The following is a 72,089-nucleotide window of genomic DNA, read 5'->3' on the forward strand; positions in this document are numbered from 1 at the left end:
CACGGTCAGTTTTGCTCCCTGCATCGCATGTGGGAGCTCTCCCTGAGGCAAGTTGTCCTTTTACCTTGCAGCATTGTTGGCCGTAGCATGCGGCCACCCCGCCATGCCAGCTGGGTTCAACGGCGCCGCGGCACGAGTGGAAGAAAGAAGTGAGATCCTAGATGCCCTCAAGAAGCTGGCCAGTAGGGTCCAGAATTCTGCGCCTCCCTTTTTTGGCTATGCACGGTAGGCCCATGCTAATTCACCGCAGGATCACTTCATCCTGCCATGCGTCTGATGAAGATGCCTTCTTAGAACCCCTACGGCTAAATATACGCCAACATATGCACATACTTTCAAATGTATTAAGCAGCACCTGTGCACCACACGCAACCGCACATGCAGCAGCATAGAGCACTCTGGATGACCGAACTGTTGACGGCCGCTCTGAGCCCGTGCACGAAATCACTTGGAGGAAGAAGATTATCGGCGAAAATGTACTTGTCACGGCAGTGGTATTTCTGTGCGTAAAGCTGTGCTGGAATGGGAAATAAACGGCATTTACGACGGGGATATAAATAGAGTCATTAATCTGGTTGTTTCCATAAGTCTGCACAAAGCAGTGAACGACTTCCTGTGTCCCTTCGCGCAATAATGCGGGAAAACCTTAACAGAAGCTGATCAGATATGGTTTTTTCAAGCCAATACCTGAAAACTCTCACAGGCTGGCACTTGCAGCGATCCTCGAATTACGAACGTTTGTAGCCACGATGTTACGAAATCCGGGGTATACGATAATTTACGGAATACTGACGAAGCTTTACCCACTTGAACACTCAAGCTGCAAATGCAAGGGAGGTGGTTCCCAAAATGGGCTCTTGGCGGGTTGCCTCACTCGACCAAATTCACTTGCTTCTATCGGTCGTACTGCTAGCCACAGCGCTGTTTCAGCGCGACAACTTAGATGTATGCCGCCAGCATGTAAACGCAGAGAACCAATGTTGTAATTGCGGTCTGCACTTATTCTTGTGTCGCCGATCAACAGCATTAACACAGAGTTTCACACAGTCGGTGTAGTGGTTACTGCGGTTGGTACAGACCTTCATCCACCGTGGGTTCTAACCTAGCGCAGACCTAGGGCCCCGACCAATGCGCCCACACCTACAGCGGGGAACCGCGGCGCGCACGCAGCTCATGCGGGGAGGAGAGCGGCATAGCGGCTGGAACCAAGCAAACAGGCTTACTAGTCTATAAAGGAGACATTTATTCACGCCATGGCCCAGCGACAAACACCCTCAGTTACCACGTCCGGAGCGTTCCGAGCATGCCTGCATAATTCCTTAACACGGCCACTGAATGCTCAACGCATTGCGATAGCTACGCATTTAGGTCGACCATTTCAAACGCAGTATTAACTCGTGCTTTTGTACCTGGCTGGTATTTCGTTCTATGCATTGTAGCATTTCCTTATTTGACTCAAGTCGGCGTTTTTAACGCTTGACGGGAAATGATGCCGGCTGAACACTTCGCAGTGGCGGAGCTCTCGACACACGTCGTGCACATCACACACAGCGCTCCACCGCCAAGCTTTTTGTTTTACCCCGCAGGGGGGCGTCTGCAGCATGCAGACGTTGGTGAGTGGCGACACCACGGGGTTAACCCCAGCATCCGCAGGGACATCACCGCAGGGGGATGATGGTGAGCAATGCGTCACCACGGACCCGAGCACCCGCGCTTAGCCGTGCGTGGCATCGCCGTGTCCGGGGAAAAGGGGATCCTGGTGGTTGAGCCGATGTCGAGCGCTTGGACCCTCAAGCCCCCTCGGCGGAGGCAACACACCACTTTGGCCCCAGCTTCCTGTAGACGGCACCCCCGGCCTGACACGACCGGGGGAAATCGGCAGTCGCCTTTTCCTGCCCTCCCCTTTATCTTTCACTTTCCTATCCTCTTTCTCACTACATTCCTGTATCCTCCTCCCTTCTTCGTTTTTTCTCTTTTTCCTGGCGGCGAGGGTTAACCTTGTGTGACCAGCTATCCTGAGTTGAGTGAGGTTTGGTTATAGTTAAGGTGTACAGCTGGCGTGGGTAGGACTTGCTTTCAAGGTCCTGTCGCGTCCCCTTGTTGGACTCTATGGTGGGTGGCTGCCACCATGACCGAAAAACTAAATTTTTTATGGCTCCCCCCCTTTCAAAACCAGATCGCTCTCTCAAAAGAGGGCGGAACGAGGCAGCAGACGTTTTTGCGAAAAAGAAGCGAACTTTCACAAAATTTCATGTAATACACAGCAACTGTGACGAAAAGCAAGCACGAATGATATCACCATTCCTTGTTACCAAATGCTTAACAGATGCCTTGGGGCCTGGCTACAAGGTATCAAATATGGCCAGTGGCGACCTACTCCTTAACTGCGTGAGAGCATCCAATGCTCGAAACTCTGAAACATTGCTTCCATAGGGGACATCTCTGTCTCCGTGACTCCCCACCGACCTCTTAACACAGTTAAAGGCGTTATCTCAGAGGCTGACTTCATCCATCTAACAGAAACCGAAATGCTTCAAGGACTCTCTGATCAAAATGTAATTGACGAGCACAGGATCAAAATCCGTAAGGACAACAAAGAAATAGACACCAAACACATGGTCCTCACATTTAACACCAGCAGTTTGCCTGACACGATCGATGTTGGATACCTCAAAATCACCGTCAGACACTACATACCGAATCCCCGCCGCTGTTTCAACTGTCAGAAGTTTGGCCACGGCTCACAGAGTTGCCGCGGCCGCAAAACCCGCGCGAAATGCGCTTCGAAGGACCACCCTTCTGAGGAATGCGACGCGGCCCTACGCTGCGCGAGTTGTGGAGTCACGCTGCATACTCTGGGGCTTGTCCGTCCTGGAAAAAGGAGGAAGAAATCAACAGCATTAAGACCAAAGAAAACATCTCATTCAAAGAAGCCAGAAGGCGTTTTGCACTTACCAGCACATTCTCCTTCACAGGGAAACCAAACTTCGCTGATGTGGTGCGCAGGGGCGTATCACCACACAGCACTCCTGCCCCTGCCGCGGCCACTTCCACCGCGCCTGTGGCAGGGCCATCCACGCCCCAGGCAGAGACAGCGAAGGCTGCTCTGCCAACTCCAAGCCAGAGAGTGCCGGCCCACGGATCAACATCCCGCAGGACTTCCCCCCGTCGGGGGAGGCCTGACACCCACACACCCGCGGCATCTCCGCGGTCGTCCAGCACCTCCTGCGAGGTGATGGACCAAACTCCCAGCCCGCCTGCTTTACAGCGGCGGAACAGCTCTCTCGAGCGGAAAAAAGGCAGGGCCACCATAACGGCCCCAGAAAATAAGTAAACTATAAATCGTTCCTATCCCAAACATAATTATGGCTTTTCTAGATCAGTGGAACTGTAGAGGAATGTTGAATAACTACAATGATATAAAAGATATTCTAGGGTGAATCTCGCCCGAAGCTTTATGTCTTCAGGAGACCAATCTTGGTCCTCAACATGGAATTATCCTGAAACATCATAAAACTTTTAGAGCGATCGTGAGCAGGCAAATAGACTCTCTGGACGCGTCGCGATTATCGCACAAAGCGGCGGTCCTGCTCGAGAAATCAAACTAAAAACAAAACTTGAAGCCTTTGCGGTCAGTGTCGTCAGCCATAAAACAATTTCTATCCGTTCTGTATATATTCCTACACATTTTACATTAACAGTCCACGATTTACAAGAACTTATCAATGAACTTCCAGAATCGTATCTAGTAGTTGGGGACTTCAACGCTCACTCCCCTTTTTGGGGAAGCGAGCGCGGTGACTCTAGGGGTCAAATAATCGAAAATTTTAGCCTCACAAACAATGTATGTCATTTAAATACAGGAAAAGCCACCTACTGATCCCCTGCTTCAGGGAAAATGACCTTTTTAGAATTGTCATTTAGCTCACCTTCTGTTTTTAATGATTTTAAATGGGATGTCATCGACAACCCATATGGCAGTGACCACCTCCCTATACTAATCAATTTAACTTCCTCACCAGAAATAATCCCAACAAAGCCGCGACGCTGGAAGCTGCATTTAGTAGACTGGGAACTTTTCAGAGCAAGAGCCACCTTAGAAAATATAGTTTTAGAAGATTTAAGCATAGCCCACATAAACGAATTGTTCACAAATTGTATCGTAACTGCCGCACAGTTAGCTTTTCCGCAGTCTTCAGGAGTGGTGTCACAAAATCGCAAAGTGTGGTGGACAAAAGACTGCAAGGAAGCAAAAAAAGACAACAAAATAGAGCTTGGGATAAGTTTCGAAGGTATCCGACTCATTAGAACCTCTTAAATTTTAAAAAGGCGAGAGCCAAAGTTCGGTGCGTTCTTCGCAGTGCTGAGAAATCCTCATGGCAGAGATATGTTTCATCCATCAATAGTTCGATTACATCAAAAAAGATGTGGGAACAGGTGCGTAGATGAGACGGCAAATTCTCTCCCTTTACAGTACCATTTCTAACAGCCCCTGGAACACAAACAAGTATAGATGAACAGGCTGACATACTAGGACAACATTTCTCTGACGTTTCAAGCTCTTCACACTACACACAGTCACTCTTAAAACACAAAAAACAACTGAAAAGTAGAAACTTCCAACAACTGGCAGTACAAACGAAACATACAATACATTATTTACAATTCAGGAGATCCTAAACGTACTTTCTTCCGGTAAACAGACAGCACCTGGCCCGGATGGTGTACATTATAAAATGCTTGCCCACCTCTCCGAAGCTGCTGTAGGGGCACTTTGGCAATTATTCAACAAAATATGGATGTCCGGAAAGATTGGTTTATTGGTTTATTAGCGTTTAACGTCCCGAAGCAACTCAGGCTATGAGGGATGCCGTAGTGAAGGGCTCCGGAAATTTTGACGCCGGAGGCTTGGAAAAAAGCTGTTATCGTACCGTTCTTAAAATCCGGAAAGCCGCCCACCTCCCCTAATAGTTATAGGTCCATAGCTCTTACAAGTTGTATAGCACAATCATTTGAAAGTGTGCTCAACGTTAGGCTCATGCTCATTCTTGAATCACGCGAACTCCTTGACATCCACCAGTGCGGATTTAAGAAAGGATGTTCGACAACTGACCATCTCGTCCGCTTAGAAAACACAGTTCGAGAGGCGTTCAGACATCAACAACACTGTCTGGCAGTCTTCTTTGACATGGAGAAGGCATACGATACCACATGGAGATATGGTAGAGAGAGGGTGTGGTTGATGGTCCTTTGCGATCACAAAAATGAACAAGGGAGGGGAAAACCTCAGGTTGCTTGAGCCAACGTTTCGACAAGGGGACTTGTCTTCGTCTGGGCAAAGCGTTCATCAATGGCAGGGATTAAATAGGGCCATTGCTCCGAGGAGGGGGTGGGGAAGGAAAGTGGTGTGAGAGGGGATATGTGTCAGGAAGGGGAGGGAGGTGAATCTTGATTCTTTAAGCTGCAATAGTGGAAAAACTTATATCCAGGGGGTGTGTAATGAACAAAGGCTTTGAAGGGGCTGCGACAGGGGGTTGGCTCTGGATGGACCTTAAAAACTCAGATAAGAGGATTAGTCAGCGTGGTACAGGGAAATGTGAACAAGGCAAACAAAATAGGCTGACCATGGAAGGAGAAAGAAAAAGGGGGGGGGGGCATTCCAAGGAAGGAAAAGGCAGGGGGGGGGGCCCTGCCTTTTCCTTCCTTGGAAATAATAAAGAATAGTGCAATACCTGTTTCTGGGATCTTGGGTTTTTGCACTATTCTTCCGGACATTCAAAAAATGTAAAAAATGGAATAGCTGTGTCTGCCCTCCGCTCGAGCTTACAGAATTCTTGTTTTCACCGGATCGAAGAGAGTGTATTGTTACAGGTCAGCAGGCTGAAAACCGCAGGGTACCCTGAATCGGTTATTTCGGCAACGTGCGAAAAGTTGGTGCGGCTGGTGAGGACGGATTTCGTCAAGTCAAAGAGGGACAATGCATGTATGAAAAGGGCAGTCATCCCCTACATTCACAAAGTAGCCCATAATCTAAAAAATGTAGCTGGTAGGTTTGAAGTCGAAGTTGTTTTTTCGGCACCTTGTAAGTTGAGCGGGCTTTGCCGGGCCATCAGAAACCGTAGTGAAAGTGTATTAGGAGTAAGTCCATTTAAATGCCGTGTTACTCACAGGTCACCGTTAGTGGAATGCGCATGCTCTGTAGTCTACGAGCTTCCACTCTCGTGCAAAACGGTATATATTGGTCAGACAGGCCGATGTATTAATGTTCGCCTGAGGGAACATCTTAATTCACTATCAGACACCAGATACTCTCATCTGAAAGATCATTGCCGCGAGTGTGGGAAGGAAAATGATAAAAAACAGAAAAAGTGCCGCCCTTTGGTCACAAAAACTAAAATTTTGTTCAGACACCGGGATAAATTGACAAGAGAGATTATGGAAGCTTATTTCATACGAAAGAAGGAATCACAGTGTATCAGCCAGCCTTCTTTGGCATTAGTTAACAAAGAAGTATCGTTTTTAGATAATTCATGACTTGCTTCACTTCGGTTTTCAGGGGTGCGTTTGTTCGGAATTCACCACGTGGCATTTTGTACGTTTGATGGTCTTGATTTCGCTAGACCAATGCTCGTTGATCTGTTTGTTCACGTGATTGTGATGTGTATATGTTTTCGTTTTTCAATAAAAAATTCAGTTTCGAGTCAGCGCTCGTCTTTGTGTCCTCATACTTTGTCCGTCGTTTTGTTTCGCGCTGTTCCCTCCCACGATGTATCAGTACAAACTCGCCCAGTTATCCATCCTTCTTCTTTGTCTCGTGTTATAACCCGAGGAGTAAGAAAAATAATTAGAAGTATCAACTTTATAATGTCCTTTTATAAGCTGGAAGAAAAACTTTAATCGACAAACACGATTGCGCTCTGCGACGGGGGGTAGCCCACTTCGCCTCACGAGCTCACTTACAGATGCACGGCCATATGAGTTAAAAACAAATCTGGCTTCTTTATGCTGTATTCGCTGTAATTTCTGAATGTGTGTTAACGTGAAAGGGACCCAAATGATCACGGCATATTCTAGTAACGGACGGATGAGGGGATTGTACGCCTGGAGACGAACACTAGGTCGGGATCACTTTAGTGAGCGCCACAAGAAAAAGTTTCCGCATTGAATTTGCTACTACAGCGTCTGTGTGTTTTGACCACAAAAGGTTGTTAGTAATCCATAGGCCCAAATATTTATACTATTTCACCTCTAATAATGATATGCTGTTAGTACCGTGCACAAAATGAAGATGCATTTTCTTGTGTGTAATTTTCATGACGGTTTTTTCAAGATTAATGCATATCTGCCATTTGTTGCACCAGGCAAACACCTTCGCTAAGTCATTATTTAGACGCACCTGGTCGTCAACTGAAGACACCACTTGATACAGAATACAGCCATCCGCGTACAGCTTCACGCGTATGGAGAGATCTGCCACAATGTCATTAATAAAGAAAAGAAATAAGAGTGGTCCCAAAACAGACCCCTGGGGGACGCCAGACATAACCCGGACACTGCTAGGAGAAATAATGTTTAGAGTGACAAACTGACACCTGTTCGAGAGGTAAGCTGTAATCCATGTAAGTATCCAGTCGTTTTTAATGTAATAACTTAATTTATGAATTAGTTTGTTATGTGACACCTTATCAAATGCTTTGCGGAAATCCATGAATATTGCGTCTGTTTGCTTTCCCTGGTTAATCGACTGAGCACAGTTATGCACAGTTTCAACTAACTGTGTACTTGTAGAAAACCCACGCCTGAAACCATGTTGATAAACGCTTAGTAGTTTGTGCTCTTCCAAGAACCCTAATATAAGTTTATGAATTATATGTTCTAAAATTTTACATGATGTCGACATTAGGTGTATGGGTCAGTAATTCTCGATGTGTGCTTTTTTCCGGTTTTGTGCAAAGGTTTAATCGCGGCTGTCCTCCAGTCATCTGGTAAAGAACCGTCATGTAAAGATGTGTTGAATATTACTGTGAAGTAGTTTGCGTACCACTTTGGACAGCGCTTCAAAAAGTATTTGGTATGTTATCGGGACCTGGTGATTTTTTGACATCAAGGTTGAAAAGGAAGTTACAAACACCAGTCTCTGAAATTACAAATTTGAGATATGGCAGGAAGTGCTGCAGAAAAGTTGGGCAGGCATCCATTACTGACATCCAGTACTGACTGAAAGAATTTGTTGAACGCAGAACAAACAGCTTCATCACGCACACATTTGTCGCCTACTATGAATTCGTTCGTGGAGGAATATTTCGGCATGATTTGGCGCCAGAATCTCTCAGCAGACGTTATAATCAACGAAGGCAGGAGCTGACCAAATGTTTAGGGGAATCCCCCAAGGTGGAGTAGATTTGTAATAATGGAGTAATTACTCATTGACGTCCACCCGAACGCAGCCATACGGCTACAAAGGAAAGCTATACAGCTTTCTCAGAAACTTCGTAGTTAAAGAAAAATTGTAGCCGTATGGCTGCGCTCGGGTGGACGCCAATGAGTAATTACTCCCTTATTACAAATCTACTCCACCCTGGGGGATTCCCCTAAACATTTGGTCAACACTGTTCCCACTTCGAGTTATTGATCAATTCGCTCTCGCCCTACCATAAGCTTGCCGTCCCGGTTAGCTCAATTGGTAGAGCGACTGCTCCGGTTTAGCGGTGGTCCCGGGTTCGAACCCCGGACCAGGACGAATTTTCTTTAACTACGAAGTTTCTGAGAAAGCTGTATAGCTTTCCTTTGTAGCCGTATGGCTGCGCTCGGGAGGACGTCAATGAGTAATTACTCCCTTATTACGAAGGCAGAAGAAGCATTCCGTAATATTTTTCGTTGTCGCAAATTATTTTCTGCATAAGTTGCTTTCAAATTGCTTCCACAATTGGTTTCAAAGATGAATTTCTGCTTGATTGCTACAGTTTCAGCCGTGGAAGTTCTGGGAAGCTATCGGCGTCAGACGCAGGTAAGGATGAAGTGATACTGCGGTCAATTGGCGCAGGCCTACCGGTTACCGCGAAGCAGGCGAACCGCAGATTCAGCAACCTTACTAGCCACGTTCTTGAGAGGATCTAGGACCCCACGGCTTTCTTCTACTCTTGTCGCTGCCCCATTGATGTTAGCTGGTATTTTTAACACTTTAAGCCTTCGCTGCAAGCGTAACGTCTCCCGAGAAATCCACGGATTGCGGTACACAGATGTGCAGCACACACATAGTAGCACAAACAGCAGCACATAGCACTCTAGATAACCGAATAGTTGACGTTTGCTTTCAGCCCGAGCTGCGCACCACTTCCAGCACCAAGATTATCAGCAAAAATGTACTTATAACGGCTGTGGTATTTGTGTGTTTGCCGCTGTGCAAGAATGAAAAATAAACTACAATAAAAATTAGGGGATAAATGAAGTCATTACTGTAGATGTCTCGGAAACCTGCACAAAGCATTAGATGAGTTCATGTGTCCCTTCGCGCGATAATGCGAAAATTCCTCTGGACAAGCAGGTCTGATATGGTTTTTTCAAACCTCTCACAGGCTGGCACTCGTTCCAAGCCCCGAATCAAGAACGGGTTGCCTCACCCAACCAAATTCAGTGGCTTCTATCGGTCATACTGCTAGCCACCGCTCTACTTCAGCGCGACCACTTAGATCTGTGCCGCTAGCATGCAAACGCAGAAAACCAACGCTGTAGCTGCGGGCTTCACATGTGTAGCCGAGTAGGAGCATTGACACAGAGTCTCACACAGTCGGTGTTGTGGTTACTGCGGTGGGTAGACTTTCAGCCACGGTGGGTTCTAACATAACGCAGACCTAGGACCCCGACCAGCCGGCCCCACACCTCCAGTGGGGCACCGCTCCGCGCACGCAGCTTCTTTAGGGAAGAGTGCGACAGGGGCTCACACCAAGGAAACAGGCTTCAAAGACCGTAAAGGAGACGCTTATTTACGCTGTCGTCCAGCGACAAACGCATGCAGTTACCACGACCGGAATCCTCAGAGCACACCTGCGTCTGAATGCTCAACGTATTGCGATGGAGTTAGGTCGACCGTTTGAAACACAATATTAACCTGTGGTTTTGTACTTGCCTGGTAATTCGTTCTGTGCACCGTAGCATTCCATATTTGACTCAGGTCTGCGTTTCCAAAGCCTGATGGGAAACGATGCAGGCTGAACACATCGCAGCGGCTGAGCTCTCGACACACTTCGTGCACACCGTACACAGCGCTCCACAACCCAGCTCATTGTTTTGCTCTGGCTGTTACTGCTTCCGTAGAGAACGCAGGATGATAGGGGCATGTTTAAGCACTCTCAGGGGTTAAAATGTCCTCTCGTTTTGCATAGTGCAAAGGCATAACCTAGCTTTTCGGCAGCCCGGCGAAAGGTGGTGCCTGATGCCTAGATTCGAGAGAACGCACGAACCGATCCATGTGTGAGAGTATCTCATTCTTGTCTATATACTTATAGTGTGCCAGCGACCCGTTAACATGGCTTTGAGCCACGTCGACATTCAGGGTAAGCATTAAGGGTTTCCCGATGGAAAGCATTAGTAGTGGCCATCACTGCTGCTCTGTGTATATATAGATTAAATGCAATTAACCACCACCTTGCCAGAGCCGCTCGATACCAGCCCATATTTTGGAAGCAGCCTCCAATAGTTGGTTATCCCAATTGTCTGTTTGGTTAAAATCAAATAGGTTAGAACTTAATGTCAGGAAAACAAAGTACATACTGTTTAGAGCCAAAAATAAGGAAGCTCCGAACAACTTCCAAATTCACTTCGAACAAGCTCCTATAACTCGTGTCAGCTCTACAATGTTCCTTGGAGTCATTTTTGAAGAACATTTACTCTGGACAGATCATGTAAACTACGTTTGCACTAAAATGGCTCGCTCTGCTGGTATCCTAAATAAATTTCGCACAATACTGCCTCGAAAATTCAAACTACAAATTTATTTCTCTCTAGTCTTTTCGCATGTACAATATTGTTTGTTGATCTGGGGAACGACTACCTCAACCAATCTTGTGAAAGTACTTACTTTACAAAAAAGAGCTGTACGAGCGATTGATAATTTACATTACAGTGAGAGCACAGGTCCTTCCTTCCTCAACCATAGACTGCTAACCATCACGGCGGCTTACCACAAGAAGCTTGCTGTTTATATCAGAAACCTTATGAAAGGAAACTGGCAGACTTTCGAGAGCACATATTTAATTGCCCAAACAGCATACAGTCTTAGGCACCCTCAATACCATGCATCAAAATCCCGTACAAACTATGGGTTCCAAAAACTAACTCACATAATTCCTCATACATTAAACACCTATCCATATTTAACAGAATTGTCGCTACAAAATATGTCCGAGGTCAGGTTTAGGAAAACTGTTCATGAATATTTTTGTTATAGCTAGTTGTGGTGTGTTTCTACCTAATCAGTTTTTGTCTTTGTTATGTTTTGATCTTAGTTTGTTGTGCTTAGCTCTATGCATGCTTGATCTCTGTTTCGTTGTTAATATATCCGCTGCTTTTCTAGTTTCTGTTACTTATGGAAACTTTGTACCATTGCCAAGTGCCACTTTGTTTTGTTTTTTTTTTACATGGGGAGGGCAGGCCTCTGTCAGGCGCTACTAGGCGCCTTTAGCTTGCTCTCCCTTGTTTGCAGTCTCTGTACTGGCCAAACAAAACCAATAAATGAAATGAAAGTAGCAGGAAACAGAGGAAAATTGAAAGAGATGTGAGAGGAAGGATTGAAAGAAGAGAAGCGCGTCTAAACAACGACGCCTGCCGAAGCGACAACGACGGCTTTCACAACAGCCACCGAATGTTGCAAGAAATCCTCGGCAGAGCCTACAGATACCAGACCCTAACAGACAGGAAGCCACCCTCCTCCCTACACTGCGAGAGAAGTTACTGGCGGTAACGAGCGCGTGAAATATGACTCACGTAGCAAGAACCGCGTGGTCTGGCTGCAGGTGCGTAAGCATATTTCATGACATATGTGCTTGAACATAGGGAAACTTGGAAAGATTCGTTGCATCAGGTGCTTATCACTGGCTTCACAGAAGCAGGCTCTGCCGACGTGGCAGACACCAAGTCGACGGGAGAAAAGCAGCAGCCTTCGTCGCGAGTTTGTTGGCAATCGAAAGTACGTTTTCCTGCTGCCTCTCCAGCAGTGTAAGTTTCTGCAATGATTATTTGTTCTTGTATTAAGTTGAAGTGGTTTTGTTTTGATAGTCCCTTAAAAAAGGCATTAGGTTGATTTAGCTGGAAAAAGTGAACGCTAGTGGAATTATGCTATCATGGCCGCTCAGGAGGTGCGTGCATTTGGTGTAATTATATGTTCCTAAGGTTTGTTGAACAAAAGAATAACCTTGAATACCAGCCTAATTCCACAAAATCCAACAGGTAGTAATGTACACGTAGTTTACGACGAACGTGAACCACAACAGGTCATATCTGCGGATATGTAAGACTGAGATATCGCTGATCACGTGCTTTCTACTTTATGCTTATTTGGTTACGTTTAGCTTTCCTTGCTTTTTTTCTCACATGTATGCGAGGTGTGGAACGTTAACAGCCGCATTGATTAAGTAATTTACCAAAGTGGTTCATTTCTTTTAATGTTCTGAGACCGTTCGCTAGGCATGTTTAGTTATAAATAAAACGCACATCACAAGAAGGCAGACTGCTAAGTTAGTAGAAAGTAAACTGCATAAGCAGTGAGCGCACCACAATTCAAGGCGTTTTCTTTTTGTGTTCGTTGCAGCTTTCTACAAGCCATGTACTATTCCTTGGGGTTGCGAGTACTGGCCCTTGGCGTTATCGCATGTGGTAAGTCACGTTTACTGCTACGTCGCTTGTGTTCGAATTTAGGGATACTATTCAATATGTTAGTACTTTCCACCGCAAAAGAAGTTGCAATTGCAACTGAGCTCTGCAGTATGCTTCGCTCGGTATGTAGTTGACCTACCATTGGACATGGCAGAATCCCTTAGACAATTTGGCAATGTAAAACATGACTTGCGGTTACTATGTGGGAGAAAAAGTATTCGGATTCCAGCATGGCAAGCCGCCGTTCGCCAAAGCAATAAGATTTTCTAACGGCCTAAATTCACTTTTGGTGAGAGGGTTCACAATAGTGCGCGAGTGCATGATGCCCGACCAGTTGGGGCTGCTGCACAAACGGAACAGCACGTGGAACAAGGAACAAAAAACAATAATTAGACACACACAACCGCTAACTAACAACTTAAATTCTACCCCGTAACAAAATGTTTGAACAGGCAACGGAAGCTAGGCGTTGCTGCGTGTACGCCGGAAGGCAGTGCAGGCACATGAAAATTTAAACAATTACAAAAAAAGGGGAAACTAGAAACGGATGAAGTTACTTGAAAATGATAGCCACAAAACATAATACGTTGGCCGAAAGGAGCAGGAATAAGCGATAAAAGCAGAGAAGAAACTTGATAACGTTGAATCAGTAGGGACCACAAGACATATGACCGAAGAAAACAGAAGAACACTTAACAAACTACAGAGTATAAAAACACCGTAAAACAAGGGCTAATTAGAAGCTAACAGCGAACTAGAGGCCGGTGATACGATCACCATGATGGGCACGTTGGAAAGATTACGCATTTTGCGTCGAACCCAGGAATTCTAGCTCTTCTCTAGGGATTGTGCACTTATGCATTGGTCATTGGCACAGTGTATCTATTTGGTCATTTGCAAGGTTAATTATTTACGGGCTTTCGATGCTTATTTTCATTCAATTATGGATCGCATAAAAAACGTGTACGAAACATATTGTAGAAGAGATCTCTTCAAAACGTCATTTTCTCCTCGAACTATCCGGGAACGGAATTGCCTTGATTGTGCAGTTACAGGTGTTGTATCAAATGGTAAATTTCTTGATATGCTACATTAATTCATTTTAGAATATTTTTGTTGCTGATGTGATCCACCTGTATTTGTTTTTTGCATGATATTTTACCCCTTCCCCTACACTAATGCTGTAGTAACGCTGTTGATGAGCTGATAAATATATAGATATGTAAATAAATTTACTGTCCTCCGTGCAAGAAGGATCTCAGTGTTGGCTCCTTAAACCAAATATGTTAGATGATACAATGGCAATGGCTGCATTGTAAGACCTTGAATAAACGGCCTCTTTTTTCTAATGGACACTACTAAACAGCCTTGGAGATAACTCTGGGCTCTCGTTATGCAAAGACAAAATATTTACAGGCGATTTCAATAATCGGTAATGCTTAGTTTGGACGCAGCTTTTCACAGGCCACCTGCCACCACTGGCAGGTGGCGTGTTACTCTGCTAGTTACTAAAGCCCCTAAATAAACTAAAAGTAGCGACATCTCCTCCCTCCTCCTCCTATGCCGGCGCTCCTTCTCTCGGCTTCTCCCGGGCGCCGACGGTGGCGGCGCCTAGGCCGGTAACAGCTAGCAGACGCTCCCAACCGTCGCCTTTTGGCGCCCGGCAGACCGCGCGCCCAAATGAACTTTGTGTTGCGTTTTGTGACTTGGCTTCGGTCAAAATGGCATGATGAAATGAGAGATTGAAAAATCAGTTACTGTAATAACTGCCCAGACCAACGTTGGATTGCTTTATAGAAACTTCTTGTTCTTCGATCGCTTTGACTGCGGGGCACACATTGGAAGTGGCGCGCGCGAGCGAGTTCGACGAGTGGCTTTCTCGTCGCTCGCGCTTTGGCGCGCAGCGGACCGCGCGCCCGCATGATTTTTGTTGATTTTTCTGCCTCCGATTCGGCCGCATTGAGACTGTGGCGAGGGAGATACAAGGCACGAAAAAAAATATAGAGCGGGACCTTTCTTAATTGAAAAAAGAATACACAAGTGTTAACACGTCACCACTCCGCATTAAAAGCCATGAGGAGCTTTTCCAATGTCGAACTTTGAAATGGTCTGGATCATTGCGCGCGCCCCTGCGTTAGTGATTCATTTGACACCACCTATCCACGTTACATAGCTCCACGCAGCGTGATTTTTGCAGGAATTCGCGGCAGCGACAACGGCCTCAACCCAAAATGTGTGAAACTATGTTTTACAGAGGTCCTTGCTTGCATTCTCAAGTATTATCCACGCAGATATCGAGTATTCAAGCGACAGGTGCGTTAATGTGCCTAGGCACAGTAACGCCCGATTTCGGTTTGGAATCCTGCTTGAAAAATACGTTCAGCAAAGCGCGCAACATGAAAGCTAGACCTTAATCGCAAGCAGCATGAGCAGCAGGAGCTTCAACAGCAAGTACCTCACCTTTGGTGTCGAGTTCGTGAACGAAGCAGTGCAGCTGTAACAAAACAAATACGTCTAGCGATGCGTTCAACATGAAAGCTAGACCTGCACCGCGAGCAGCATGGGCAGCGTAGGCTCAAACCGCGAGTACCGCCCCTTTAGTATCGAGTTCGTGAGCCCAGGAGTCCAGCTGCAGCAACACAAATACGGCAAGCAATGCGCTTAACATCAAGCCTGAACCTGCATAGCGAGCAACGTAAGCGGCGGGGCTCAAACAACATGCGAACGAGCCCGACTGAAACCAAGCCGACACGCCGCGCAATGCGAGCAACATTAAACCTGCACTTCAGCACAGCTTTCGTACCCGCTATCGAACGAGTCTGTTTAAAATCATGCCAAACGGCATTTAGTGCGAAAAGACTGCAGCCGCTGGCGCTTCACACCAAATCATCCGAAAAAACACGACTGACAACTGAAAAACGACCACTTATCTCCCAAAGACGAGGATCCACAACATTATCGAAGTTTACCCGGCCGATCTTGTGCTGCCAAACCTTTCGGCGAGCCGCGTTGCTTTTTCTGGAAGGAATTACAAAAAATCTTTTGCCACTGCCACCTCGGCTGTTGCATCTATACGCGCAACAAAAGCTCGGTATCGCCGCAACACGTAGACGCCGTCAAAGATGAAAAAAAAAAACGCTTCCCGCCAAAACTGTTGCACAGAAAGAAAATGAAGCGCGACTCCCAGCCCCGGCGATGGCGCCGGCGCCTGCTGCGGAGCCAAAAAACGCGCGCTAACACGTGACTACGGCGCCTCGGCCAATGGGAGGCCCGATTCTCCGGCGGCGCGCCAGGAGAGGAGGAGTGTCGGAAAGTTCAAAGCTTTTCGCTACTGTTGTTTCATTGAGGAGCTTTACTAGTCACCCTCCAGGATCTTCCCGTGGCAGACACCTTACAGTTGTCCGTCCCTCCGCTCTTTATGTGGCAGGTAGCGCTTCGCTAGAACACACAGGTGGCTCAATCTGCTACCGCTGTGAGGTGCCGTGCTCTGCCGACAACGTCAACAACGACGGCTAAGTGCCTAAGAGCTACGCTATAAAAAAAGGCAAGAACGATATAGGCTGCATTTACTGAGCAAAATAAATGCCTTCACTTGGCTACCCCATTAAAAACTGTCGGTTTCAGGACTTGCACAAAACGTCCAGTGCATTTGTTGTTATGAGGTGTGCGTCGCCCAAGTTGAAACGAGCAGCCGATAGCGTGCACTGCCAAGAGACGGTTCTGAAAGCAGGCATGCATTGCAGGTGGATAGTTACGTAAGGAGTGGCGCCTGCTTCGCTTTGCGCCCCAGCCTTGCGCCTTCTGGTAGAACATAGCCCGCCATTACCGCGTTTTCTTCTGAAATTATGTCTTTAAAAATCAAGTGAGGCGGTAGCGTCTCCCATCCTCGCTTTGCGTAAGAGAGCTGGAGACAGAAACTCGTAAGACCCGCAGATTAGTGCGAAAACTACGCTTCATTTAAAGTAGATGATTTATGGGGTTTTAACCTCCCAAAGCGGCTCGGGCTATGAGGGGCGCCGTAGTGGAGGACTCCGGAAATTTCGACCACCTGGGGTTCTTTAACGTACACTCACATTGCACGATACACGGGCCTCTAGGATTTCGCCTCCATCGAAATCAGACCGCCGCGGCCGGGATCGAACCCGCGTGTTTCGGGTCAGTAGCCGAGCGCCATAACCACTGAGCCATTGAGGTGTTATTGAAAGTGTTCTGCGAGTTGAGTCTTAGATAAGTACCTTTGAGAATACGCTTGTACCATGTGATGACTCAGTGATCGGTCCGGATAACCAACTTCTTGCGAGAGCATAATTTTTCATTGCTTGTACGAACAAGCGTTCCTTATGCCTTCTTTGTGACTTTGAGAAATCACGCTGAGAAAGTACACCTCAGGTAATATCGAGCAGTATTTTGTAGTCGTTGCCGTGTGAGTCTTTCTGTACGGTAATGTCGAAAAGCACTTCACAATACTTTTTTTATTTAATTGTTGAGAGTTAGGTGAAAATAATATCGATATCCAACGTGTTATAGAACTTTTCTATATATTTCCCTGTATTCGAGCTCTTCTGTAACACCTCGCCTGTTCATCGAGCTTAGAAACAGAGGAAACAAGAGAAGGCATCCAAGCGTAGGGATAAAATTATGGCCGAAATCGCTTCTGTCGCACCTCTCTTCCCAGCAGAGTCAACATCAACCGACACGGTCAGTTTTGCTCCCTGCATCGCATGTGAGAGCTCTCTCTAAGGAAGGTTGTGTTTTCACCTTGCAGCGTTGTTGGCCGTAGCGTGCGGGCACCCTGCCATGCCAGCTGACTTCAACGGCCCCGCGGCACGAGTGGAAGAAAGCCGTGGGATCCTAGAGCCCCTCAAGAACGTGGCCAGGAAAGTCGCTGAATCCGCGACTCGCCTGATTGGCGGTGGCCGGTAGGCCCGCGCCGATTGAGCGCAGGATCACTTCATCCTGTCCTGCGTCTGATGCCGATATCTTTCCGGTACACCAGCGGCCGAAACTGTGCCAACATATACACATATTATCAAATCTATTGAGTATCACATATGCAGCACACACACAGCAGCACAAACAGCAGCACATAACATTCTAGATAACTGAATAGTTGACGTTTGCTTTCAGCCCGATTTGCGAATTACTGTGTACTTGTAACGGTAGTACTGTGTACTACTGTGTGAATTACTGTGTACTTGTAACGAAGTGTACTTGTAACGGTAGTGGTATTTGTGTGCATACAGCTGTGCAGGAATAGGAAATAAAGGGCAATTAAAAGTGGCGGATCAATGCATGCATTACTCTAGATAATTCCAGAACCCTGCACAAAGCAGACAATGACTTCCTGTGTCCCTTTGCGCGAATATGCGGGTGTCACCTACTCGCGCACTTGTACGCGCGTTCCCAGACACCCTTAGCACGTGTGGAGGTAGTGGTCTCGGTCACAAAAGAGGTGCCCTCGACTCAGTGTGGCAAGCTCAGCCAGAGACCAGCTACCAAGTGACAAGGGGGGTGTTCATTTGGTGTCCAGCTCTCGCGGGTCACAAGCCAGAGAATGGGTCGGAGCCAAAGGTTCACAAACAAAACAAAGCTCATACAGCAAAAAGACGGTATAGAGGATTTCACAGTCACTCGTACGAGAAAATACTAGTTGGTTTAAAACACAATGTAACGCGTGCAACGTAACACTCGAGAGTGATTAAAATATAAAAGAACTATTGCACCGAAGTGCAAGAATTATTGACCTAACAGAGTACAATTTGTTCACCGGGCACTGCAACGACCAGAGGTTCACGACGGCGCCGTCTCTCAGGTTGGCGTACGCTGCTTCGTTGGTCCGCAGCTGGGCGAGTGGTGTTGGCCCGGAGGTGGAGCGGGCGGGCTTCTCGGAAGATTGGACGGCGGCTCGGACTGACAGAAGCGGTCAACGCTCTTCATATAGAGGCACAATCTGCGTCTGTTCGTTCTTCGCGCCTGGGCAGACGCGTACATAAACACATTATCAGCTGTACAATTTACTTCTCCCACCGTGCGTGCGTCCCCATTGGTCAGGCGCGGAGACTGGCTTCCAGAAACTTCTAGACCAACCTGCGTCGCTACGGCGGTGGAGGTAAGGGGAGATGGCATCAGTTAGCACGCTCAAAGCTGCGCCCTCTCCGTCAGCATCGAGTAGAAATTACTCCAACATTCTGAAACAATCAATGGCGCACGCTGACGTAATTCCAATAGACCTCTTGCATTGCCCAGGGGGCGCTGCGAAAATGGTGCTAAAGAGCGCCCTCTGCCCTCGGCTGGGTAGTACCGGGCTCTGGCGTCTGCTTCAGAAAGCACGTTGGCAGTATGGACCCGCGACTTTCGCTTGTGCTGCGCCATTGCCTACAGCGAATATCGGGCGTCGAAGATTTTTTCAGGGCTGGCACGCTGTGTAAAGGGAAAAAATTATGCAACGCCAAGTACGTGTACTCTGTCCAAGAAGTTAGCGGCGAAGTTTCAGCGCGGTGTCATTCGCAAGTGAAGAGAGTCACGTACGAAGTTGAACTTCAGGTAAGGTCTGCACGCTTTGAGATTCAAGCGCATCAACGCGATTAAATGCTTGCAATATATGAAATCGCAGCAGCGCTAAACAGACATGTATACGGGACTGCTCGAGCGCAGGACGGTACACGCCGCGCCAGCAGCGGTCTTTCAGCATGCCACGAAACGGTGGGCCTCCTGCAGTCTTTGTTCACTGCATCTCGCTAAACAAGTAGTCATGCCTGCTTTGTAGTAGCCGCCATCTGTTCCTTCAGCAAATGCTAACATGATGCAATGCATATATGAGCTCGCAGCCGAATAACGCTGCAGCGCGAGCTTGTGCGCTGCGCGCTTGATGTCGTTTTCTTGATGTAGCTTTTCATCCTTAAAACGACATCGCTCGAACACGTTCGCTGTTATCAGTGATGCCGCGCTGCCACATACGTGCTGGTTTGAGGTCGACAATGTGCACATTTCACTCTCCACGCTGGGCTGCTCGTAGTGGGAAGCGAATTCGCACCTAATCAACCCGCCCATTTGTGGTCTTTTTCACGCACCTGGCCACCTCACCACGTTGCATCGGTCGAATTGTCAATTGTCTCAGTGGCCGGGTCTCCTAGTCGTGAATCGCCAACCATGCCTGCTGCTATGTCGATTTGCCTTAATAGTGATTATCTGAATGAGATGTTCACATGGCATATGAATTACACCATGCATTTTTTTTGTGCTCTTTGCTGTGTTGTCCATTCTCTTAATATGATCTTTGAATTATGCTGTTCGTTTCTCACATTTTGCTGCTTCCCTGTTGCGCATTCCCTACTGTTTGGTGATTTTCATGGTACACTTTTATTGCTTCCTTGGTCCAACTGCCTTTGTAGGGATGTACTAGACAAGTTGTGTTGTAGAATGCATAAATTCTCATTCTACACCTGCATATGCGGCTGCTCGCTACATATACATTTTTTGAGAGAGGTAAGTACCAAAAGAAGACTTTTTTGTCTTTTTTTGGTGCTTGCCTATCTCAAAGAATGTATAACCAGATAGCTCAGCACCAAGTTTTACTAACACTACATATAGATTTCAGCTTTCATCTCAGCGTGACATAATCACTAGAAAATGCACATGCAAGGCTGACTTGGGCAAATGCAAGCATGCTGCTGCTGTGGTGCTGTGGGTGAATGAGTTCCAGCCGGCATCATGTACAGAGGTTCCACAAACCTGGGGCCGCCCTTCACAGAAGCCGAATATAGATGCCACAGAATCTGTTGAAGACCTGTTCGGTCGTAAGTTTTACCATTTGTCTTTGGACAGCTACTCTTTTTTATACGTGCAGTTTATGTCTACACATATGTAGTATTATACTGTCTGTTGACATCAACTCAGGTATATTATCTTCTATCTACCCATGTCGCAGGTCCGAAGAAGATATTCATTGGAGGCACATGCCCCAACCGGGTTCCCCCATCATACAGCTATGAACATTTTTCTGAAATAGCCTGTCCTCACAATGACATCCAAAAAATAGCTTTAATGAGTGCCTCACAAAAAGATGAGAATAGGAGTGTTTCAATAAGTAAAGAAGCAGCTTTGCAAAATTCTCACCTTTCAAGTCTACAAAAAATGATAGCATGGGAGGCAGACATGCCTGTGTACAATGTAATGGCAGCAGCCTCTAAGACACCAAGCGTGCTGACCATATCACGATGCAACCTCACCACACAAATGACTGGAAAAGAAACAGAGTTCTTTTCTTCTAAAGTGCTGTGTTCCAAAGAGAATGCCGAGGAGATTGCTGTGGGTACAGTCCTGCAGGCTGGCTGCAAAAGGTAAGTCAGCTGAGATATCAATACAATGTTTGTGATTTTACTACATTGTAGCATTTTAAAAGATAATAATAATGCGTAAAATAGGCAGAAAATGGAAAAGTGTTTCATTGTCACTGTTTGCGCAGGTGGCACTATGAACGCAGGATCCGGCTGTCAAGTTCAATCGCCCATTCAGTTGTCGCTAGAAGGCTACCGCTAGACACTCTTGGCGAACAAATTATGCACAGGAAGCCTTTCTTTGGGAAGGCAGTTATGCACGGTAAACTCAATGCAGCATGTAAATTGTAATGAGCTGATTTTAGTCTGGTGCGCAAAATGTTGTAAATTACTTCATTTCCTTAGGACGAAAGACTGAAGCTGTAGCCAGGGAACAGTTCGAGCAGAAAACTGGAGTGACTGTTTTGCAGGTAAGCTGTGAGCTGCATGAAATTCTCTTATGTTAGAAAAATTGGTATGTGAGTTGCAATGACTACCACAAATTTCCAGATGAGTACATATACAACTGTTTTTTTTTTCAGTAGCACTACATCAGAAAACTTTTTTCTGTTTGAATGTCACGAAGTGTGGATGAAAGCTTAACTCATTAGTTCATAAAACCAAAAAAGCAATCAAATAAAAGATGCCAATTTTAAATGCAGGTTAGCACTGCCAAAATGATATGCTTACCACCAGCATATCTGGCAGTCTTCATTATATGTTGCATTCCTGCACCTACAATGTAAAATAAGAGTAGCAGGTCCCTTTTTGGCAGAACGATCGAATGCACTGATGCTTCTAAATACATTATGTAAAAAGCAGGCCCGCAGTCCGAAGTCAGAATGTTTTACCGTCTTTCTTCATTGAAAGATTGAATGGCATAATGCCTTTGACCGCGATGTAATAAATTGTGAACAGTTTTGTTAGGGGAGTGCAGATTGAAAGCCTTTTGTATCAGTTACGCATAAAAACAGCTTGGAATGTGGCATATTCTGCACTACAAACTCTCAACAATTACAACTTCAGGTTGGGCTCATTGTGCACCTGAAGCAGCCATGGCTGTGTGCCAGCCCCGACGGACTTTTCAAGTATGGAGACCAGACAACGGTGCTGGAGATAAAGTGCCCATACTCCAGGAAAGACGATGTACTTATCGACCACAATAATGAAGTAAGCTTCATCAAGTACACTGTGTACAGAGATGGGCACTTGGCAGTCAACAAGCGTCATCAGTATTACACACAAGTTCAAACTGCGATGTATGTAACGCACACAACACAGTGCTTTTTTGTTGTTTACACTCCCAAGCAAACTGTGACGATTGTTGTTGAGCGTGATGAGCACTTTTTGTCAGAAGCAATTCCCAGGCTCGAACATTTTTATTTTAATTTCTACATTAAGCACCTTGTTTAAGGTTCATTTGCTGCATTCACTTATCTCGCAGGTGTACGCAGTGGAGTGGAAGCTAGCATGTGTCAACGGCTTCCAGACTTGTTGCATTGGCTTTTGAGTATGTGAGGTGAGTACACCTATAGAAGCAGTCATCTCACACGTGTATGCTTCTTCAAACAGTGGAAAAAAACTCAGACACGCAGGAAAGGAAATACTCAGCGCTGTGCATGTCCCCTCCTGTGTGCGTCTGGATATTCTTGCTCTGTTTTGAGAACTGTGCATAACCAACTAGACTGCGCATGTACCCTTGTAAGCCTCAAACGTGTAGCCTCTAATACACTGCTAACCACTTTTGATGTTAGTTTGTCTAGACCTCGTCTGGCTTCTCAAGAGTTGAAGCAAGATGTGCTGATGTGCGTAGGGGGCAAGTATTTATATCAGTGTAGAGGTACGTGAGAAATGTTTGTGCTGTGATATTTTTTGCATTGCAGATTGATGGCAAGGTTTTAAAATAAATTGTTGTTATTACATGTCCAGCTTCACAATGTTCACTGCTGCCAGCCTGTTGACTCATACTTAGCAGAGAGCCAGTGCATGCACAGGAGCTAGCTTATAAGACACATGCAATGCCTGCAATTTTACAGTGCAGGCTTTTCTTAGTCTTTCCTCACTTTCACAATGACAACAATGTCTACAGCACAGACCACCCGACATGATTGAATAACATGCAATGACGTGCATAGTGTCAGCTCATGTTATGGTAACGCACATCACAGCCCTCTGGCCTGCATCCACTAATATCACGTATGTCACTGCAACACGCCATGGCAATGTGCTATGCTGAGAGCTCTCAACACAGTAACGTCGCATACATGCTCTATACCAAAGAAAAAGGCAAATACTGATGAATAAGGCATATTGTTGCCACCACAGATAACTACCACTAAACCTACACAGAGGTAACCATCATATGAATGCAGCTATACAAACTGACACCCAATGTGTTTGAACCCATCGACAGATATGAGACGCAATCTGTCAATAGCACTGTGGTCGCCCATGCTGCCAGAAAGTATCCTCACTCCCCTGCTGCTTAATTCCCTCTAACTAAACACTGATTGCATCAGCCCGCCATGAAACAATCCTGCAAGTTTTTTTTTCTTTTTGGAACTTAAGTTGGGCCTAGGCAAGAATGAAAACTAAGTTGATGTGGTACTGTGCACTAATGTACCACACCTTCCAGCATGCACAAAGATTAATTATTTATCATAACACCCACAGTGTCATTGAGTGGCACTGCAGTGGAGAGGTTGAAAACAAAAAAAAATACACAGAAAACCACTGCAGATTAGGGAAAAAAATAAAGTTCTGGCTGTAACAACACATGTACACGTAAATATCATGGCAAGAAAAGACTATGCATCATTAGACAATATGGGCACTACCTGTTCAGGCATCTTTTTGCATTTGGAAGAACATGGAACAAAATCCCTGCTGTAGTGGCTAAATTTCAACAAAGGCAAAATGCAAACACACCAGCCTACTGTGCATAATAAAGAACTCCAGATGGCAAGAATTAATCTAGTGCCCTCTAAGACGGTGTCTTTCACAGGATATCAGCAGCTTTCGAACATTAAGTCATATATACATTAAAGCGCCTAAGGAAACACCACAGCTATTTAAAGGTGCATTGAAGAGGAATCTGGTTTGGTTTGGTTTGGTTTATGGGGTTTAACGTCCCAAAGCGACTAAGGCCATGAGAGACGCCGTAGTGGAGGGCTCCGGAAATTTCGACCACCTGGGGTTCTTTAACGTGCACTGACATCGCACAGTACACGGGCCTCCAGAATTTCTCCTCCAAAGAAATTCCAGCCGCCGCGGCCGGGATCGAACCCGCGTCCTTTGGGTCAGCAGCCGAGCACCATAGCCACTGAGCCACCGCGGCGGCATTGAAGAGGAATCTGAACTCGTCTTTTTGCCTCGGGAAACTGCGACTTATTGCCCTCTATGGCCGATTTCCCTAATTAAATCGAATTAACGCCTTTATTTTTCGAATTCTCCCTGTACGGTGGGCGGAGTCGACCAACACGTGGAGTGCCGTTTCAGCCAGCTCCGTGGAGGCTTTGCTTTCACTTTACTTTGTTTTTTAGGTTTCCGTGAATAAACAGTTTCATTTGCAGATAATATAGCCGCAATATAAGCCCGCAGAAATAAGAATACGCGCAGACTGTTTGCTTCTAAGGATTACTACGTATCACTCCGCCAATGGCAGAGCGGCAAGCCGCCACGGGACTGGGTGAAAGGCACTCCACGCGTTGGTCGACTCCGCCCACCATGCGGGGAGAATTTAAAAAAAAAAGGCGGGAGCCGGACGTTAATTCGATTTAATGAGGGAAATCGGCCACACAGGGCAATAAATCGAGGTTTCTAAGAATGCTAGGAACGTGTAGATGAAGTTCCTGCGGCACAAAGACGAGTTCAGATTCCTCTTCACTGCATCTTTACGTTCAAATTAAAAGGCCACATTCTTGTCATTGTACTTATGTCATTGCAATTATATGAGGTTGAAGGTTTGCTAAAACACAGCACATATGGAAAACTTCCTTCATAGATGAAATAAGTGAAATTGGAACTTCAGATTTCAGGATTCCGTAAAGCTTAATTCTTTGGATCACCCTTTCAACATGAATTCGCACAGATGCAATTCTGTAGGTTTGTTCCATTTCTTCAGGAGAAAATGGGACGCCACTTCCAGCTGAAAAGGGCGGCATTATCATTACTACTCCTTTGTTAGCAAGTTGTGTACGAATGCCAGGGAAACCTTTGTCCGACAATATCATGTCGTCTGGTTCAATGAGCTGCAGAAAACCAGACTCAAGAGTGATTTGTGTGTCAGAACATCGTCCACCGAAAGGCTCAGAAGCAAAAACTACCATTCCATTAGGAATAATTGCAACTAAAAATTTAAGTGTGTAACAGCCCTTGTATGAAGAAAACAGCATGTGCTGCTGCCGAACTTCTGACGGCGTCTCAGTTTTAACTTCGGTGCAGTCAATGATCAGAGTGCACTGCGGGTAATTTTTCTTGAAGCATTCAGGCTGTGCAAGTTTTATGTCTTCAATAGGGGGCTTATAAATCCAATCTTTTGTTATTTCTGCCAGTGTGTTGAGAACTGAATAAAAAATACGGCAGGCAGTGCTCTCATGCACACCAAACATGACACCAATGGCGGTAAAAGATACTCCGAGTTTCATTTTCATAAGAAACATCAGAACTTTGTTCTCAACTGTGACATCAGTAGCTCTTTCCCGGACAGTTGGTAAACGATTAAGCAATAATGAAAACACATTGCTGTCCACCCCACACAAACTTCGTAATGCATCGGGGGCACTTACAATGCTTTCAAAACCCGCGAAGTAGCAAACCCTCAAGTGTGGGCCAACTGCACGTGTCACCGTCTGCTGGTCATCAGTTTGGGATGACCTTTCACGTCGCTGGGTGCCTGCAGAAGGCAAGCCGTCTTTCGGAGGTGTGGGGTGGCAGGCTTCATCACCTTGAGTTGATGCCGTGGGAAAGCCTCCATGTACATCTGCTCTTGTGTGGTCATCAAGAACCTCGGTGCAGTCGGAACACTCTGCAGTCGGAACACTCTGGGTTGATGGCTGCATGGTAAGTAAAAGGGGCAAAAATGTAGACTTCAATAAGTACAGGTTTGTAATGTAAAGGAGGTGATAATGTTCAGAAATGCAAAATTATACATCAACAACGCAAGTAGTTCTGCTTAGAAAAATTTTATGCTTACATCTTCGTTTCTCTCGTCGAAGATTTCCTCGGACGCAGTTTTCATATCTGGGACGTTGCTCCCAGCAGCGCAGAAACTCTGCTTAAGGCCCCTTTTCCGCCACCTAAACGTTTGGAATGACGAGAAAAAAAATCAATTGAAGTACTAAAATCTGACGCTTAACTGCAGCAGACGGCAGCAGACGAAACAGGAGTCATCTGGAAGCACTACAGAGCACAACAGCAGCAGCAGCCGACGCTCCCTACCACAGGATAACAAGCGGATCACCTGGCGCATAAAACGGCCTACTCACCTCTGAAACCGTTCCAAGTGACTTGAAGAGTCGGAGAGATGAGGCCGGCTGTAGACCGCGGGGAAGATTGTAGGGACATATGCGGGATGACTGGCCGAATCGTTTTTCTCGTTACCCACAAAGTGGCGACTACATATCCTGGTGTTCGGCACTGCATCCCACGGTTTGCCGTCTGGTCTGCATGTGCAAAAAGAACGAATTTCAGCAACGCGGATAACCAAACAAACATCAAGGCAGGCGAAGAAGCCAGCACAACGCGAAGGTTCGCTTACTCAGTGCGTCGAACTGCAGCTATCCAGCGCGCCCGGCGCTCCGCTTCGTGAGACCTTGAAGGAAAACGATGGAATTTCACACTTGGATCCAGACCTTCTTGCTCGTGGCAGCCCACGACGCAGCAGTACCGACGGTGACGCTTTTTGGAGATGTGAGCGAGGTCTCTCGGGCGGATCGGCGTCGCCGATTCCTTCTGCTGCCTGCATTTCGTCCAAAGGCACACGGAGCGTCGGTTTTCCAAAACTAAGCCACGGCCGGGCCGCGGCGTGGTCGGTCAGAAGTGACGAGCCTTGTTGCACTCACAACAGCGTAGAAAAACGTGCTAATCGACGCAAAACGCAGGCTAGAATTGAGTGCCGCCACAGCCAGGCCTCACTACTGACCCAACGTGGTACTACCCAGCCAACTTTTCCTTGCCGCCACCAGGCGCCGCCACGTTACCTCAAACTCCAGCGCAAGAGGCCTATAGGGCGGCGCCGACGAAGGTTACGGAGAGGGCAGCAACACACACAAGGTTAGGCGCTCTCCAGGGTTTCCTTCTGCCCTGTTCTAGCGGCGCGCGCTGGCGAGATAGCTTCCGCGCGGCGCTGTTTTTTTTTTTTAGAATATGCGGCGAATTTTGTGAAAGAAGCAGGTCTGATAAGATTTTTGCAAGCCAGTACATCAAACTCACGGAGGCTGGAAGCGTGCCCCGAATTACGAACGTGTGTAGTCCCGATGTTACAAAATCCTGCTTATACGACGATTCGCAGAATACTGACAAAGCTTTAGCCGCTTGAGCACTGGAGCTACAAATGCAAGCGAGGTAGTTCCCAAAACAGGCTCTTGACGGATTGCGTCACTGGGCCAGATTCGGTGGCTTTATCAGTCATACTGCTAGCCACCGCGCTATTTCAGCCCCCACTGTAATGCCGCTTGGACCACTGGGTAAATAAATAAATAAAAAGGCCACTTAGATCTATGCTGCTAAGATGTAAACGCACAAAACCAACGCTGTAGCTGCAGGCTTCCCATGTTCATATGTAGCCGAGCAGCAGCATTGACACAGAGTTTCGCACAGTCGGTGTTGTGGTTACTACAGTGGATAAAGGCCATCAACCACCGTCGGTTCGATCTTCGCACAAGCCGAAGGTCCCGATCAGCCGGCCCCACACTTGCAGTGGGGCACCGCTGGGCGCATGCAGCTTCTGCAGGCACGAGAGCGGCAGGGTGGCTCAACCAAGGAAACAGGCTTACAAGTCTATAAAGGAGACATTTATTCACGCCGTCGTCCAGCAGCAAACGCACTCAGTTACCTCGTCCGGAATGCTCCGAGCATACCTGCAGATTCCCATAACACGGCCACTGAATGCTCAACGTATTGCGACGGCTACGTAGTTAGGTCCACAGTTTCGGACACAGTATTAACTCCAGCTTTCGTGCCTGGTAATTCGTTCTGTCCAACGCAGGTTCCATATCTGACGCAGGTCGACATTTTTAACGACTGTTGGAAACGATGCAGGCCGAATACTTCGCAGCGTCAGAGCTCTCGACACACGTCGTGCACAGCGCACACAGCGCTCCACAACCCAGCTGTTTACCTTCCTCTGGCTGTTACTTCATACGAAGTGGTTCCCAGATGACTTCTTGCACTTGCAGGAGGATGATAGGGGCATGTTTAAGCACTCTCAGAGGTTAAAATGCCCGCTGGCGCAAAGGAATTCCCTAGCGTTTTGGCAGCCCGGCGAAAGATTGGGCCTGATGGCTGGATTTGAGAGTTTGGACGAACCTGTCCGGTGCGAGAGTGTTGTATTCCTGTCTATATAAGTATAATGCGCCACCGTACCGTTAGTTGGGTTTTTGGCCGCGTCGAAATTCACAATATGCATTAAGGCTTTCCCGATGCAGAGTATTAGTAGCGGCGTGCGCGACCGCTTCGAGTAGTAAAGGAGAAGGCGCGACCAAGAGCTTAGAAGGGGTGCGCCCGCAAGCCACTTGGTATTGCTGCAACACCGACACTCAACCTGCACTGAAGCCGCTAACAGCTGCAGTCTAAAGCAAACTCAATGTAGCAGGCGTTCCCTGTACGGCTTCGTTTTGCAGTGGTTTCCGAAGGCACCTCTACAAGCGAGCAGGTTAGTACGGCGATGGCGGAGGCTCGAAGAACTTGCCATCACTTAGCGACGCACCTGTCTTGGATCTATGATCAGAAATCCAAGCCTTTAAAGGCGGCTGTGATCTGCTGCTCAAGAACAAGGTGTGGTGGGCAAGCATTGAGGGCGTTTATGAGCTTTCTGATCCCCTGGCTTAGTGGGTCACTTGGTCTTGAATGCCAGCTTCATTTTAACGCGGCAGCGTAAAAGGCCCCGTTCTCAAGAAAACCAGGTGTCGAGCTTGTCGGCGTCGGAGCAGTGCGGAATATCACGAGCATGACTCTGACACGTGGTCACTAGAGAGCGACCTAGGCGGGAAATGGGCCACCTCGGTCAGGTGACCTTGCGGCAACATCACCATCATCATCATCAGTCTGCCCACCAGATAGTGAGCAAGCTGCCCATCATGGCACGGGGCAGTTGAATTAATGATTGGTCTCTGTGGAATAGCAGCCTGGGGAGCTACACTAGTGCGCCAGGAGGTGTATGAGGACTCCCACGGATCTATGAATGTAAATTAAGTAATCACTTTCTGCATATAATTGAATTAACCCATTACGCTATCGCGTCGTACCCGTAGGGCGGAGCTTAAGTGACCCCTGGAATTTTTGCTCGTATCCATATCCATTCGCACCATGATCTAGTCAAGTCAAGTCAACTTTATTCCAGACATGTAAAGAAAATCACATGGCTGAGGAGAAGGAAAAAAAAAGCCGCATTATTGCGGCTTGACAACGTTCCCTTCCCCTAAATTACATCGGCGGCAGGGATAATGAAAGCATATAAAGCATACATACAAAGCACTTAGTTCACAATTTGAACAGAACAAAAAAGAAATCGAACAAATAAGAATGTGCGGTTTATCCGTAACCGGAAAAGCAATCAACATAATATATCTTACATCACATACAAAAAGAAAAGGCATTTCAAAGCAAACACATTCCAACACAAAGAGCAATCAAGGCATCGAAAAGGCAAGGCTAGCAAATATTATAAAATAAAGTTTTCATCTGTTGGTTCGAAGGCAAACGAAGGGAAGAGTTGGGTAGGCGAAATTCATTAAGCAAAGTAGGTAAGGCGTAATTTAGTGTCTGAAATCCGTAATTAGTGCGAGGACGTGGAACATACCAAACTTCATGATGGCGAGTTTAATGGGAGTGCGTATTTTCGCGCAAATTGAAAGTTTCTTCTAAGAACGCATTCGACGTTCGGACAAGGATTTTTACAGTTGGAGGAGGCGAAAATCATAAAACGAGGAAATTTTAATTATTCTATATTTTGAGTATGAAGGCCCAGAAGACGAAAAAGAAGGCACATTTTCTATTGCTTTCAGCGTGGTTTTTTGTACCGTTAACAGCTTGTTTCTATTGGTGGCTGTAGTGCTGCCCCAGATTAAGTTACAATATCTTATATTGGATTCGAACAGTGCGATATACAAAAGAAGCTTGCTTATCTCAGGTAGCATATATTGGAGTTTTCTAAGAATTCCGACTGTACGAGACAACTTGGTCTGTAGATGCTCAATATGAGCATTCCACAGCATGTATTCATTAAAGTAAACACCCAGGGATTTGACTACCTTAGCTATTTCTATGTCATCACCCGGGATCTCAGAGGATTTTCTATGTTATAATTCGTGTTTTTGGCTCTGAAAAATACAGCTTTTGTTTCACTTGAGTTAACTAAGAGAGAATTTTTGATAGACCACAGATGCAGTTTATCCAAGACTTCATTTCTTTTGCCACTAAGCCATTTACGTGTGAGCCAGTTAAAAAGAAACTGGTGTCGTCTGCATACATTACATATTCAACTTCTTTATCTATATTTATTAGATCTATACTCTAATGTCCCTTTTTTATTTTAATGCCAGCATCTAAGCTTTCCTTTGAACGTGCTTTTTCAACAGCATGTGTATGGCTTACGTGAAATTGAAGCGCTAGGTTACAAAGGAAGAGATCACTGTTGATGCGGGCCTAATCCCGAAATCTCTTAGAATGCCTATTTCTGAAAGGTTCTAACTTTGTGTATTCTCTCTTGAGGAAAGCTCTTTTGAGGGTGTTGCTTTTTCAAGCCTGGTAGAGGCCTTCTGGGGTGCACCAAAGAAAGCCGATAGTTAAAACGATGACCTGTAAGGACTACACAATGATGGCCGACTGGCTGGGCAACCAAATCCCGCGAGAAGGTGCCACCGTTCACCGGGCAGTCATATTATTGGGCGAACTTCTAAATATCATTCTCCGAAAGCGACCTTGTTTTCAAAACACTTTTTGGGCTTCGTAATTTTCGATGTTTTGGAGCGGAAGTGCGCTCTCTTCGTTAGCGCGAGAGAGGCTGCCCGCGGTAAACAGTGCATCATTACGACAATGAGCCCCGTGACTCCCTCACTTCAGGTGTGGTGGAATATTCCATGCCCATGTGTTTCCCATTCGGAAGCATAGCAACAGTCGCTGAATCGGATCGCGATGACTGGCATCATAAAAGCAGGCATTGCGGATGTCGAAGGCACCTAGTCAGTGCGAGCGGAGCAACCAACCAGTGTGTGTGTCCAGAGAGTATAGTGGCGACCTTTGGGCCTCTAGTTGTGTAAGTTTTTCGTATTTTTGGCTGTCATATGTAGTCAGCGCTTTCTTTTTATGTGAGTCGGTAAACCCGAAACGTTATTTTTGCACTCCAGGTTAAAGCAACGAACACTATGTCAGTTATGCGCATATAGCTGATCTAAATGTGCGGGCTAGGGCCATATCAACACAAAATTGTGCCCGTCTTAGCTTTATTGGTGGAGCTTTCGCAAGACGGGAGTAAACGGTAGCGTTTTAATGCGCATCGGCTTTTGTTAGAGGCATGCAGCCTGTTTAATTACACTCGCACACTGAGCACAAGGAATAGCTTAGCGCTAGCGCCCCGCTCCTTAATTTGCGGGAGGAAACTTTCTTGGAGCAACTACAGGATGTTTCACCGTAGACTTTACATAGTTTTTAAAACAGGTCTTTCTGAGTTAGAAGAGCGTCTTTGTCGGCATAGCATTGTCCGGAGTGAAGACGCGATAACTAGCAGGATGGTTAAATAATCTTGAATAGTTAACTTGTAACCATTACTGTTAAACGCCTTAATTACTGAGAGGCGTCTAGGCCACTGTAAATATTATCCATATCAGCTGCTACAATGTCGAAAACACCGTTACCCTTGGCGCTGTGGCCCAACAAATTTCGGCTATATCGCACCAAAATACACCCGCTTTCGAGAAACTTGTAGGCAAAGAAACCTCTCCAGTGCACAGTACTCGTCGAAATATAAAAATTTGTTGGGCCACAACGCCAAATGTTATCGCGTTTTTGGAACTTTAAAAGCTGATATGTATATTACTTACGGTGGGCTGCACATCTTTCAGTAATTAACGTCTTTAGTGGTAATGGCTAAAAAGTTGACTATTCAATGTATTCAACCGGCCTGCTAGTTCGCACGTCTTATCTCTACTCTGATGCACTTCACGACTGACAATGCTATGCCGAAAAAAGCGCTCTTCCAACTCATAAAGCCTATTTTTTAAAATTGAGTGAATTCTTAGGTGAAATGCCCTGTATATTACGGTGAGTATGGTTCCTGCATTATGTGGTGAATGCGAAATATAGTATATGCTGTACTTCTTAAAATGCATAAGTGCAGATGGCATCGTATTCGATGACATAGAATTGTTGCTGCTAAGTGCAACTTCAACTGCTACTACTATTATTTCACTTCTACTACTACCATTGCTACGAGCACCTCAATACACTACGTCATACTATTTCAGAGCGCAGCTCTTTGGCGCCCGTTTCTGCGTTTCGCGGCGTCGCCGTCGCCGTTGTGCGTCGCCATTGTCCGTTGTAACCAGAAGTGAACACTTTAGTCGCGCTTTGAGGTGCGAGACCAATGAAGCGGGAGTCTGGAAAGCAGAGGGCAAAATTGGTAAATTGGTTTTTGAGGAAAGGAAATGGCCGCTATCTGTCTCACACATCTCGGTGGACACCTGAACTAGAGGGAAGGCGCATATCTGCCCTCTTGGATCAGTGGACACCTCGAACGGGCTTTAAGCTATGTGGCAGTAGTGACAGATGTGCGCTGCATGTGCTGGCAATGGCATTGACAACGTTGTGCCGGAAACGCGGCGCTGAGGCCATAGGCCTTCGGCGTTCGTTGTGTTCATTGGCGTTGGCGTTGACAATGTTTTACACTCCGATCATTTTGAGGAAATGAAGTGCGCATAACTGGCTCCCTGGGTCAGTGGACGCCTGAATCGCGCTTGTAGGTACGCGGGGTGATGAGCGAGAGATGTGGGCTGCAGGCATTGACAACGTTGTGCCAGAAACGCGGTGCTGAATCCATGGGAAATAGGCGTTCATTGTGTTCATTGGCGTTGGCCTCGAGAACGTTATACACTCCGATCATTTTAGGGAAAGGAAGTGCGCATAACTGGCTCCCTGGGTCAGTGGACGCCTGAATCGCGCTTGTAGGTACGCGGGGTGATGAGCGAGAGATGTGGGCTGCAGGCATTGACAACGTTGTGCCAGAAACGCGGTGCTGAATCCATGGGAAATAGGCGTTCATTGTGTTCATTGGCGTTGGCCTCGAGAACGTTTTACACTCCGATCATTTTAAGGACAGGAAGTGCGCATGACTGGCTCTCTTCGTCAGTGGACGCCTTAATCTAGTTTGTAGATACTTGCGGTGATTTGAGAGAGATGCGGGCTATATGCGTTAGCGCTGATAACGGTGAGCGAGCTCTCGCGATCAACCATTGACTGCCACCTGCCAGGGTGGTTAGGTGGGTGGGGACTTTATGGAGATATGAAGACCGACAGGAATTTCTTACCACATATGCGAGAGAACCTCCCGTTCCCCTCGCTCCTCACGCCTCCCACGGCTGTGACAACATCGCGAAATACTTGCATACACCTCTTCTTTGAGAACCAGCCATTGGGGCATAAATTCAAGCATATATTTATTTCTCCGGCCACAAAGCTTCGTTCATGACAATAAAGAACTGTTAGTGGAGTGTTTGTAGAGGAAGGAATATATGTGAAAAATAACAAGTCTGTAATTGTACGTACATGTCTTACTCAAATTATTTGCCTCTATCGAAAAGCTCAAAAAGCTGATGAGCTGCGCTGAAATTTCGCATTAGGAAGCAACGTAATCGTCGGCAATTTTATGCGAAGCATACTACTTTAGCTACCACTTCAGCCCTTCACCGTGGTTATGCGCCTCCAAACCACGTGATACATGACGTCACACCACGCGATACGATGACGTCACGACAGTAGAGAAACGGGGGCCCACCTCGCGCCGTCGCTGTGGTTGTGCGCCTCCAAATCACGGGATACATGACGTCACACCACGTGACACGATGACGTCACGACAGTGGAGAAACGGGGGCCCACCTCGCGCCGTCGCTGTGGTTGTGCGCCTCCAAATCACGTGATACATGACGTCACACCACGTGACACGATGACGTCACGACAGTGGAGAAACGGGGGCCCACCTCGCGCCGTCGCTGTGGTTGTGCGCCTCCAAATCACGGGATACATGACGTCACACCACGTGACACGATGACGTCACGACAGTGGAGAAACGGGGGCCCACCTCGCGCCGTCGCTGTGGTTGTGCGCCTCCAAATCACGTGATACATGACGTCACACCACGTGACACGATGACGTCACGACAGTGGAGAAACGGGGGCCCACCTCGCGCCGTCGCTGTGGTTGTGCGCCTCCAAATTACGCGACACGATGATGCTTCGCATACTCCAGGCTTAACCAAGTTAAGCCTCAGCCATTTTTTTCTCTAGTGTGTGCTGTGTCGGGAAGCGTAGTCTGTAAAGGCATTGAACAATTAAAAAAAATTATTACTTTCATAGTGTGGGGAGGCTATACTTAGCGCTTTATTTACGGAAAAAACGAGCGTCCCGGCAGAGAAATCAGCGTTTCCTTCCGAGGCAGCAGAGCATTAATTTATGGTATGCCGCCGTAGCCGTACCGTAGCCTAGTAGTTTGGCCATCTGCGTCCTATGCTAGAGGTTCGGAGTTCGATCCCGTTGCCTCTGGATGCCCACCTGCGATAAAAGTGATACAAGTTTCCCCTGGCCTGGTGCTCGGCTTCTCTGGAGTGAAATTTGTGGAAATTGGGTGTGTGATGCCACCTTGTGTGGACTAAAATACTTTCTGCCATGGCGGCCTTTTGCCACTGCACATGCCCTTGCGCAATGAAAAGTTTCTACAAAGTTAGCCCTTCAGACAACTGCAGTCCCAATTCTTGAAGCTTGTTTCCTTTCAGCTTGCTAAGAGCCATGCACTTCTCACTGAGCCTGCGCGTGCTGACCTTTGGTGCAGTCGCATGTGGTAAGTGATTTTGAGTTATGTTTATACAGTATGCTCATAACTGTATTAATTTATACTGACAAAAAGGGCTCTTGCAACTCTGATCCCAAGAGCTTTTTCGTCTATGTTAAGTTTCTGCTCCCATTCTAACACGCTGATGTGTGATACGCGATTAACCACTCTTAAAGCTCCTTGCATACCATCTTTGGGTCTCCTGGTTATAAACTTTATTGTCTATCCATGCGAAGGTATTAAAGCTTCATAATTCCTTGCACATGTCTCATTATGTAGATGGTATTTTTATTGATTTTTCAAAATCCTTCGACCGTGTACCTCATAAACGACTAACACTGAAAATACGCAGCATCGAACTCGACGGCAAAACAACTCGATGGTTTGAACAATTTCAAAGAAATCGTTCTCAGGCGGTTAAATTAAATGATAATATTTCCGGCCTAACCCTTGTCAAGTCTGGCGTCCCTCAAGGCTCAGTAATAGGACTGCTTTTATTTTTAATATACATTAATGATATAGCACTAAATATCAATTTGAGAGTTAGCCTTTTTGCCGACGACTGTGCTAACAGAGTGGTGCGGCAAATGGCAGATGCAAATCAATAGAAAAAAGACTAAACATTTGAAATTAATTTCTGCTTCAAAATCGCTACCAAACATTTACCTAATAAATGATAGCATAGTAGACTGTGTTTCATCGGTTAAATACCTCGGCATCCTGCTAAATTCTAGCTTAACATGGACAGACCACATTGAAAATATTACATCTAAAGCACAAAGAAAACTTGGCTTTCTGAAGCGGCGCCTATATCTAGCCGACAGGGACACTAGGTTTCAAGCATTCAATTCTCTTGTTCGCCCTTCACTGGAATATGCGTCCATCATTTTGCATCCCTACCAAACCACCCTCACCAATATACTTGAAGCCGTTCAGAATAAAGCCGTGCGATTCATCCTATCATCGTCCTCGAGATTTCAAAGCGTTTATCTTTGAAGCAAGTGCTCAACATGCCGCCCCTCGCAATGCGCAGAAAATTTGCCTGATTATCTTTTTTTCACACTCTCTTTCACAGCAGTACATCATTTGCCCGGTCGCACATCTTACCGCTACCTCATACTTCACGTCGCACCGATCATATCTTCGCTCGGACGGAAAAGTACAAGAATTCGCCTTTACCCTTGTCATTAAAAGAATGGAATGAGTTGCCCTCCAGTATCGCTACCATAACCCAGTTTTTCTTATTTCAGTCGGAATTGCTAACTTATCTGGAATCCCAGCGCGTTCAGTAACCAGATTTGCTTTTATATCACTTACTTGCAAACCAGAATGTTCTCTTTCTTTGTTATTTGTGCATTTTTTTGTAACAGTTTTTACGTTGTAATGTTCTTTCTCAAGCAGACATATTAACCACCTGAAGTGCTTTTTTGCCTTTGAAAATTGGGCTCTGATTTGTCTCCTCCTATGTAATGCCCGCAGTGGGCCCTTAGGGTACTTGAAGAAATAAAATACTTCTTCGTATACCCTGTAAACCCTGTTTGCCCTGTTTTTCTCATTCCCTTTAGGTGTTTATCGAGCCTAGTTCAGTGACCACATGTTCTTATATTTCACTTCTTTCTAGACACTTCTCTTGCCGCCTTTCTCTCCTGTACACCCCCAGTAAAGCGCAGCCTGTCAGCGCTTTTCAAACTCCGGCTAAAATCAGAAATTTATTAATTATCTTTTATCTCGTCAGCCAAAATATGTGTAATCTAAATAAATGAAATCCTTCATTAGAAAAATGAACTCGAAAACGTGAGCTGGTTGTGGATATTAGAGAAGGAACTCTCACGTAAGCAGAGATCAAATACTCCCCAGTTTGCAGGAAACTTCACCACTGGTAGGAGAAAACGCAAAGCCGCTTTCTCCACATGGCGAAACAAGGAAACCTCACAAATTTTCCTAGCGTACAAAGGTCCCGAAACGCCATCAAACAAATCTGCAAGTGCGCATGCTTTTGTGAAGCGAGTAGAGGCCCATATATTGGTGCTTTCAGTGCTATAGCGACACGGGTTCATTTCCCAAACCATCAAAAACGTCTGCTGAGCTAGAACACGTAATTTCCTTCCTTGGAGTTCAAAATAAAAATTTCTTCGTGCATCCACTAGTCTAAAAAGAAAACATTTGACAGAAGTCTGTCTGGTTGGAAAATTAATTTAGGAGAAATATCACTGATGCCCAAGCTAATTTTCGAAAAACACGACGTTTCGGGACCGGCTCGATCCCTTCTTCATGGTGTGACTACGGGCTTGACTTTTTAAGCCCTCGTGTGGAAGACTTCCGGACCAGCGGCCGCAAACCATAAATGTAAGAAAAAGGAAGCGTCCTCAGGTAGCGCTTAACATTCTTCTGTTTCTGTTGGGTGTTCCAAGACTCGAGGAGAAGCCTCCTGCGCGTGTTGGCCTCGGTTTCCAGTACAATAGCGCCGTCAGAGTCAATCCGTTGGTTGCATGTCTCGCAGGGTTCGGCCACAGCGCTGGGTTGACAGTTCATTTATGGGACGTTCGCTTTGTGTTGTCTCATTCGTTCCGCGAAATTCTTCGTCTCCCCTGCGTACGAGGCCGGGCAGACCGAGCAAGGTATTATGCATACAACGCCTTGGGCCCTTTCTTTAGGGTAATGATCTTTAGGGTGAGGGAGAAGGCGTCCGATGGCGGTAGCCGGTTTGTGCGTTGTTAGCTCCCCTTCTTTACCGAGAATCCCAGCTAGCGTCTCGCTCACTCCTTTCACGTATGGAATGCAAACGTTTTCGCTCCTGGCGCATCCTTGCGGAAAGATTGGAGCTGTTTTTGTTTTGTCTTTTCTATTTTTGGCTAATGCGTCGGATGAAAGAACTTGGGTACCCATTTTTTGGAGATCGGATACGACACAGTTCTCTTTTCTTCTGTCTTCATGTGAGGAACATATGGTGTCAGCTCTCTTCAATAAAAATGTAATGACAGATGCCTTGTGGGGAGTGGGATGGTTCTAGCTGAATTGAAGGTACCGTCCCGTGTAGGTTGGCTTCCTGTATACCAAAAAGCGCAATCCTTTTCGTGCCTTGTGAGTAGAACGTCGAGAAAAAACAGCCTGCCCTGCTGCTTCCGTTAAACTGTAAACTGTATAGCCTGTTCAGTTGAGTTTAGATGGCTTAGGAGGTTGTCTATCTCCGACGTTTTCACCACGCAAAAGCAGTCGTCTACATAGCGAAGGCACGACTTTGGCTTCGGATTGAAGGTGGAAAGCGCCCCGGTTTCGACGTCTTCTATAGTTAAATTAGCCATTGTGACTGAGATCGACACCTCCGTGGCAGTTGGGCTTGTTTGTTTGAAAGATTCTCCTTTATAGGAGAAATAGGTACTGCGAAGACAAAAGTCGAGAAGGCGGCATACCTCACTGACGCTAAGTGGTGTTCTCTCATGCAGGGTCTGGTCGTTTTGGAGTAAACGGTGAGCAACGGACACAGGTAGGGACACTGGAACGCATGTGAATAAAGACACCACGTTAAATGAGACCAGGCTGTCGTCTTCCTCAATCGTCAGGTCCGAGACAAGATGCACGAAATGTCCCGAATGCTGTACATGAGTGGGTGTTCTGCCGGAGAGCGGAGCTAATACCTTGTGAAGGCAGTCGGAAAGACGTCGGAGAGGAGATAGTGTGAAATCCACAATTGGCCGCAGGGGGATGTCAGGTTTGTGTATTTTAGGTAGCGCATAGAAGGTTGAAACTGAGCCATTTCTGGAGATGAGGTGGAGGTAAAACCTTTTGGAATCATGGTGCCACTTGAATATCTCCGCTAGAATTCTGTTGAGAGCTGCTTGCGTGGTTGAAATGGGATCTTTCGTGATCTTCTCATACACCCCACTGCTCAATAGGGCCGAAGCTTTATCCTCGTAGTCGTGGCGGTCCATCAGTACTGTTGAGTTGCCCTTCTCTGCCGGGAGCATGACGATGGTGGTGTCGCCTCGGAGACCCCGTAGGACTTTTTCTTCCAATGGATACAGGTTGCTGGGAAGTTTGGCGGAACGCAGGTGACAGACTTTTGTCAAATGTTTTCGTTTCAGTCTATTCGCCAAGACTTCGGCATTGAGACCATGCAGCTGGTAAAGCAATGCATCAACATCACCAAGGGTATTGCCGTCTTCCGGACGCACATAAATTTCAATAAAGCCTGCAATGAGAAGGATGTGATACCGGTGAGTCTTCGCGTCAAGCGTCCGGTAACCACTCCGGAAGGCGTACGGCTGGTGTCCAAAACGGAGCAACGTCTGCTAAGTGCTCGGATACACGAGTGTCATTCGGTTCTCCGCAAAAAAAGAGCCGGGACGGTTCTTCACCCGCCGTTAACTAGAACACAGTATGCCTAAGCTCTTCCCGTGTGTGGACGCCTTTGCCGAAGAAACTGCCGCCACTATAATCAAGAAGCATCTCACATCTCAGTAAAAGAAACTGCTTGCCCTACAGAAGCGGTAAAAGAAACAACGTGACCCCCAAAACTCCGGCTTCATCAAGAACGTCTCCTCCCGTCAACTAACCCAACATGAATCCTTACTCCTCGCAAAACGGCACGGGTTCAACGTGTCATCTGTGCCCGCCCTTCCAAAAACTTGTTACAGCTGTTGAGGATGCTATTCAGCACCTGGAACCGCACGTTGGAGAAGTCCACCTGAAAGCGATTGGTGTAATCGCTAAGATACCAGCCAAACTTCAGAGTAACCTGCCTCCACTGGAAAGAAAAGCCCTACGGGTTCTCCGAGACGATATCACCATCGTCGTGCTCCCGGCAGACAAGGACAACTCAACAGTACTGATGGACCGCCGCGACTACGAGGGTAAAGCTTCGGCCCTGCTGAGCAGCCGGTCATATGAAAAGATCACAAAGGATCCAACTTCAATCACTCAAACAGCTCTCAACAGAATTCTAGCGGAGATATTCAAGCGGCATCCTGATTCCAAAAGGCTTTACCTCCACCTCATCTCCACAAATGGCTCAGTTCACAGCTTCTACGGGCTACCTAAAATACACAAACTTGACATCCCCCTGCAGTGAATGGGGGATTTCAGCCTATCGCCTCTCCGACGTCTTTCCGACTACCTTCACAGGGTATTAGCGCCGCTCTCCGGCTAAACACCCACTTATGTACAGCATTAGGGACATTTCGCGCAATTTGTCTCGGACCTGACGATTGAGGAAAACGACAGCCTGGTCTCATTTGACGTGGTGTCTTTATTCACCTGCGTTCCAGTGTGAATAGCTGTGTCCGTTGATGACCGTTCACTCCAAAACGACCGAACCCTTCACGAGAGAACGCCACTTAGCCTCGATGAGGTATGCCGCCTTCTCGACTTCTGTCTTCGCAGTACCTATTTCTTCTATAAAGGAGAATTTCTCAAACAACCGGAACTGCCATGACGGCGTCGATCTTAGCCACAATGGCTAATTTAAACATGGAAGGTGTCGAAACCCGGGTGCTTGCCACTTTCAACCCGAAGCCAAAGTCGTTCCTTCGCTGTGTAGACGACTGCTTTTGTGTCGTGAAAACGTCGGAGATAGACAACCTCCTAACCCATCTAAACTCAACTGAACCGGCCATAGAGTTTACAGTTGAAAGTGAGCAGCAGAGCAGTCTGCCTTTTCTCGACGATCTACTCGGAAGGCACGACAAAGGTTTGCGTTTTTCGGCATACAGTTAGCCATCCCACACGGGACTGTACCTCCATTTCAACTCGAACCATCCCACTCCCCACAAGGCATCTGTCATTACATCTTTATTGAATTGAGCCGACACCATATGTGGGCCGACACCAAAAAAATGGGTACCCCAGTTCTTTCATCCGACGCATTAGCCAAAAACAGAAAAGACAAAACAAAAAGTGCTCCATTCTTTCCCGAAGGATGCGCCAGGAGCGAAAACGTTTGCATTCCATACGTGAAAGGCGTGAGCGAGACGCTGGCTCGGATTCGCGGTAAAGAAGGGGTGCTAACAACGCACAAACTGCCTACCACCATCGGACGCCTTCTCCCCCGCCCGGAAGACCGTCATCCTAAAGAAAGGGCCCAAGACGTTGTATACAGAATCCCCTGCTCGGTCTGCCCGGCCTCCTACGTAGGGGAGACGAAGAATTTCGAGGAAATAATGAGACAACACAAAGCGGACGTCTGATAAATGAACTGTGAACGCAGCGGAGTGGCCGAACACTGCGAGACATACAACCACCGGATTGACTCTGACGGCACTATTGTACTGGAAACCGAGGCTAACCCGCGCAGGAGACTTCTACTCGAGTCTTGGCAAATCCAACAGAAACAGAAGAATGTTAATCGCTACCTGGGGAAGCTTCCTTTTTCTTACATCTATGGTTTGCGGCCGCTGGCCCGCAAGTCTTCCACACGAGGGCTTAAAAAGTGAAGGTGCGCCTCGCCCGTAGTCACATCATTAAGAAGGGATTGAGCCGGTCATGAAACATCGGGTTTTTCCAAGATTAACTTTTTTGGCGTCAGTAATCTTTTTCATTAATCCACTAGTTTGTGTGAGTGGGCCAGTAAGGGTCTGCCCGGTACTACCTGCGATACGGGTTTTCTGTGTGTTGCGTTTCCAAAAGAAAGGTGCTCATTAGGCGGTGGTAAGGCGGTTGCAAGGGGAAGAAAAGCGCACGAACTATTTCTATCATGGCGGATACAACACCTTGCGGCAAGGGCTAGAGTTTGAGGTGAAGACCGGAGCGCTGATAGCCTGCCGTAGTGAAGGGTTCCGGATTATTTCGGCCTCCTGGCGTTCTTTAACGCGCACCCATATATCACGCGGTGGCTTTCTGTACTTCACCTTAATCGAAATGCGGAGATTCGAGCCAGCGACCATGCGGGAGCCTTGGAGTTTACAGCTGGAGCTGTTTAAAACTGCATGTGACGATAGCACAAACGGTGCTGCGAATGACATGCGTAACTGTGCTCTGACACCTGCCCTACAGAGATGATGTTTAGAGAAGCGGCTATGGTATGCTTTTAGAGAGGTGGTTTGCACAGGAGGATTAGAGCGATGATTCTCGAATGTGGTTGTAAGGAATGCTGTAAAATACGGCACTCAGTAATCGTTCAGGCAAAAACGTAGCGAAATAAAATACATAAAGACAGAGACTGAGAAAGACGGACACACACATCGCTAACTTCCAACAGCGATTCACTGCACAGAGGAAGGGTGGTTTTTATACCATGGTGTCACTCAGAGTTGCACCAGTGATTTCAGTCCGTGGCCCTTTTTTTTGCGCTACGCTTTTCGCTGAATCATTAACCAAGAGGCCGAAATATCCAATCTTATAAGAAATAGTTGATAACGGTTTTTGAATTACCTTGCAGGCAGTGATGAAGGCATCCTTGGTATATGGGTGATGCACCGAAGGTCAGGTGTCGTCCTCCTCTGCACGCATCCTCTGCACGCATGCCTTTCGCGAACGTTTCGGGGCCCTGCGTTCGTCTTCGTAGTGGTGCCGTCACGTCAGTTCGGCTTTGCTGCTGAGCGCGTCGCGGTCGCCACACCTTGTACCACCCAGTAACAAGGGCAGAGTTGTGTTGTCATACTTCTTTCAGCTTTCGTGACAAAACAAACTGAGGCGAGAGCGCATTTTCCCCACCAGAGTGCAATCACGTGGCTCCTATAAAGACGGACTGAGAGCACTGCGACGAGGAGAAGGCGAGTGCATTTCGTTGTCAGGAGCGTCCCTCCTCTAGGCGGAATTCTAGGACTAGGTGGGCCACGATCGAAAAAGCCGTATGCCTGATTGTGAAGCCTCGGATCGACTGGGGAAGCTTGAAGGATCGTCTCACGATCTGCAGCCACTGGTAGGAGAACGTCACGCTAGCAGCAGCCGAGGGGAAAGAGGGTGTGAGGATGAAGAGCGATCAACGCTGTTGCGTGCACTTATAGATGCCTAGGAAGAACAGCTGAAGGATGAAGTGGCCGGAGAAACGTGCTTCGCTGCAAGCGGTAATTCGTGGATGGAACCGGAGCATCAAGGGATTCCGAAGCCAAACTGGCAGACCGATGTGCACGGTGAGATAAACAGGAGCGAAAAGGAAGGGAGCGTGAACGTGAGTCAACCAATCCGGCGGACATGGCGAGGTGGTGAGATCCGCGGCAATGAAAACAGCATAACCTTGCTGAAGCGGACGCGCATGAAGAACGAGAAAGAAGAGGCGAATGTAAAAGTCGCCAGATAGTAGGTGCCATTAAGACTGAGGAGATCATCATCACCAAGTAGGCGCGAGCGCCAGAGGCTTTCCACTGCATCAAGTTTGCGAATACCTCCACGATTACATAATAGTTATCTGCAGATACCCTTCCACATTGTATCCACACTTGCCATATTAAAAACACCTCTCAGTAATCTTGAATTATTCTTTTCTTTGATCTTGTCTCCTTTTTTTTTCTTTCCACGTTAATTAATCTTTGACTTATTACCCGAAGCACAACCGTTAGCTTGGCACCAGCTTACCCTATTCTCCTGGCCCTTATCACTGAACCCTGGCCTATCCCCCGTCGTTGATATGTGCAATGTCACCAGGACCCACAACAACAACAACATGCAGGAGAGAAGCGTGTACAAGTGGCTCCCGAGACCACCGAAAAAAGGGAATGGCGACTCAAATCAAAACGAGCAGCTCAGACGGCTTATCGCAAGAGGAAAGCCAAGAACGTTTGAGCGCAAATCGAAGTTCCAGGATTTGATAATGCTAAACTAAGAAACACAGAGCTAAACAAAGACAAACTTGCTAACGCACCTTAGGAGCATTCACCTTAATCTGGTGACTCGATGGCTTAGTATTTTGTTTCCTCATTTCGCTCATTCTCAATTTGGTGGAGCGTAAATTTTGTCGTTTGATGCGCGCGAAGTTTTTCGGAATTTAGACTGTTGAAGCTACAGAGTTAGACGCCGTGGTGTGTGGAAACGTTGCAGCAACAGCTGTAAATGAGGATGGTTTGGTTTATGGCGTTTAGCGTCCCAAAGCGACTCAGGTTATGAGGGACGCCGTGTCGAGGGCTCCGGATAGTTTGGACCACCTAGGGTTCCTTAACGGGCACCGCCATCGCAGTGTACTGTAGTGACTGTGACGCCTCCCCTCCTGCCTAAGTGGATTATGGCAGCGGGCTTCCTTGACCGGGGGACCACGGTGGCAGCGGCGAAGGTCGAAGACCACCGAAGGCCGAAAATGCGGCGACGATGGCGGCGTCAGGTGGCCAAGTCGACCCTCGGGTCGCCGGGCAGAGTGTTTATGTGCTAATTGAAGGCCGGCTGTGTCCTCTACAGAGGTCTCGTGTTTTGGACATTCAGTGGGAAAGCACGAGGATGGTCATTCACCTGCTGGTAGACTGCGGGAGATTCATTTATAGCAGTGTTTGATTACTGAGCCTCTACCCCTTCCCATCGACCGAGCTGCGAGAGAGCCCCACAGCCCAGCACCGCCCCTGTTGTGGGTGGTATCAACCGTGTCCACAACTGTCCATTGGATTGGACGTCATTCTTCAAACTTTATTCTCCAGTCAGGGATCTGGGGAATACGAAGCCTATTTAAGGGAGTGTGGCCGAGGGTCTCCAGTGCACTCCTGTTAGCGAAGAAGCTCCCTTCAACTCAGAGTCACTCTCAGTTCCTCTTTTTGTAAATAATGGAAATATTCCTGTATAAAGTTTCCCTTTCCTTGTTTTCTTCGTAGCCCCGTCTCCCGCCTTCCACGTCCGTTCTCAGGCCCGACCATGCTAACTCGATCCTAATAGTACGCGGTCCTCTGGGATTTCACCTCCATCAAAATCAGACCGTCGCGGCTGCAAACAATAGAGTCACTAAATATGTTTTTTTTTTGCGTGTCTATGTAGTGGCGTTGTAGTGAACATGAATTAACGCAAAAATGTTTTGCACCTTACGTCGCACGTGCTACCTTCCACATTTTAAACACGTGTTTTCGCCTTTCAGGTTTCTTGGCATCTGCTTTCGGTTACCCTGTGATGCAGGTTGACTTCAACGGCGCTGCCGGGCGGGACCTCGTTAATCCACCCGACATGAATGTGATTACCAAGTCTGATGGTCCGGGGCCGGGCCTCTAGTATCCGTTCAATTTCCCTCTGTATGACACACTCCGTGATGGCCACTAGGTCTACATTATGACGCATCAAGATGATTTCATCCCTTCCTACATCTGAAATGTTGGGGCTAAAATTGCGCTAGCGTACACATACAGGGTGTTTCACCTATGACTTGTGGGGGGTTTAAATGGGGAGATAAATACGTTCTCTCCGTTTAAGCGCGGCTGACCCAGTTCAAAACCGCGTGGACCCCATCCCGTGGTCGCGTACGCTACCGAGCGCTCGCCGACCACGGCGGGCCTTGCTCTGTGGGAACAAAGGAACGACACACTGGCTGGCACAAACAAGGCATTTATTGCTAACAACAATAGCGCCAGCTAGCAACGAAATACACTGAGGAATCGAGGATGTCCGGCTCACCAGCACGGTTACGAGCGAAGGTTCGCCCACGGTAGGGCAGGGGAAAAACTCCGAGGCCGGACGGGACGAGCTAGGGGAACATGCTTCCACACGAGGTCGCCCGCCGCCGAGAGCGAAGCGGCCCGCGAAACGTCCGCGAGCTTTCCTGGTCTCAAGGAGAAGAGGCTCGTTTCTCCCCGCACGTGCGCAGCAAAACGCCATCCGTGGCGCTGGTGTCGCTGCGACGCGAGCACCCTCCCCTGTTAGTTAAAATAACACAACTAAGGGGAGTGCGTTGCGGGGAAGCTAACAACAGGGAACTACTGCGTTGTGGGAAAGCGAACGCAGGGCACCAAGGCGTCCCCACAGACTCCAGAAAATTTTATTTTATTTTTATTTACAATACCCCTAAGGGCCCTCGTGCGAGGGTATTACATAGGGGGGGGGGGCGATACAATCATAAAAATATGGCACAGGAATTTGAACAAAATACACGTAATAATGAATTAAAACTAGTAATGTACACAAATAATAACAGACAACGCAGAATAAAATACTCAGTAAATGCACATAATACAACAAAAATACCAAATCTGTTAGTCCATGGTTTGCTTTAACGAATGCTGAAACGATTGTGGGTTAACCTCAATAGCTATGTGTGATGGCAAGTTATTCCAATCTATTATAGTGCGAGGAATGAATGATTTCGCGTAGAGCAATGAACGGCATGTGATGCGTTTTATTTTGTTAACGTGGTCACGGCGAGGAAAGACTGCAGGGTGTGGCAAAAAGAAGTCGTCGTGGAGGGTGGGATGGTGATACAGTTTGTGAAGCAAGGTTAGGCGAGCGAAATGGCGTCGACATGATAGCGGTTCCAACTCGGCACGTTGTTTTAATGCTGTGACACTAGTGAAGCGTGAATAATCTGAAAAGATGAAGCGAACAGCACGGTTTTGCAGGGATTCAAGGTTGTTTATGATGTAAGCTTGATGAGGGTCCCATATGGCAGAAGCATACTCAACTTTCGGGCGGATTAGCGTGATGTAAGCAAGTTTTTTTAAATGTGAAGGCGCGTGTTTGAGATTATGCCTAAGAAGGCCGAGTGCGCGATTTGCTGATGCTAAGATTGTGTTAATATGGTAATGCCAAGTTAGGTCAGACTGAAAGTGAACTCCTAGGTACTTGTAAGTTGTTTTAAGTTCAACTGTATCGTTATTGAGGAAGTAGGTTGTAGCAATTCGAGTGGAACGGTTAGTAAACGACATTAACTTTGTTTTAGATGCATTTAGAGACATTAGCCAGGAAGAACACCAAGCCGTTACAGCGTCAAGATCAGTTTGAAGTGAATGGCGGTCGGTTTCATTAGTAATATTACGATATATTACACAATCATCCGCGAATAACCTCATTTGAGACGATACACAGTTGGGTAGATCGTTAATAAAAATTAAAAAAAGCAGAGGGCCAAGTACACTTCCCTGGGGGACTCCAGATGTTACGGGGACAGAAGACGAGCTAAAGCCGTTGACAGAGGTGAATTGTTTTCCGTTATCGAGGAATTGTTTTATCCATGAAATAACGTTGGGATGGAGATTTAAGTTTGTCAATTTGGTTAGGAGCCTGTGATGGGGAACGCGATCAAAAGCTTTAGAATAGTCTAAAAATACTGCGTCAACCTGTAAGCCAGCGTCTGCTGCGGAAAATATGTCGTTAGTAAATCCAGCGAGTTGTGTGTCGCATGAATAACCCCTGCGAAAACCGTGCTGGTATTTGAAAATGATATCGTGCTCCTCTAGATAATTAATCACTTGAGTATGAGTTATAGTGGGATACAACGTAAAAAAAAATAGCAGCTGCTAACACTGGGCCGCGGTCCGCGGCGACTTGTATTACTCCGCTGGTCAATCGCAACAGTAAACGAAATCAGCTTTTTAATGTTTGACTATATTAAACAATCCATGTATCAAAATTATAGAGCTCATAATTTTTTTCTTGTCATAAGCTTCTTGTTTAGGCCACAATAAACGTTTAGGTAGCTGACTACCTTTTCGTCGCGGAGGAATTCTGTGCGCGGAGGCTGAATGTGGGCGGAGCTTCACTGCAGACTTAAGCTGCATCCGAGTATAGAATAGCACTTTTTTCACCATAGCATTTTCAGCGGTGTAGTAAATCAGAATACAGCTAAAACTGGCGAACTAGCAGGCTGGTTAACTAATATTGAATAGTTAACTTAATAACAATTACAGTTACGGCTCCCAAATTATTGAGACATGTAGCCTACCGCAAGTAATATCCACATCAGTTTTTATAATGTCGGAAACGCCGTTACCCTAGGCGCTCTTTTTCAACATATTTTTGCAACATCGAGCCAAAATACATGCGCTTTCGGGAAGCTTGCCGGCAAAGCAACCTCTCCAGTGGACGCAACTCATCGAAATGGCCAAAATTTGTTTAGCCACAGTGGCGAGGGTAAGTGCGGTTTAGAAATTCTAAAAGCTGACGATTAACAAGCTTAACAATAATAGCAGTAACAGTTAAAATGTTAACTATTCAGTATTAGTTAACCATCTTGCTAACTAGCGCGTCCTAGCTGTGTTCTGACGTACTACACCGCTGACAATGCTATGCCGAAAAAAGCGCGCCTTTAACTCAAAGAGACTATTTTAAAACCTTTGTATAGTTTTAGGTGAAACGCCCTGTATATAAAGAAGTGCATTAAGCAGCGCATATCGCTTCATACTTAGCTATCAGGACAGACCAGAAGTAGTCTTTTCTGCATCCCCGGTTATGCTTGCTTGCAAAAGCTGTATAAGAACAACAAATAAACTGGAGTTGGCACTGCGAGACGAACTCTACGCGGCAGTTCTTACAGTATACGATTCGAAAGCTAACGCGAACAAGAGAGCGCCTTCTATTACACTCAGCCGCCTTTGGCCATCCGCTAGAGCTCAAATTATTAGATACTAGATAGTAAGTTACACAATCGTTGACTGGAATCAGCTGAAAAACAACGCATTCTCTGCACCAACATTAAACTGCGGTTTTATCAAGCTTAGAAAAATTCTACTTCATGTATTATTGGCTAGTTTGCTTCTTTGCTGTAACCTACCTTGTGAGTGATAATTTAAATTTTTATTTACTTGTGGTTGTTGAGCCTAGCTTCGCCTTGTGTGTTTATAGGACTTTCTGTTGTATAACCAGAGCTCAGTAAATTTTTTTCTGTACATGTCATTGTTTTCAATCATGCTTGTACCTGCTAAATTCACCATGTGGTGATTGGAGTATCTACAAGTAAATAAATAAATAAAACTTTGATTCGCCCAATCCTAGAATATGGCTCCGTCGTTTGAGGCCCCTATAACATTGTGAATATGAAAATATTGGAATCGGGTACAAAAAAAGAGGCAGCCCGTTCTACATTCCACCAATTTGACAGATATTTCGTCTTCTTCTCGTCTGTATAATCTGCGGATAATTGAAATTGCCCACGTCGTCTCACTTATGTGCAAAGTTCTTGAACACCTTAATTCCTTCCGGCGACCCCTTGGCAACTCTTAACTTGCTTAAGAAGCTGTCACTAAGTAATCACTTCAGTATTTCCTATACCTTGTGTCTGGCGCATTTTAGCCTTAGTTGCCTATGTGCCATTACACCCAACAAAACAGAACAAAATCACTTAGCCTTTCAGTCCCCGTACTGACTTCTTCAAATACTGCGTTTTTTTCCCCCGAGTACTAGTGAAAATAGTAACTCGCTTCCTAGGCTTACTTGTGCTCTGCCTTTTAAAAGAATATTTAGGTTCCTCGATTTGTCGCTGAGACCCTATTAGTGTGCGTTTCCTAGTGCCTTGATAATACAGAGCTTTTCACTTTAGACTACCTGCAATTTTTAAAAACAGCCTTTTTGTGTTAGAAGAGCGCTTATTTTTAGTTAACTAATACGGAGTAGTTAGCTTTTTACCAACTACTGCTGGGTTAGTTACTTATTGAGGCTTGTAGGACACCGTAAGTAATATCCATATTAGTTTCTAGGATTTGGAAAACGCAGTTACGCTCGCCGGTGTGGTCCAACAGATTCTGGCTATATTGCGCTAGAATGCACGCAATGCAACCTCTGCACGCAATGCAACCTCTGCAGTGCACGTCACTCCAAGAAATAGCCAAAATTTGTGGACCACAGCGGCGAGGTTAACCGCGTTTTCGAAATTCTGAAAATTGATATGGCTATTAACTACGGTGCGCTACACGCCTCTCAGTAACTAAGGAGGCTTGCAGTAATACTTGAAAAATTAACTATTGAATATTTGTAATACACCCGTCTGATTATACTGTCTTAGCTGTAATTTAATGCGCTACACCGCTTAGAACGTTTTGACGAAAAAAGTGGTCTTTTTAGGATCCCATAATATTCATGTGGATGAAATGACACACCTTGATACATCAGACATCCCGCCACCTTCCCCTCTTCCCCCATATCCGTTCCTGTCCCATGTCTCCGAGAAACAGGCTTTGCGTCAGCCAACACGCGCTCTAATTCCTCCGTGTTCGTACCCTCTCCCCCGGAGTCTCACTCGGGAGGAACAGGTATCTGTGCGCCGGATTCGGACAGGAGCAGCTCTGACTCCTTCTGTGCGTCATCGGTGGCGTGACAAACGTTTCCAAGTGAATGTCAAGTGTCCTCATTGTGGTGCTGCGCCAGACCAGTGTGACGAAAAACACTTGCTGTGGACTTGCCCGCCTACAGCTTCCGTGAGACGACGCCTCCTAAAGAAGGTAGGCCTGCGATGGGACGTTGCAGGCGACTATCGCAAGTGGACTCATGATAATTGCTTTATCGTGAAGTTTTGCCACTTTTTAAGCGAGGCCTGTTTACACTCATTCTTATAACTTTCTTTCCCTTTTACATTATGCCTAAAGGCAAACACCTCGAAGAAAAAAAAAATACATGGAGAACAACAGCTTATATCCACGCTCCATGGTGGGTTTCAGGTCCTACCTCTACACGAGGACGTAATGCTACAACTAAAGCATCAAATTCTAGAAGCCAACAGGTCATCTTGGGTCTAGACCGGGCGAGGGCCTTGGACAACGTCACGCAGAAGGCGATCGTAGACAATCTTAGACACCTAGGAGTAGGTGAACAAACCAAGTACTTCGGAAGTTTCCGATAGAGTTGCGCGAATTCACTTTGGCGAGATAAAATTGGGAGACAGAGCAAGGCAGCAAGGGAACCCCACAGGATTCCCTTCCTGTCCTCGCTTCTATTCAACGTGCTCATGATTGGGCTACCAGGCAAACTAACCGCTATAAAGGGCCTAAATCATTGCATATATGCAGATTACATCACCATGTGGCTGGTAAAAGAAAGTATTGGCCAGACGGAGAACACTCTGCAAAGGGCGATTGAAGAAGTTGAAAAATATGTGAACAGCAGGCGACTCAGATGCTCCGCGCAAAAATCAGAAATGCTGCTATACCAGCCAAAAAGCAGACTGAAAGCGGATTGCCCACGAACGTCACTGAAAGCTCAAGGACTGGATATCCCGACGGTGGACAGGATTAGAGTTCTACGGATGCGCATTCAGAGCAACGGCTTCAGTGGGGAGACATTAAGTAAATTAGCTCTCTGCGCGCAGCAGACCATGCAACTCATCTTTAGGATTGCGAACAAGTGATACCGAATAAAAGAAAAAAATTAATTTGACTGCCTTCGTAGTAAGCAGGATAGCATACGTAGCTTCCATCCTCAATCTAAGCAGGCGGAAAAGAAAAAGATCGACAGAATTATTCGAGAATGCGCTGGGGCTACCCATCCGAAGCCCAACCAAGAAGCTACTAGAACTGGGTCTGCGCCACACGGTGGTCTAAATTGTAGAAGCCGTAAAAATCTCACAGTACGAAAGACTATCGAGGAGCGCCACGTGTAGTGAGATCCTAGGAGAACTAGGAATAAATTATGCAAATCAACAAGGTCGAAAAGTACTTATGCTTGCTTAAAAGTTTCCGTCATAGCCTAAGGATGTCATCACTACCTAAGGACATGTATCCCGTCTACCTCAGGGATCACAGAGAGTGTTGCGAGGTACGGGCTGTGGACTCGGTGAAGGCTGGGAAATGGGTCTTTATTAAAAAGAATTTGACCCAAAACAAAAGAGGGCCCCAGGCCCTTGGAAGCTACAGGCTGGCTCCCCAGCAGCTGCTCTCTTCCGGTGCTGGAGGGCGACTCCCCTCGTTGGCTCCCGTGAGTTCACTGCAGCGCCCTCGAAGAGCCGTGCCCACGAGACCAAGCAGCGCGTTCACGGGAGGAAGCGTCCCTAGGCGCTGACGGTCGTGTTCTCGAACGCCGTGTCCCCGTGTTCGCGTCCCTCGGCTTTTACGTTCGCGTTTTCGAACGCCGAACATGAGACCCGCGTCCGCGACGAGGCCGGCACTCTGCGACGCCGAGTATGGGTCGGAACGCGACACAGCACAAACAGTTTCCGGATCTCTGGCCCACAGGCCAGCAGTGTCTTGCAACGGAACAAACTCCTCCCCCCGACGAAGTGCTTCGCCGAGGCTGTCCGCAGATGCAGGGTCGGGAGAAGACGCTCCGGACACCAACAGGGCAAATGCATGCGCGCGCGCGCGCACACACACACACACACACACACACACACACACACACACACACACACACACACACACACACACACACACACACACACACACACACACACACACACACGCACACGCACACGCACACACACACACACACACACACACACACACACATGTTCGCGGAAACCCCTGGCTGACGGTGCCCAAGCGACGAACGACTGCCAGACGGCGATTGCCAGAAAAACTCTCCCTGCCGGTTTTTGCTAATCAAGTATTCGGCTCTCCACAACACATGGCAAAACACACAACAAAAACAACGCAGAGAACGCCATCTCATTTTCTCGTAGCTTCGAATCCTCAACTCAGACCGTACGCATTTCGGTTCTGAAGTCGAATTTGTACTCTAGCAATATGGACAAAATTTACTTTTCACAGTTGTCTGCTTTCTAACTACTGCAAAATCATTAAAATAACAACTAAATAGAAAGTTCTTGGTCCTTCAATTTGCTCTCCAGGACCCAGCAGAAACTTTCACTGCGCTGGAACCTGTCATCACTTTGTCAAGCAATGTAACTATTTCAATGTGGTCACAAAAGAAAACGATAAGTACAAGTACCTCCTATATTGTGCTCAGGGATTAACATTTCAGCCGTGCCCTTCGGGGTCGCGTCCGTCTGACCAAGCGCGACGAACGAAGTCAACTCTAGCGTTGGACATTCCTTGGCCACTGTCTTTGTCTCTGTGCCCTATCCAGACACTGTGAAAGCCTCGTTAGCACGTGCAGTGCCGAACCCTGCTATATAAAAATGGCCTGCCAGCAAGGCCACTGTCTGTCCCCCCTTCACATTTTGGGCCGGCTGCGCTATTCCCTTTCTGACCCGTCTGCCGACACGGCAGGCGCAAACGAGTTCCCCGTGCCTTTTCTTGTAGCCTGGCGCCACAAACCTGCTGTGGTGGCTTTCGACGTCGTCTTTTCCGGGGATCATCCCACACTTTTTCAAAGAATCTCTCGGTTGAGTGTATGTGCAGTCAGGGTTTTTTAATGTTATTTTTATTCTCGTTTTTCGAGAAGCCAATGTCCTGTTTCTAGCAGGTCGACTCACTCTCATCCCGACTGCACTTCTCTTCAGACAACACAACTGTGCTACTTTTACATGTCGAGGCCTTTTTGTGAACTTACTGCCACTTTCGCCTTTAGACAACAACTTCCTGGCATTTTGGGGGAGTTTGTTCTCTGACCTATCCGCCCGCGTCGCACGCTCAGAACATGCTTTCTGACACGCAATGCGGGTCTTTTCTTTAGGCTTTAAGCCAACCCCATGTTTCCTTATATCAGTGACAGATAGCCCTGCCAACTCAAGATAACAGCCCTTCATTTGTTTTTGCTCCGGCAGTGGTGCGTTCATGTCTTCTCTTTGCTGTGAGCCTGCCGCGTGCACCTCGGTACCAACAACTGACTCCTTAGGTTTCACACACTCACTAAGGGTACACTTCTCTCCAGGTTGACGAGCAACTATCTCGTTGGCGTCGCAGCTACGCACCAATTCCACGCAAACGACCGCAGGCCGTTTCACTGCCTCTGGGTTATGCGACTCGTACCTCTGAGGATTGTCCTGTTGCGCGTTTTCGCACAGTTTACGACTATCTTCTTCTTGTGCATGTTCTTGGCACTCTGTTTTTTCACTCTCCGCTTTTGCCGAAATTACACATCCTTCATTCCTGACTGCTTCTCGTAGCATCTCAACTTCAAGCTGCAATCTTTTCAACTCCCGCCCCTGTTCCTCTTTTTTCCCGCTTCTGTTGCTCTGCCGCTACCCGTTGCTCTTCTATTCTTTTCCGCTCACTTTCCTTCTCCATCCGACATATCTTTTCCCAAGCATCCGTTATCTCGCCCTCTTCAAACTCCACTTCTTCAATTTTATGGCGAATCTCTGGCTTCCGCGTACGTTGGTTTTCTTCTAAATCAAGTTCAGCTGCCAACAGCAGCAATTCGTCCTTACTCAATTTCCTTGAATCCATGGTTGGCGAGAGCCGACTACAAAATCTGCAAACTAATCACACACCCTGTGGTGAATAAATGCAGTCGATTGCTCAGATAGAACCCAGTTCTAAATCATCTGGCAATACGTAGTCGCTTCAGCACTCACCCAACCCGGATCCTTCGATGGCCACCGTGACTTCCGAAGTCAGGAACTGCAAAGTCTGGCGATCCCAGATCGTCGAAGTTGCCTTTTAGCGGTTGTATTCACGCCAGGCCTTCACGCTGCACTGCGACGAAGGTGACTCCCTGAGCCACGTAGCGGAGCTCCGTTGATCCCGGATCCTCGAAGGCGCTCTCTCGTCAGCAGGCGTCCACCAGCCTTGTGCTTATCCCGCCGCCAAAGAAGCTGCACCATACAGCAAGTCCGGCGATCCCAGATCGTCGAGGTTTCCTTTGAGCGGCTTTCTTCACGCCTGGCCTTCATGCTTCGCTGCGACGAAGGTGACTCCCTGAGCCACGTAGCGGAACTCCGTTGATCCCAGGTCCTCGAAGACGCTCTTTCGTCAGCAGCTGTCCACCAGCCTTGTGCTTATCCCGCCGCTGCCAACCAGTTTGTTGCGAGGTACGGGCTGTGGACTCGGTGAAGGCTGGAAAATGGGTCTTTATTAAAAAGAATTTGACCCAAAAGAAAAGAGGGCCCCAGGCCTTTGGAAGCTACCCATCCGAAGCCCAACCGAGAAGCAACTAGAACTGGATCTGCGCAACACGGTGGTCTAAATTTTAGAAGCCGTAAAAATCTCACAGTACGAAAGACTATCGAGGAGCGCCACGTGTAGTGAGAGCCTAGGGCAACTAGGAATAAATTATGCAAATCAACAAGGTCGAAGAGTACTTATGCTTGCTTAAAAGTTTGCGTCATAGGGTAAGGATGCCATCACTACCTAAGGATATGTATCCCGTCTACCTCAGGGATCAGAGAGAGAAACGGACTGAAGCCCTCCGCAGGCGTTTCAAAGACTGTTCAATCGAACACGTTACCTACGTGGACGCAGCAAACTGTGGGAACTTGAGAATCCTGGTAGCGGTAGCTAGCGCCGAAATTCATCTCAGAACCAGCGCCTTAATCACGTCGGCCTGCCCGGAAATTCCAGATTAAACTGCCATCGTGCTCGCGATTGCGGGCGCAAAATGCGGAAATTATAGTCAGCGATTCCAAGGTTGCAGTCATGAACTTCGACAAACGGCGGATTTCCCTGTTCACGAATGGAATCCCGTGGACCGCAACGGACGATCGAAAAATTCAAATAGTCAGGACACCTGCACACGCATCCTTCACTGGTAATGAAGCAGCTCAAGAACAGGCTCGAGGTCTCGCTATGCGAGCTTGAGGTCGTTCCGAGGGCTTCACAGGTGGGGATCGTCTTGTGTGTTACCGAGAGATTACACAACATTGCAGACTCAGCAAGACTAGGTAGTTTCCAGCCGACAATGGACTTACCAAAAGCCAGGCCACCGCTAGGCATCGCCTGCGGACGAATACATTTCCGAACCTTGCGATGCGCAGCCTTTATTGCCCGGGTCAATACTCAAATCTCTGTAAGCTAAGTAAAAATAAAGCTAACCTTGATCATATCTTTTGGCAACGCCCTATCGCCTCTCCGGAGGGTCGCAAAATAAAGTCACTCGGCCAATGGGAGAATTTACTACTCAGCTCTAGTTCAGAGGTCCAAATACAAGCCGTCCGACTTGCCCAAGCCTCTGCCAAGAGTCAAAGCCTCTTTGGCCGTCGCCTAGGCGGGGAGCCTAAAACACTCCTCTTTCTGTTGAACAATAAAAGTTCTGCAGTCCAAATTCTCTCCTGCGATAGCCATTAGAGTCTACTGTATGTAAAAATAAATATTAAGGCGGAAGCCTTTAATGCCTCATCGTTGTAAGCAGGAGTTGTCAACAGAAAATGTCACGCTTTTCAATTGGTCGAAATGCTCGTGACGTCACAGTGCGCGAATTTCAAATGGGGCCAATTGTACTTTGGCTAGTAACCATGCAACCAATCAAAGGGATCGTATAGTGATGCTCCAACTAAGTTGGACTGAGTTTAGTTAATTGCTTAATTAATCAATTAGCCTAATTAAGATACAGGAGATTGAAGAGGTCAGAAGAAAGAGGAAAAGAAAAGAAAGACGCGCGCCGCAGCGACAACAGCGTCTGCGGAAGGAAATGCTGCTGAAAAAAAAACAGATAAGTACGAAGCCGCGTTCGCTCCACAACCACGCACTTCCCCACTCAGTTGGACGTTGCTCGTTTCATATACGTTGTGTCGAACATCCTAGACAGTTCCAACAATTGACAGGTGAATGACAGAACACGATGGATAGAAATGCAATAATATAAATATGAAATAGCTTAATTAACCTTTCTAGTTAGACCACATAAATCATTAAAACCGAGAACGAAATTGGGCGAGTTGGGGAATCGAACCAGGGTCTCCGGAGTGCGATACGAGCACGCTAGCCACTCCGTAATGCCAGCTGAATGGTTTGGAATGAACAAAGGCGCGTCTAGCTAATACGGCGTCTTCGTTCACTCCCATCTTCCCCCTTTCCCTTACGGCGAGGTGCAGGTGTCTACCCAGATATGCGAGAGAGATACATTTCCTTTCCTCAAACAATAAATTTACCGTCCAGCAAGAGAGAGAGAGAGAGAGAAAACTTTATTTACAAAGGAATTCGGGGCACGCCTCAGGGTCCCCGCACTACCCCACTGCACTCAAGTGTTTATGTTCCTGAGGTCCATAACACTGGCAGCACGGCCGGTGGCGATGGTCTGCACGGCCGGGTCCTCCGAATGCAGCAGGGTCTCCCAGTCCTCCCAGGTCTTGAGGTTCTCTAGGTCCCGCGGGGGAGGGTCCGCCGGGCAGAGGGAAAGGATGTGGAGGGAAGAAGCGAAGGGTTCTGGGCATAGGGCGCAAGCAGGAGTGGGGAAGGAGGGATGATAGTGGGTTAGGGTAAGGGGCGAGGGGAGAGTATGTGTTTGTAATCTGCGCCAGAGTGTTGCGTGTCTGTTATCTAGGGAGGGGTGGGGCGGGGGGTAGAGCTGGCGAGAGGCTCTGTATGCCTGGGTCAGCTCACTGAATGAGTGCATGCGATCCTTCGTGAATCCCCGATCCGAGGCCACCTGAGCCCGGTTTAAAGAACCTCGGGCTAAAAGGTTGGCGGCCTCGTTTCCGGGATTCCCGGAGTGCGCAGGCACCCATATCAGCTCCACTTGGCGGGGCGGGGGTGCATCGGGCGAGTCCAGTATGCCAAAAGCAGGGACATGAACTCGGCCTCGAGCAAAATTTAGAATCGCAGTTTTAGAGTCAGTTAAAATATACCGGGCTTCCGTGCGGGTTATAGCAAGTGCAATGGCGGCTTCCTCTGCAGCCTCTGGGGACGTATCTGGAGGGAGAGGTAGTGTGAAGAGGGTGGATGAAGAGGAGTCCACCGCAGCTGCTGTCGCTTCATCACCCGTGCAGGCAGCGTCCACCCATACGGCGTCCGGCTGGGGGCCGTACGCTCGATGGAGTGCCTTCGCACGGGCTCTGCGGCGCTGCTCATGGTGGGACGGGTGCATATTCCTCGGGAGCGGCCTGATGAGAAGCTCTCGGTGAAGGGATCGTGGGATGGCGAGAAGGGTTGGGTCGTTGGCCGGTATTTTGATTCCCAGGGAGTCCAGGATATACCGACCTGTGGAAGTTTTTGTGAGCCTGATATATTGGGCCTGTCGGTGGGCCTCCACCAGTTCCCCGATCGTGTTGTGGAGGCCCAGGCCTAGTAATCTGTCTGTGGGTGTGTTGAGGGGAAGATGAAGTGCTACCTTGAATGCCTTGCGAATCAAAGCATCCAAAGCGTTTATGTCATGTTTGGATAGTTGTAAGTATGGGGTAGTGTACAGTACACGGCTGAGGACAAAGGCATGAATGAGGCGACATAGGTCGCGCTCCTTCATGCCTCTATGATGTCCCGAAACCCTGCGGATGAGGTGCGATATCGCGCCTGCAACCTGCTTGAGTTTCTTGAGGGTAGTGGTGTTTTTGCCATCGTTCTGGATGTGCAAGCCCAATACACGGAGGGTGCCAACCTCAGGTACCGGGTAACCATTCAATTCAATGGCAATGGGGGAGCGGGGACAGCGGTGGTTCTTAGGCCGGATGAGGAGCAGTTCGGACTTCTCAGGGGAGCAAGACAGTCCGATGGTCCGTGCGTAATTTTGGGTGAGGGTGGCTGCTTCCTGTAAGGTGTTCTCTATGTCGCCGTCACTGCCGTGGGTGGTCCACAGGGTGATATCGTCGGCATAAAGAGTGTGCTTGAGGTGGGGAATAGTTGCCAATTTCCGGGCGAGGGGTATGAGGGTTATGTTAAAGAGAAAGGGGGAAAGGACGGACCCTTGAGGGGTGCCGATACTCTGAAGTGTGTATGAGGTGGAAGACAGAGGCCCGAAGTGTATCTCAGCCGTGCGGTCAGTCAGGAATGCTTGAATGTAGGCATACGTGCGCACACCCACATTCAATGGGGATAGAGCAGTCATGATCGCCTGATGTTCAATGCGATCAAAAGCTTTGGAGAGATCCAAAGCTAAGACTGCCTTGGTGTGACCTGGAAGAAGCGGGTCAAAAAGGTCGTGTGTGAGTTGCAGCATGGCATCCTGTGCGGATAGATGAGGGCGGAATCCCACCATGCTATGCGGGTAGAGATGCGGGTAGCAAGGCGTACAGCCGAATTGGCGATGGCGTTCTGTGGACTCCCTGGCAGCGTTGCAAGACGCTGTCGCGTTCCACTCTTACAGGCGAAGCTTAACATGTTAACCACACATCAGTAACACACGCAGACAGCCAATGGACGCGTCATTCGCTGGCAGCACTTGAATCATCATTCACAACCACATTCGTGACAGAATGCTGTACTAAGGCTTTCGCCTTGCACCACTTTAGTCGCCAAAGTGACTCCTAATTTTTTCATGAAAACTTCTTTTTCAGGTAGTTGTTGCATTTTGAATATTAGAAAAATAGCAGCGCTGAAGCGTGCAACCACAGAAGAAAGAACAGGAAACAAGCGCTTGGATCCTGTTTTTTCTTCTGTGGTTCCTTGTTGTAGCGCTACTATTTTTCTTAGATTTACGAATAAATATGCTCTGGCAAAATGAATCGAACCTTCTCAACAAAACGGGCAGTTATTTTCTTACTCTTTCTACGAGTGCGCATTAATCTCTTGTTTGGTAGCGCTATTCGTAAACATATAGGTGTATAGCTGAAGCCCGATATTTCGAAGGACACAGGAAATGACTCCAAGTTAAGTGGCACTTAGGACAAGTAGGGGATGGCGTTATGGTTTATTGTTTATGGGGGTTCCAGGACTCAAATCGACTCAGGCTATGAGGAGAGCGGTAGTGAGAGGGCTCCGGGAATTGCGACCACTTGTGGTTGTTTAACGTGCACTGACATTGCACACAACACGGGCTTCTAGCCTTCCGCCGCCATGGAAATGCTACCGCCGCGGTTGGGTTCGAATCCGCGTCTTTAAGGTTAGCAGCCGAGCACCACTACCACAAAGCCACCACGGCTGCTCCATCTCAGTAATTTCTTACAGCAATACCAAAGCTTCCATGAGTGCAAAGGAGACGTTCAGATGACGGAGAATGTAGTGTCATTATAAAATCGGCATATGGCACAGCCTACACTAAAAAATTAGCGTACTTCGTAGTGCCCACGCCCCAATCGCTATTTCAAATCGAGCCTTACCAAACGCTCTCGTTACGTACGCTATTTCGCGAGTTCAGCGTGATGGATGTTGCGTGCATTAAAAGATAGTTTTTAAAACGGCATCGCCCTCAAAGAAGAACGCCTCTCTTCAGAGTGAATGCACCTTTGTTACTGATGTTTTCTGTACGTTCACTGGGCATAAATGGGCCAACGGGCTTTTGTTTCTTCTCATCTCACCTATAACAAAACATGTGAGCGATAAATTTGCTTTATGTTTCTTTAGAGGGCCGATTCTGCCGATTTTAGACAAAGAGAGAAACGTCGGTTTGTTGCAAAAACGGTTCCTGCTCTTAATACCAGATAGCGCTATTAGGCTGAGCTTATCGTTGCGCCTCCGTTTGCATCCGCTTAACTAAATGTGCGCATAAGACAAATGGCGTAGCGTCCCGCAAAATCAGAGTGTCGAACCGGTATTTTTTCGGGTTCGGTTCGGGTTCGGGTTCACACCTTTCGGGTTCAGTTCCAGGTTCGGCTCCAGAGGGCCATTCCGTTCCGGTTCGAACCGGTTCGAGACGGTCCGAACCGGTTCAAACGGGTTCAGGACAAAAAAAATTAGAACGCAGATGGGTTTCAGTGATATGCGTTTTCTTTTTTCTTGCACATCGCTATACAAAATAAAAAATGCAGAGATTTGTTTACGAGAACATAAAAGTGGGCTAGTTGGTAACGGTTGCTTAAGCAGCGCAGGAAACAGGACAAAGGGAAGTCTGGAGACGACACAGACGCCGGCTAACAACTGGTTATTACATTCTCGGAAAAGTACATGAAGGCGCAGGACACAGGGAACAATCCAGAAAACAGAAGAGCAAAAATGAAAACTAAAAAACATACTGCGCATGCACATCGTAGTCGAGTCATGACATCTTTTTCAATGAAATTCGAAGACTATATTCCATAGTAGACGGCACTCCCCTATCTCCTTGACCTTATACAGTTGCCACGAAAGCCTGGCTCCTTGTCTACGAAATTGATGTATGGTGAAGCAACACGCTCATCTGCATCAGTACAGTCAGAGTAGAAGCTTGGGCGAGTTGGTGATGGTTCACTTGACACATAGCGCTAAAAAGACACGGACACAAGAAAGACACAGGACGGGCGCTAGCGCCCGTCCTGTGTCTCTCTTGTGTCCGTGTCTTTTTAGCGCTATGTGGCAAGTGAATCATCTGCATCCTTCCTGATCATAAAGGCCTCCACCATCTCCCTAAAAATTCGACCAGAGTGATTAAACAGGAGACTTGTGTTTCTAAGTGCGGAAGCAGATGAGCGTGTTGCTACACCATCTATCAGTTTTGTAGTGAAGGAATCAGGCTTTCTTCGCCTTGTGTGAGGTCTAGGAGATAGAGGAGTGCCGTCTGCTATCGAAGATACTCTTCGAATTCCGTTGAAACAGACGTCACGACTCGACTGTGATGTGCATGCGCAGTATAGTTTTTAAGTTTTAACCTTTTTTCTGATTTTTTTTTTGTGGGGGGGGGGGGGGGGTTGTTTCCTGTGCCCTGTGCCTTTATATACTTTTCCCAGAATAAAATAACCAGTTGTTCGTCAGCGCTCATGTCATCTCCTTTCTTCCTTTTGTCGTGTTTACTGGGTTACTTGAGCACGAAAAAATTGTTTAATGCGAGATGTTCTCACTTTACCCATTTTATTTATTGTCCGCAGAAAAAAGACGAATTTGCAGGTAAGAGCCGCAAAATAAAATGAACTCGAAATAAATGAAAATCGGCTGTGTATATACGCTATAATCCACCTTATGAGGTGTAGGACGAAAAGCCGATACATTTTGCATCTACAAGACCGTCCTGCTTGCGCAGTTTGGGAGACCCCGTAGCGCGAGTAATAGGTCTCGTACGCAGTGTACTTACGGAGCCCCAAAATTGCCGCCGCACGCGCCCGCTACGTTCCCTCGCACTACTGAGAAATGAAACTGCCATGTATCGGCACGTATACATAAAGACAGATAGATACCTTTCCGTCACACCGAAACCGACTTGCCAGTCCCCGCTCCTTTACTACATGGTAAGAAAATGTTCGAGAATCCCTCCACCGCCCATCTCCCACCCAACGAGAGCCTCGTGGGAGCACTGGCTCTCCCTTACATTTATTTATTTATTTATTCCTTTATTTATTTATTTATTTATTTATTTATTTATTTATTTATTTATTTATTTATTTTGCCCCTAAGGGCCCTCGTGCGAGGGTATTACATAGGGGGGGGGGGCGACACAAGCATAAAAATACGGCACAGGCACTTGAAACAAAATGCACGTAATAATGAATTAAAGCTGGTAATGTACACAAATAACACAACAAACAACGCAGAATAAAATACAGTAAATGCACATAATACAACAAAAATACCAAATCTGTTAGTCCATGGTTTGCTTTAACGAATGCTGAAACGATTGTAGGTTAACCTCAGTAGCTATGTGTGATGGCAAATTATTCCAATCTATTATAGTGCGAGGAATGAATGATTTCGCGTAGAGCAATGAACGGCATGTGATGCGTTTTATTTTGTTATTGTGGTCGCGGCGAGGAAAGACTCCAGGGTGTGGCAAAAAGAAGTCGTCGTGGAGGGTGGGATGGTGATACAGTTTGTGAAGTAAGCTTAGGCGAGCGAAATGGCGTCGACATGATAGCGGTTCCAACTCGGCACGTTGTTTTAATGCTGTGACACTGGTGAAGCGTGAATAATCTGAAAAGATGAAGCGGACAGCACGGTTTTGCAGGGATTCAATGTTGTTTATGATGTAAGCTTATTGAGGGCCCCATATGATAGAAGCATACTCAACTTTCGGGCGGATTAGCGTGATGTAACCAAGTTTTTTTAGGTGTCAAGGCGCGTGTTTGAGATTACGCCTAAGAAGGCCGAGTGCGCGATTTGCTGATGCTAAGATTGTGTTATTATGGTAATGCCAAGTTAGGTCAGGCTGAAAGTGAACTCCTAGGTACTTGTAAGTTGTTGTAAGTTCTACTCTATCGTTATCGAGGAAGTAGGCTGTAGGAATTCGAGTGGAACGGTTAGTAAACGACATTAACTTTGTTTTAGATGCATTTAGACATTAGCCAGGGGGAACACCAAGCCGTTACAGCGTCAAGATCAGTTTGAAGTGAATGGCGGTCGGTTTCATTAGTAATATTACGATATATTACACAATCATCCGCGAATAACCTAATTTGAGACGATACGCACTTGGGTAGATCGTTAATGCTATGCTTATTAGGTGAGTAGGTGCTTGCCTGTTTTTTCTGGACATGCTGGCGAGAGCTGTTTCATTCTGTTTTCTCACTCTTGGCTTTTACTTAAAGAACTTACCAGACATATTTTATTTAAATCACCTATTCGACATCGCCTTTGTGACTCACGTTATATATCCTGAGCCCCTATAGCTCAGTATCTTCAAAACCTCGGCTAATCGTGGCTTCTCCCTATAGTAAAGTAAGGAATTTGTTCGTGATAGAAAGTTCGGGACTTTTCCTGGGGCGCTACCAAAGGCAACCTTTGCGTCCACAGAATTTTTTGCGCCCTTGATAGAGTGATACGGAGGGGTTAATCTGGCGTGCACCATTTGTCCACCAACTTGTTTCAGGCATTTATTTCCAAAGCTACAAACAATCTCTTTCTGGCAGCTATGCTTATTAGGTGAGTAAGTGCTTGCCTGTCTTTTATGGACATGCTCGCGAGTGCTGATTCATTCTGTTTTCTCACTCTTGGCTTTTACTTACCTGAACGGCCTCTCCACAAGGCAGATGACAAATGTTGCGATTGGTCATTACTTCCTCTACCCATACATCTACGGCCTTACCTAAACTTTCTTGATACTAGTGTATTAAAGCGAAGTCAGCGGATGTACAGTGGAGCCCACTTTAATGGCCACAGATATAACGAACGCTCGTTTATTTCGAGCGGGTGTGGTGCTACCGTGAAAATATTCATAAGGGCAACGGAAATTCGTCGCAGATACAGCGAGCAACTCTGGCCACACCACTTATAGCGAACGAGGTGGCGTGGTGAACTACCCCGAGGTTGTAAAGGTCGTCATTCCGCTAAGCACGCAGATGAAATAGCGCCTCTCAACCTTCATTACACCCCCCCCCCCCCCCCCCCCCCGGAAAGAACATGTCCACCCAGAAATGGAATTAAAAGGCGGCACTGCTGTGCGCAGTGCTAACCGGAAAGTCCGGCGTCCGGTAGCACTGTAAATGCTAATCTAAACACGGTAATGATATGCTATAATTCTCTATTGAAATAGTAAGTAACCGCCGGCCAAACCCGCGTCGATGGCCAACGAGGGCAATCATTGCCTGCGCGTTTGCCGGCTCGGCAAAGAAAGCATCCTGAGTAGAAGAAGCGCGGTGCTCGTGAGACAGGGGCATCGTCAAAAGCGAAGCTACTGACCAATCTCGCGGATCAGCTAAAAACAGCGATCAGATAATTTTTTAAATCCTTGCTAACCATCCCAGTCACGTGGTATGCATAGCCTGCCCAGTCGTCTCAATCTTTGGCGCCGCTGCAATGTGCAGGCATTGTCATATAGCTGACAGTGCAATGGATGCATTCTGCGCCACAAGCGCTGCACTACTTCGTCGCTGCATCAGCCCAGTAATGACAGAAGAAGCTCGAAAACACGCGTGACCAGATGATTGAAGATTTCTGGCAACGCTTCGTTGGTCCATAGCCGACCGGATGTTTCCTCGGATAACTACGTTCGTGCGGACCACAAAATCGCAAAAGCGCCTGCTCTGACGGAGACGTTGAACACCAAGTGCGAGCTCTGCCTACTGCCAGGAATCTCATTTACGTGGCCGACGTGCCACCAGTTGCCACGCACACTTCATCCATGATTAGTTATACGCCGTCCCTAAATTTGATAGTTGGCAGCAAGGTCTCGACGAGGATTAAATGACCGCCCTAGATAGCCTGGAAAGAGCCGCAGCAGGCTCTGCTTTGCACAAGTAGGCGCGCATAACACAGCTTTGTAACAAATAATTGCCACTTTTAACGGCCTTAGTATTTTTGGTTGTTGTAAGAAGAATCCACTTGCTACGAACATCAGATATAACGAATGGAACCTGCGGGACCATCAGGTTCGCTAAAAGTGGGCTCGACTTAGTTTTAATCGGCGACAAAAACCTTTTTCACGCTTCAGACATAGACCTTACATGTTTGGACGTACTACCTTCGCGCCAAAGGGGCGTTTGTGCCGTAGTCAGGGCATTTCAACCTGTGCGAGCAATGAGAAACAATTTCAGCAATAAAATTATATTTTTGTCATGATGCTGTATTCTTTTAAAACATACTTAAGCAGTCTCTTAAAAAACCCATTGCCATCATGCATTTCATTATAACATTTATGTCTGCGATGAAAAACTCTTGAATTCCGTGCGAACTCTTCGTGTTCATAGGAAGCAGAACCGCTGCGTTCCACGAGGTCACTGTTCAGACACAGTGCACTTTAACGCAGGAGGAATATGCTGCGCAAGTTCAACCTCCTGACTGGTTCCCCTTTCATGGCGTGTGCACCGTCTGGAATTTTCGCGTGCGGGCGGACGCAGGGAGTTATGGGGACGTGAGGCCTTATGACGAGATCGCTGAATTCTACGCGGTCAAGTAAGGCACGAGGAGGGTCAGAGAGGTTCCAAATATTCCATGCAACAACCATAAAAAGAAGCCTACAAGATAGCCGAATAGCCTAAAGCATCTGTAAACAGAGTTTTCTGTTGCGCCGCCATTAGTACGAATCTCACTCGGATTCAGAGGTAAGACTATACATACTCTTTTAGTTGTTCTTTTTACTGCGTTAGCAGTATAGCCTGCTTTCCTAAAAAATAACCGCGCTGCGTGCGTGCAGCCTCCATCCTTGATGCACACTCCGGTGGACGACACATCAGGGCATTCACTCGTAAAAATGCACCTTCAAAAACTTTCACCCATCTCGCCACCCCCCCAATACCCACCTTTACCTGTTATAGCCGAGGCAGATTGTTGCGAAGGCTCAACGCATTCAATCGCCCAAGCGTTCTAAGAAAAAAAAAACACTAACAATCATAAGCCTGTCGCCTCAGACACTAAGAACGGGAAATATGACTGCGAAAAGTAGATATAAGTCGCCAGACAGAGAATTCAAGATCGAGCAGTGCGAGAACAGCGGATGGAGCCGCGCGCTGGCGACTGGCAGAAATTTTTTCTTAGAACCAGAACAATTTCAGCGAATCGGCATAACGAAATCACTTCATCATAGTTACATTGCATCGCAGTAGCATCCTTTTGAGCGTAATAACTATCGCATGCCAGCGAGCACATGTATTTCCGCATTTTCCTTTTGTGTAATCGGTATTTCATTTTTTCCTTTTTAGTACATCTCCACCGTTGCCAAGAACCCGCCTTTCGTTGCTTATTTCCGTCGTGCGCAAACAAGAATATGCGGATTCTAAAAAAAAAGAAGCTGCACCAATTTATACATCCTTCTTTTGGTAATACTAGTAGTAATATTCCAGGTTTAACGTGCCGAGTAGACATTGGGGCTATATGACAGACGGTGTAGTGGAGGGCTCCAGATTAACGGAGACCAGCTGGGGATTTTCGACGCGTGACAGAGCACGCTGGTTTTTGTACTTTTGGAATCAGCAGCCGAGCTCCACAGCCATTGAGTCATTTTTTTTCTTTACTGCCCTACAGGCTCATCGTGAGGGGTTTTATTTAGAACTTGCTGTCTAAGACAATGAGCGCATACAAAAGTAAATGTTGCACAACCCACTGCGGTTGCTCAGTGGTTAGGGCGCTCGGTTGAAGTTGAAGTTGAAGTTGAAAGTTTATTGAGAAATACAATCAAAGTTGCAATTGTATACAGCGAGAGGTCCCATGGTACAAGACCGCGGGCGGGACCTCCCATGAAAATAAATTTCAGTATGCAACATATTATAAAATACACAACACATAAATTAGCGACGCACAGAATAAATATAGGTACACAGTGTAATATTAGTTACTGAAATGTTTAAATACAAACAACGTAATGCAGGATAATGTACAATAAAACACTCACAGATGCCGCGATACATAGGATCAGTAAGAAAAAAAAATCACAAATTACGAAGGAAAAGCTTTAGTTTGACCTTAAATAAAGAAAGCGTATTAGTTTGTTTGATGTCTATGTTCAAAGAGTTCCAAAATGATACGGATGAATAATGAAGGCATTGTGTCCCGTAGTTAGTTCTGACCTTAGGTAGTAAAAAGTTCGAACTTATTCGATGTACCCTGATTCGAACTGGTCCCCGGCGGCGACGTTTCGATGGAGGCGAAACGCAAAGGTCACGGCATGCTGCGCGATGTCAGTGCAAGTTAAAGGGCAACTGCGCCACCTTTTGAGAATTTCGCGATACTCAAGGATTCAAATCTATACAGGCTGTAGGTAAAGGATACTAAGTTTTTTGCACTACCATTTAAAATAGTGACGTAATCAACCATTAAATTTTGCACTTCTCCTCAAAGCAACAAAGGAGTGCGGGGAAGTTCAGTGTGACGTCACGGAAGGTATTATTTTAAATTACTGCTGCCGTCAACCACGCCCTGCCGTGCCTCGTTGGACGCTTCCAAACAACGTTCGGCGGTCTTTGACTTCGGTTCCGTTGGTTTTTTTTCTTTCAAAGCAGGTGTTTATGCGCTGAAAATGTACGGATACGTTCGATGACGTCATCATGCGTCCCCCACTTAGCGTTGTGCGCTGCGGAGAAGTTTGAAGGCCGTCGCAATTTTAATTGGTGATTACGTCGCCGTTTCAAATGCTAGGCCAAAAGGACTTGGCATACTTTACCTGGAAATCTCCTTTCAAATGACGCCATAGATATTATAATACATGGATCACCGTGTGGTATTCGCCTACTGCCACTAAATAATTTGGAAAATAATTTTTTCTCCCATGCTGTGTCGGTTTCATCAACCGAATGATGGCTTTGACGTGAGTTCAACATTAGGTCACGTGAGGCACGGGAAAACTAATACAAACGCTGATACGTTGTTTTGACTCACTGTAGCACTTATATCAGCCGACTTCAAGACCTATAATTACAACGAACGACGTATCAGCAGTTATATTGCCGTTTATAGCACCTCACGTGACCTAATTTGCACTACACGTCACAGCCATTTTTACGTTGGTGAAACCGAAACAGGATCAAGAAGAAATTCAAGCATAAATTATTTATTATGCGTTGGTGAATACCACGCGGTGCTCCATCTACACCAACGTCTAACGCATCGTTTTAAAGAAGAAAGCACGCAAGAAAAAGTTTCGTGTCTATAGTACTTTACTGAGCAGTCCTAACAATTAAAGATTTACGCAAATATGTAAAAGGAAGGAGTAATAACTCAAGATTTCACATAAACCTGTCGTACAAGTGTTTAGAATTGGCGGCAGTACATTACAGAAGCGTCAATTAGGCTTCTTCCCAGGCGCCAGACCTCCTGTAAGTTTGCTGTCACATATACTGGGTTCCATTTTCGCACTTCCCAGCGCAGACAGCTACGGGTGGGTAAGTCTATGTGATAGATCATATCATTTTGTCGGAAAACAAGACGTATGCCGGGAAGCAAAAAAAGTGGGGCTGAACCGGGTCCCGAACCGGTTCGGAACGGTTCCTTTGAATCGTTCCGGTTCGGGTTCAGTTCCAAGATGGCGAAAAAAATATGGGTTCGGTTCGGTTCCGGTTCCGGGCGAAAATTCGGGTTCGGTTCCGGTTTCGGGTTCGGGTTCAGTTCCGGTTCGACACCCTGCGCAAAATGCTTGGGTATAGCATACGCAACCTGATACTTAAGGTAAGTAGCGCTGATTTATAACGTACTTTTTTCTAGCCATATCTGTCCCAATCAACCACTTTGCGTCCAGCGGACGTAGGACGTACAGCGCTTTTCGGATATACAGATGTCCGTGGGAGATCTGCCAATCTCCTACAGGTCTCCCACGGACGTCCGACGGAGGTACATGTGTAACTGCAACTATCTCCCGCGGACGACAGGTCCGGATATCCGAGGATATCCCCCGCGGATCTAATGAGGCCATTCGCATGCCATGCCTTCTGAGCTTTCATGAAGCAGGCCTGGTGACTGATTAGAAAATATGAAACTGAGCAGGAGAGAAGACACACGAGAGAGGCAAACAGCACGAGTTCATCCTGTCTGCTTCTCTCCTGTGTCTTGTCTCCTGCTCAGTTTTATGTTTTGTAATCATGTCATACCAACTAGCCTCTCATCGCTCACCCTTGGTGACTGCAGCCAGTAATTATCAGGCAGTTCCCATGGCTTTGTAGAAACCACGTATGTCAGATTCATGCCTCTATGAAGCAACTAATGGGCACAAAGCACAGTGGATCAGATTGAAGACAATTTTAATGAACATTAAAGCTGCTTTCAGTCTTCAAGAGGAATTCTTCAAGCTAGTGACACCAGCAGAAGTTTCATGCAATAGGGAGGGTTACTGTGTGCAGGCAATACTCTCATGGTTGAACTCGTTTTTCCAAAAATGGATGCTCTGAAAAACAAACCAAAATACAAAAAATAGTGTTACTGAGAGGATAAGCAAATTTTTAAATGCGAGATACTGTAAGCAAAAACATTAATGAAAGACAATATGACAAGGATTTCATAATTTCATCCCATAGGTTCTCGTGCCTTGCTGGCCCATAACAATGCAGCTCTGTGAAGAGATAAGAGGTACACAAGAGTTTAAATGCACATAGCACACAAAACAAAATCAAGCTAGTAATCTACATAGTAATCTGCAATGTCATAGTGTCAACCACAGCTTGCAGAGTTATGTTGCCTTCGGGTTGCAAAGGTCTCAAAAAAAGACACGAAAATGGAAGAGCAGGCAATTTTTGTCCAACCGGTTGCATTAAAAACGATAACACCAAGCATATGTTTTCCTGCGTATTACTGAAATAGTAATAATGAAAATATATTTTAAAACAACAGGCTACGAAGTGGGAAAAAAAAACTCTCGTAAAGGCATGAAGAAAAACGACATGGAACAATTTGCCGTCAGGAGTATCAGGGCTGGAAGAATTTGAAAATAGACAGTTTAACAGCTTTGCACTTATTCAGCAAGAACATTTCATTAGGAAGCTTGTGTTGGCACTATATTAGGATGCAATTCAAGAATGCAGCAGCGAATGCCCATCAACAGAGGCTCTCCGGCCAATGATGTCGACTTGTTCTCATGACGTGGCGGTTAATCCCATTTCACGGAGGTACAGCCTCCCTGATTTTTAATAATATAGCGCGAGCGTCGACCGAACTGCTGGTCAGCGCCTTATAACGGCGATAAGCGTGCAACAAGGCGAGAGTTCGCGCACGCGCACGAAGGCAGAGTGTCGTCTGCTACGCTGTTCCGAGCACGAGGGCACACGCCCTGCCACAATATCAGTTCGCTAGATCCCGCCAAGCCGTAGAGCGCATGCGCATGATTAATATGTGAGACTGCATGAGACATGATTTCTTTCCCTCTTTTTTTTTTGCCTACTACGGGAGGCCAGCCTGGCGATGCAAAGTTACGATAAAAAAAAATAAAAGGAAAGAAAGTATCACATATTAATCATGCGCATGCGCTCTACGACGTGGCGGGATTTAGCGAACTGATATTGTGGCAGGGCGTGTGTCCTCGTGCTCGGAACAGCGTAGCAGACGACGCTCTGCCTTCGTGCGCGTGCGCGAACTCTCGCCTTGTTGCACGCTTATCGCCGTTATAAGGCGCTGACCAGCAGTTTGGTCGACGCTCGCGCTATATTATTAAAAATCAGGGAGGCTGTACATGCCAGCCACCTGCAATTTCACTTTACGAAAATAGCCGTGACGTCTGATAACTGGTCAATGCCACTGGGTGGAAGGCCTCATTTGAGGGGCATTCGCCACTGCATTCTTCAGTTGTATCAAATTATGAGAGCCGTTCATGTACTCAGAGGTGATGGGAAGGTGTGTAACGAGTGCAGTGTTTACATTAGACTGTACATATATTTTATTATGACGGTTTCTGCAATGAACAGTTTATCGTTAGGCATCTCTAGTTACGAGAGCAAGTGTACATCTTAGAAACTCTTAGCAAGAACTAACTAATGAAGGTGAAAATATTCCTGGAAATGCAATATATTTTGCTTAAAGACAACGCAAAAATAAAAGACAAGATACACCCTACTGCAAACAGCTTTGTGCCAGTGCATGAAAAATGTGTTTACCGTGCAAGACACTACAGCTACTCCCACAGGCAATCACACCCATACTGAGGTTCTAAAAAATTCAAGTGTGAGAGTAGGACTCTTAACCTCACAGCTGCAAGCTACCTGATGACTAAGTAGTTAACAAAAGGCTCAGTCATAGAGAAAAGTTTGCAGGATTTGGATTTCCTGAAAAATATTTGTTTTTATATTGCCTCAGTAGGCAGTCAGGTAAAACTTGTTGAATAAGTTCGGGCATCCATCTCTGCTCAAGATTCTATTCAATTGATTAAACTGCATTGGCTAACAGCACAGTACAGAAAGAAATTTTTCCAAAGAACTCACATCCAGCTAACTTTTATCCATCACTGCACAAGTACATTGCACTACAGTCAGATACCCTCCACTGCACAGAGCAAAAAGAAGTATCAATTATATGAAAGGAAGAAACTTGCACTGCAGCTCAGACTTACCTGTAGGCTGCTGCTGTACTCTCAGGTACTATATAGATCATAGGGCAGCCACATCCATACTGCATCGCCAAGGAAGTAAAATACGAGAGAGAAACCTGTACTGCA

The 72,089-nt window shown here is 46.8% G+C and overlaps 1 protein-coding gene, 1 long non-coding RNA gene and 2 pseudogenes across 2 annotated transcripts; 3 read left to right on the plus strand and 1 right to left on the minus strand.

The window, feature by feature from the left end:
* Positions 1-12,074: 12,074 nt before the first annotated feature.
* Positions 12,075-22,598, plus strand: LOC149347209 (uncharacterized). The gene is made up of 8 exons (XM_089585524.1): positions 12,075-12,213; positions 12,806-12,870; positions 17,636-19,413; positions 20,468-20,666; positions 20,798-21,209; positions 21,335-21,468; positions 21,552-21,616; positions 22,212-22,598. The coding sequence occupies exons 3-8, from the start codon at positions 19,210-19,212 to the stop codon at positions 22,596-22,598; spliced, it is 1,401 nt and encodes a 466-aa protein (XP_089441650.1). The 5' UTR covers positions 12,075-12,213; positions 12,806-12,870; positions 17,636-19,209.
* Positions 22,599-31,484: 8,886 nt separating this feature from the next.
* On the plus strand, positions 31,485-36,671 carry LOC149347210 (uncharacterized). Its single transcript, XR_016292123.1, has 3 exons — positions 31,485-31,659; positions 35,386-35,450; positions 36,517-36,671. It is a non-coding gene; the product is annotated as an uncharacterized LOC149347210 (long non-coding RNA).
* Positions 36,672-38,283: 1,612 nt separating this feature from the next.
* Positions 38,284-40,436, minus strand: LOC149347211 (uncharacterized; annotated as a pseudogene).
* A 432-nt stretch (positions 40,437-40,868) lies between these two features.
* LOC149347212 (uncharacterized) lies at positions 40,869-45,554 on the plus strand (annotated as a pseudogene).
* Positions 45,555-72,089: the final 26,535 nt, after the last annotated feature.

Source organism: Amblyomma mixtum, chromosome 4 (genome assembly GCF_055824585.1).
Source record: "Amblyomma mixtum isolate Tamu chromosome 4, ASM5582458v1, whole genome shotgun sequence".
NCBI lineage: Eukaryota > Metazoa > Arthropoda > Arachnida > Ixodida > Ixodidae > Amblyomma > Amblyomma mixtum.

Bases quoted from the DNA above. Each gene is read 5' to 3' on its own strand.
- LOC149347209 (XM_089585524.1), top strand. From the start codon at position 19,210: ATGGACCCGCGACTTTCGCTTGTGCTGCGCCATTGCCTACAGCGAATA. The intron at 19,414-20,467 runs GTAAGGTCTGCA...TATAGATTTCAG, and splicing joins CGTACGAAGTTGAACTTCAG to CTTTCATCTCAGCGTGACAT. The intron at 21,210-21,334 runs GTAAGTCAGCTG...CTGTTTGCGCAG, and splicing joins CTGCAGGCTGGCTGCAAAAG to GTGGCACTATGAACGCAGGA.